At 37.1% G+C, this 72,089-nt stretch overlaps 2 protein-coding genes across 2 annotated transcripts; one reads left to right on the forward strand and one right to left on the reverse strand.

Moving 5' to 3' along the window:
- Positions 1-26,236: 26,236 nt before the first annotated feature.
- On the forward strand, positions 26,237-51,971 carry RHAG (Rh associated glycoprotein). Its single transcript, XM_037844163.1, has 10 exons — positions 26,237-26,432; positions 36,681-36,864; positions 37,502-37,652; positions 38,982-39,129; positions 39,391-39,557; positions 45,933-46,070; positions 46,662-46,783; positions 50,120-50,193; positions 50,450-50,523; positions 51,263-51,971. The coding sequence occupies exons 1-10, from the start codon at positions 26,276-26,278 to the stop codon at positions 51,332-51,334; spliced, it is 1,287 nt and encodes a 428-aa protein (XP_037700091.1). The 5' UTR covers positions 26,237-26,275; the 3' UTR covers positions 51,335-51,971.
- On the reverse strand, positions 44,299-44,758 carry LOC119540121 (vacuolar ATPase assembly integral membrane protein VMA21). The gene has a single exon (XM_037844165.1). The coding sequence runs from the start codon at positions 44,704-44,706 to the stop codon at positions 44,401-44,403; it is 306 nt and encodes a 101-aa protein (XP_037700093.1). The 5' UTR covers positions 44,707-44,758; the 3' UTR covers positions 44,299-44,400.
- Positions 51,972-72,089: the final 20,118 nt, after the last annotated feature.

Consider the following 72,089-nt stretch of genomic DNA (forward strand, 5'->3'; position numbering starts at 1 on the left):
AAGCATTTGACAAAATTCGGCATCCTTTTTTGTTAAAAACGCTTCAAAAGGAAGCAATTCTTTGAAGAAAACTTCCTCAATATGATGAAGGGTATATATGAAAAATCCACAGCCAGCAGAGTACTCAATGGTGAGAGACTGAAAACCTTCCCTCTAAGATCAGGAATGAGATAAGGATGCCTGCTGTCACCACTATTATTTTAGCCAGAGCAATCTGACAAGACAAAGAAATAAAAAGGCATCCAAATTGGAAAGGAAGAAGGAAAACTGTCATTATTTGCAGACAATATGATCTTATATTTGGAAAATCCTGAGAAACTGATGACAGAGCTGCTTTAGCTAATAAATTTAGCAAAGTGGAGGGATACAATATTAATGCACGTAAGTCAATGATTTTCCTATACACTAGAAATGACCTCACTGAAGAAACACTCAAGAAAAATATTCCATTCACAGTAGAAACTAAACAAAAATCAAGTACCTAGGAATAAACTTAACCAAGGATGTAAAAGACCTCTACACAGAAAATTACATAACTTCACTAAAAGAAATAAAAGAGGACCTAAAGAGATGGAAAGATATTCTGTGCTCATGGATAGGAAGGCTAAATGTTGTTAAGACGTCAATCCTATCCAAGCTGATCTACAGATTCAATGCAATTCCAATTAAAATTCCAACAACCTACTTTGCAGACTTGGAAAAGCTAGTTATCAAATTTATTTGGAAGGGAAAGACATCTCAAATTGATAAAAACATTCTAAAAAAGAAAAAAAAAAAAGTAGGACTGACACTTCCTGACTTTGAAGCTTCCTATAAAGACATAGTAGTCAAAACAGCATGGTATTGGCACAAAGATAGACATATTGATCAACAGAATCAAATTGAGAATTTGGAAATAGACCCCCAGAGCTACAGTCGACAGATTTTTGATAAGGCCCTCAAATCCACTGAACTGGGACATAACAGTCCCTTCAACAAATGGTGATGGGAGAACTGGATATCCCTAACCAAAAGATCCATTCAAAGTGGATCAAAGACCTCAATATAAGAGACAGTAACATAAAACTCCTGGAAAATAATGTAAGGAAATATGTTCAAGTCCTAGTATTAGGAGGTTGCTTCCTAGACCTTACATCCAAAGCACAAGCAACAAAAGAAAAAAACACATAAATGGGAACTCCTCAAAATTAAAAGCTTCTGTGCCTCAAATGAATTTGTCAAAAAGGTAAAGAGGCAGCAATCTCAATGGGAGAAAATATTTGGAAACCATGTATCTGATAAGAGACTGATATCTTGCATGTATAAAGAAATCCTACAATTCAATAACAGGAGTACAAACAGCCCAATTATAAAATGGGCAAAAGATATGAAAAGACATTTCTCTGAAGAGGAAATACAAATGGCTAAAAAACACATAAAAATTTTTCATCTTCACTAGCTATTAGGGAGCTGCAAATCAAGACCACAATAAGATATCATCTCACACCAGTAAGAATGGCTGCCACTAAACAAACAGGAAACGGCAAATGCTGGGGAGGATGTGGAGAAATTGGAACTCCTATTCATTGTCGGTGGGACTGTATAATGGTTCAGCTACTCTGGAAGACAGTTTGCAGTTCCTCAGAAAACTAGATATCTAGTTATCCTATGATCCAGTCATTTCACTCCTTGGTATATACCCAGAAGATCTTAAAGCAGTGACACAAACAGACATTTGCACACTAATGTTCATAGTGGCATTGTTCAAAATTGCCAAGAGATGGAAACAATCCAAAGGTCCTTTAACAGATGAATGGATATACAAAATGTGGTATATACTCATGATGGAATACTACACAGCAGTTATAAGGAATGAGGTCGTGAAACATATGACAACATAGATAAACCCTGAAAACATAATGCTGAGTGAAATAAGCCAGACACAAAATTAGAGATATTGTGTTACCACTAATGTGAACTCTGTGAAAAAAGTAAAATTAAGTGTCTTATAATGCAGAATTTAGGTGACCTAGAGATTGTCAGAAGCTAGTGAAGGGGGAACAATAATCCAATATGTACAGATATGATAATCAGTGTGAGCTGAATGGTATGGGAATGTTGAGGTGTGACTATGGTTTGTTAATGGGATTATAAGTATCGGTGATGCATTGAAGGCAAACATGTTCATAAATGGTTGTTTAAAGGCATGTAACCCACAGAGTAGCACTACAAACCTAAGTGTTAGCATGATATACTTATAAGGTACGACACTGCTGCAGAGGGTTAAAAACAGAGTGGTATGGAAAAACTATCCATTATGCATTAATGACTACATTTAATAGGAATATCTTACCAACACTTCACTAATACTAGGGAAGAATAATTAGCAGCTGATAAGAGCTCTGTGATGTATTATATTATGATAATTGTTTAAAATTGAGAGTGATGATGACTGCACATCTAAGTGAAGATACTGTAAGAAATTGACCACTTATCTTGGGATAGAATACATATTAAGTGAAGTTAGGAACCCACTACTTAATAAATCAAGCCCTTGACTTGAGGCTTGCTCTTGTGAAATTTAGGGTTGTAAACAGGAGACTGAGTCCTCCTATAATTATGCCTAAGAGGCACCTCCAGGGAACCTCTTTTGTTGCTCAGATGTAGCCTTTCTCTCTCTAAGCCCAACTCAACAAATAAATTCACTACCCCCCACCCCCATCCTGCACCCATGAGGGATACAACTTTCGGGGAATGAATCTCCCTGGTGACATGGGACGTGACACCCAGGAATGAGCCTGGCCCTGGCACTGAGAGATTGAAAATGCCTGCTTTACCAAAAGGAGGAAAAAACAAAGGTAACAAGCTAAGGTCACAGTGGCTGAGAGATCCCAAATAGAGATGAGAGGCTATCCTGGAGATTTCTCTTACACAAGCTCCAGCTAGACATCCCAAATGGCCACAACATGCCATGCTCTTACCAAAAGTAGTACCCAAGTATCTAGGCCCCTACCTGAGATTCTATAAAAATGATGCATTAAGCTTATCTTTCAGAAACTTAAATCCACGAGAGTCTTCCTATAGCAGACAAGTCCTAAAACCCAGAGGCAACAGCCTCTTTAAGATCAACTATCAGATGCAGCCCCCTTCCCCGTATTGTCAACACTCCCTTTCAATATCAACAAGTTAGGGTGCTCACTGCCTAAATACCCTGAAGATGGATAAAGAGATTAATTGAGAGGAAGGGGTAGCAACAAACAAGATAAGATTTAACAAAGATCTCAAAGATCTGTGAATGCTGAAACTTCATATAATTATATGTATGTATATATATACATATATATGATGCTCTGGTATTGGAATGGCTGGAAAGGGGTAAATGACATGGTGGAAATGCAGCTTATAGCATTTTTGGGGATTTTCTCTATAACTGCTCATTGAATTTTTCCTTGAAGGTCTTCACCTTTCTGTATATAACTTGCATTGCATAATAAGGAAAGAACTGAAACCATGAAACTGTAACTCACAACAATTTTTGAAGATACCTATATGACTGCCTAGATGACACCTTTCTGTATGTATGTTATATTTTACAATAAAGGAAATGGCTGAAGTTGTGGAATGAAGACTGCTCTCTAACTATGTGTGAAATCATACTTTGAAAATTATCACTGTTATGTATTTATGATCGAGTTCACGATAAAAAAAGTGGGGAGAACCATGCCCAGACACACAGTAGTCAAACTGCCAATACCAAGGACAAGATTTCTGAAAGCTGTAAGAGAAAAGCAGCATGTTATACACAAGGGAGTCCCTGTAAGACTAAGTACTAAATTCTTATCAGAAACCATGGGGTCAAGAAGGCAGTGAGACAAAATATTTTAAGTGCTAAAAGAAAACAAATACCAACCAAGAATTTTATATCCAGTGAGACTCTTTTCCAAAAATGAGGGTGATATTAAGACATTCTGAGATAAACAAAAGCTGAGGGATTTCATCACCACTAGACCTACCCTGGAAGCAATAAAAGGGAGTTCTTCAGACTGAAAGGAAAGGACACTAAGATAGTGGATGGAAGTGACAAAGAAATAAAAATCTCTGGCAAAATTTACCATATGGGTAATTATAAATGCCAGCATTATTGTGCTGTATTTTTTATATGTTAATCTACTTTTTACTTCTTACAGCTCCTAAAATGCAAATGCAGAAAAAATAATGATAAATCTATGGTTTGGGACATACGAAGTATAAAGATATAATTTTTAACAAGTACAAACAAAAAGGTGAGGAGATAGAGAAGTAGAGGGGCAGTGTTTGTGTATGCTACTGAAGTTAAAATGCTATTACTGAAATATGATTGTTATAGATTTAGGATGTTAAATTTAATCCCATGGCAACCACAAAGAAAATATTAGAAAAATATATACAGAAGAAAATGATAAGGGACTCAAAACAGTATACTATAAAAAAATCAGTAAACAATTCTACAATAATAGTAGGATCCTTCAATACTTCACTTTCAATAATGGATAGAACATCTAGGCAGAAGATCAATAAGGAAATAGAAGACTCTCAATCAATTTCTCTAACTCCCACCTCTTTTCAGACTGATTTCCAACATCAAAGTGACCACTTTCCCCCCTGGTTTCTTTCTGGTAACTAAAGGCTCTGTAGGTTTAACTATGCCCACCTTGTCCCATTCTCTCTACCTGAAACACCAACTCTATCAGCAGCAGCAGCATAATTATTAGCTATTTGGGTTATGTGCCGGTTTGAATGTATTGTGTCCCCCAAATGCCATTATCTTTGTGGTCTTGTGGGACAGGCGTTTTGGTGCTGGTTGGATTTGCTTGGAATGTGCCCCACCCAGCTGTGCGAGATGATTCTGATGAGATGTTCCCATGGAGGCATGGCCCCGCCCATTCGGGGTGGGCCTTGATCAGCAGAGCTATATAAATGAGCTGACTCAAAGAGAGGGAATGGAGTGCAGCTGCGAGTGACATTTTGAAGAGGAGCAAGCTTGCTAGAGAGAAACGTCCTGGGAGAAAGTCATTTTGAAACCAGAACTTTGGAGCAGATGCCAGCCACATGCCTTCCCAGCTAACAGAGGTTTTCCGGACACCACTGGCCATCCTCCAGTGAAGGTACCCAATTACTGATGTGTTACCTTGGACACTTTATGGCCTTAAGACTGTAACTGTGTAGCCAAATAAACCCCCTTTTTATAAAAGCCAATCCATCTCTGGTGTTTTGCATTCTGCAGCATTAGCAAACTAGAACAGGTTATTTCTCCACTAGATAGATAATGTTATGTCAAGCAGGTTTGTAAACAAAATCACATGATTTTGTTAATGTTTCTTAAACTTAAGATTTCAGTTTCAGAACTAAAATTTTAGCCTGAGCAAGAAAGTCAATTTTGACATTCTTGGTCCATCTCTTTATAAAAACACTATATGAATCAGGGGACTATGAAATGAAGAAAATAACCTCCCTCTGATTCTCACAAATTAAGTATCATTTACACTGTCAGGTTAAAATAAACCTCAAGTTTATGGTTTTTAAACACTGCCATTTCAATTTAAGAATACTTGTAGGAACATATAAACTCAGGGATTCAGAAAACATTCTAAATGACACTGGAGTGTTTTCACAGTTTTGTGCCCAGTTTCCCTAAAATCTTTACCATTCTGAACCCAAACACAGCCTAGGTTTATGAATTAGGACTTCAAGAAGCAGTTTTTACTTAATTTGGGAAAGGATGGGGGTTCATGAAAGACTATTTTTCCCCTCTTCCTCTTCTCATTTCACAGTCAAGAATCTGCCCACTTGGAAATTAAACCCACTTCAGGGTCTAGTAAGGGGCTTGTGCTTGGGGCCAGCTGGGCTCCCAGAAAGTCACCTGAACTCTCAATTTGAGCAGCCCCATGGTCCCAACAAGCCTAAGAATATGGCTTTATGACCCTGGGGTTTCCAGGTTTTAGCAAGGTAATACCACTGACCTGGTGATATTGTGGGGCCAGTTCTACTTACAGGGACAAAAGTGCTTCTTTCACTTCCAAACAAACAAATAAACAAACAAAATTGCCCAAATCTTCAGAAGGAAAGATGATTGGTCTGGCAAATCTTTTTTTTATGGTAAATAATATAGCCTAGAACAAAGTTTTATCTAGATAACTCCAATAAAAGATACTGAAATAAAAAACACATTAAAAACTTCATTATAAATATCAAAAAAAGAGGGGGGACACTTATTTTCTGGGAGATCAGGTCAAAAACAATTTCCTGTAATCAGACTTAATATGAGATTTTCTTTTAGTAGTTGGATAATCAGCTTGAATTGGGTCAAGGGAGAGAGTCTTAGGTTGATGGCATCTCATCAGGCAGGAGCAATTGTACATAGATGCCCTGTTCCAGCCATAAGAATAATCCAGTGCTCATTTGGGAGGAGTCATCATAGAAACTCAAACATACACAGAAACTGCTAACTTATTATACTGGACAACAGCCTGGTGATATGTTTTTTCTTATAATCAAAAAGATTATGAAAAATTTATTGAATTAAAAAAACTACTTATAAATATTACATTGATTAATAGCCACTTGATTTTTTTATTTTTATTTTTATTTTTTTTGGCCACTTAACAATTTATTTGGTTAAAGTGACTTTTTTCAGCAGAAGCATGCAGATAAACAATCTTATGATTCTGACCTGTAAAAACACCCTAAATCCAATGACAGATACTGAAATCCACTGTAGTTTAAACAGGATAAACCAGCATGAATGTATTTTTCCTAAGTATTTCTTTGAATTTAAGGAGGAGCATAGTACATGCCCTAGCTTTTCTGTCAATACACAGGAAGCCCTTGATTTTATTTGATGTCAATAGTGAGATTAAATAAGTTACATAACGGGTACAGTATTATCAAGTTTCCCAGTTGCAAACAACAGAAAGCAAACTTCTTCTCTAAGGAGAAAATGGGATTCAATGGAAGGATACCAGGCAGCTCACAAAACCACCTGAAGACTAGAAACCCAAAGGTCAGGAAATAAGTCTCAGGCAACAGCTGAAGTCATAGCCAGAGAACCCAAGGAACAGTCTAGTTAAAAAAGCAACTACTAGTGCTGCCATGAATGGCTCCCAGGTTGTTGATTCCTGAGCATTTTGCATAACTGCTCCAAAATTCTAAGTTCCAGATATGCGCATCCAACTGATCAATATAAAATCACAGCCTTTAACTGCCAAGAGGTTGAGGTAGGTAATATATGTCCCACTTGACTTTCCACAGTGTGAAGCAAGGCCTTTATTTTAAAATTCCCTTAAAATAGGAAGGATACTGATATAACAATAAAGTAATAGCTACAGGTATTGTAGTCCTATGTCCCAGGCTTTTTTCCTAGGTTTTTTATATGCACTTACATTTATGACCCTCATTATGACTCCATTATGGCCCTATGTAATAGGTACTATTATTATCCCCCTCTTTTAGAGAATTAAACAAATCACAGAGAAATTATGATTTACCCAAGTTAATATACCAAGTAATAGTTGCAGTTTGAATAGGAAACCAGGTAGTATAGATCCAACACATGAGGTATTAAGCTCTGATCTATACTGCATGCTCCAAAATGCCAAATAGCTCCTTTTCTAGCTTGCTATAATGACTAAAATTTCAGAGTTGCAGTTTTAAGCATTTGAATTGTAATCTCTCATAAAAATTTTTAATGATAATCTATTAAAATATCAATACATATGGTTCATCCATAATAAATATTTTTACCATTTTTAAAATGAAACAGGAAAAACTGATATTCCAAGATATATGGTTAGATTACAAAAAAAGACTACACATATTATTATGTTATTGACATTAAAAAATAATAAGATATATGTATATAAGAATATTCTTGCATATAAATAAAAAGGAGTACAGAAAGATGAACAAGAGTGAGTGTCAACCCACTCTTGACACAGAGTAGATGTTCCTCTTTATATATTTCCGTATACTGTGAATCATTTAAAAAGACTACATTTGTATATTGTTTTACAAGTTAAAAACTATAAATATACTTATTTATATAACAATATATCATCGATAATATTTCTATGAAGGAAAGTACTTTATCTAGGATGTGGGTAATACCTGAAAGACTTAGTAGAAAAGTACCAAAATCAATTAGCCAGAGAAAAACAATGGTTACATGACAGTTTTTGAGTCAGGCAGACTTGGATTTCAATTCTGGTTCTAGGATTTTCTAAATGGTATTAGGATTTGGAAGTCACTTATTTTCCTGGTTTTCCCATTGGTAAAATGACAATAAGAAACCTACCTACCTTGCCGGACTGTTGTAAGTATAACAGTTAAGATATATAAAGAGACTGGAAGGTTTTAAGTGCCAGTCAATGTTAGAAACACCACTAAAAGTTTACTCTGAGGACACATTAGTGCCTAAGTCTCAGCCAGCAGAGGCAGACTGATAAAATGTGGTGGGGAATGAGACCAAGTTCTGGAAGGAAGAAAATAAGACCTGTAATATTTTCAGGAGGCCCTTCAGTTCCAACCTTATCTTTGAAAAGCAGCTTGCTGAAGGCCCTGCCTGCCTTCTATGACTTCCTGTTCATTTAAGTTGTGTGCTCCCATAGACCCAACGCCCAAGAAACTAATCAGGCGGGATCTCCCTGGAACCCAGATGCAAGTTTCTCTCCCTGCCTTCCTCCTCTTCCTCCTTTGCCACCACCACCACCACCAACTCCTACACCAACCTCTTCTCTAGCTCCTCCTTCTTTCTTGTTCTTTATTTTAATTTTATATAGTAGGATAGTGGCTACCACAGTCATTTTATTATTATTGAATTTAGAGAAGCATGCTTGGGGCATAATTCTTTCTTCAAAAGGTTGTGGAGTGTGAATATTTTGAAGCATTAAAACCCTTCTCTACTTTAAACAAAAAATCAAGATTAACATCACCTGCAAAAAATGCATTTCTATCATGAACCCCCATAGTATTCAACCCCAATAATCTCAGTACAATCATGAGAAAACATAAAACAAACCTGAAATTGAGGGACATTCTAAAAAATACCTGACCAGTACTCTTCAAAAGATTTAAGGTCATGAAAGATATGGGGAGATTTAAAAATTGTCATGGATTATAGGAAATTAAGAAAACATATAACTAAATGCAATGTGGATCCTGGATTGGACCCAGGAACAGAAAAAATAAATTAGTAGAAAAGTCTGGAATTTAGTTAATAGTATTGTGCCAATGTTAATGTCCTGGTTTTCATCATTGTACAATAGTTATATAAGATGTTAACATTAGAGGAAAGTGAATAAAGGGTAATCAAGAACTCTTGATTATCTTTGCAACTCTTCTGCAAATATTTCAAAATTAAAAATTAAAAATCCTCTTCTGATACCCAATGTTGATAGTATATTAAAATTTCAAACTTTATTATTTAAAAAAATATTGTATTCATTTTTACAATTCAGTGTACTTATATAGAAGTTTCAATTTTTCCAAAAACTCTACCTCATACATTTCCCATCTTAGTAACTCTTTAATATCAGCTTCTTCATCTCTTTATGATTTATAAGTTACTTTCATATTCACTCTCTAACCTAGTTCTTACAACAACTTCTTGATATGAACAAAGCAAGACTCATCACTGCCATACTAAAGATGAGAAAAACGGTGACCAGGAAGTTTAAGAGTCCCTTTAAAGTATATGAGTTAGTGAAAAAGTCTTGACCAGAACCTAGTTCAGTGCAATTCAACAACATTTAAAAAATTTACCTCTCACCATAGATCAGGCCAGAAATTAAAAATAAAAATAAAAATAAAAATGAATAAAGCACGTCTTCTCTCAGAGTACTCAAATCTAGTAGAGAACATAAACAGTAATAAAAAATAATTATGTTAAAATGTAAAGTTAAATTATGTTCTAATATCCTGATTCTTTAGCCAGAACTTTTCACCATATAATAATCATCCAGCTTTGTAGTTCAGACAATTATTCTCATTTTCAAGTCAGGAAAGAAATACTGTATGCTACATATAAGATCCATTTGTTGGAGGAGCGGCAAGATGGTGACATAGAGAGGTGTGAAATTTAGTTAGTCCTCTAGAGTAACTAATAAACAACCAGGAACAACCAATAAATAGTCTGTAACAACTGCTAGGAGAAAACTGTGACTGTCTACACATCATACACCAGCGTGGAATGGGTGGAATGGCTGAGATTGCAGCATAAAAGCTGTAAGTAAAAACTGCAGAACCATGCCAGGAGCCCCCTCCCCACACAGCAGGCTGAGCTGCAAAATATTGCTGTGAGAGAAATCAGCAGTCCCTGCAGGGACCAAGCGAATATAGCTCAACCTAGCTCCAACTGGGGTTTTAATTAACAAATGTGGACTGCTGAATACAAGCTACAAACATAGAAAAACCCCTAACAAGCAGCAGAGTACCCTGAGGTTGCTCCCAGTGGAGAGGAAGTGGGCCTGATGGAAAAAAAAAAACAAAACAAAAAAGCTACAGAAGTTTTTGGAAACAGTTGACCTTAGAAAGCTGGAAGGTGCTATGCCCCAGAAAGGGAGCCCAGGAGACCAGTTGCTTTCTCTGGCTGATGGGCAAAACTGGAGGGCTGTGGACTGGCTCTGAAAAGGGGCTTTCTTTCCCTTTTTTTCTCTCTTAATCTGAGTGGCTCAGTGGAGAAAGCCTCAGCCATTTTCAGTTCGAGTGCTCTGACCCAGAAAGGGGTGGAGTTAACTGAGTCAGAGAGACAAAGGAGTAATTCAGATGCAGAAGATAACTCCCTAGGGAGTGTATCTTCCCTAAGAGGAGGGAGGTGGAGCCCAGCTTAAGTGCCTATCCTCCCTTCAGAATTCAGACCCCAGGGCCTGGGGGGAAACAATCAAATCAGAAGCAACCTAAGCTGAGAACTAAAGGGACCACATCTCTTTACACCAGTGGGGAGTGACAAGCTGACAGGTGCCTCCTGCTGGGAAGGTTAGGAAAAGCACAGTGGCTAAAGGTCTCACAGGAAAGTCTGTCAATCTTTTAAGACACACACTCAGGGAAATCTGAAACTGAATATAGCCCCATTTTGAGACCTGAGCCCATTCTGATCTGGGAAAATCTGATTGGGGTAATCAAGGAAACCAGATGCCTAGACAACAGAGAACCACAAATCACATAAGGAAAAATGAATATACGGCCCAGTCAAAGGAACAAACTTACACTTCAAATGAGATACAGGAATTGAAACAACCAATGCTAAATCAATTCAAAAAGTTTAGGGAAGATATGGCAAAGTAGATGAAGGGTATAAGGAAAAACAGTAGGTGAACATAAGGAAGAAATCGAAAGTTTGAAAAAACAACTGACAGAATGTACGGAAATGAAAGGCACAACACAAAGGATAAGGAACACAATGGAGAATACAACAGCAGATTTCAAGAGGCAGAAGAAAACATTCAGGAACTGGAGAACAAGGCTCCTGAAATCCTACACACAAAAAAATGGATAAGGAAAAGAATGGAAAAATGAGCAATGTCTCAGGGAATTAAATGACAACATGAAGGACATGAATGTATGTGTCATGGGGGTCCCAGAAGGAGAAGAGAAGGGAAAAGGGGCAGAAGTAATAATGGAGAAAATAATCACTGAAAATTTCCCATCTCTTATGAAAGACATAAAATTACAGATCCCAGAAGCGCAGCATACCCCAAACAGAATAGATCTGCATAGACCTATGCCAAGACACCTAATAATCAGATTATCAAACATCAAAGACAAAGAGAGAATCCTGAAAGCAGCAAGAGAAAAGCAATCCATCACACATAAGGGAAGGTTGATAAGACTATGCATGGATTTCTCAGTAGAAACCATGGAGACAAGAAGACAGTGGTTTGATATATTTAAGATACTGAAAGAGAAAAACCTCCAACCAAAAATTTTATATCTCACAGTGCTGTCCTTCAAATATGATGGAGAGTTTAAAATATTCTCTGACAAGCAGACAATGAGAGAGTTTGTGAACAAGATACCTGCTTTTCAGGAAATACTAAAGAGAGCACTACAGACAGATAGGAAAATACAGGAGTGAGAGGTTTGGAGCACAATTTGGAGTTACAGTAGCACAATAATGTAAGTACACTGAACAAAGATGACTGTGAGTATGGTTGAAAGAGGAAGGTTAGGGGCATGTGGGACACCAGAAGGAAAGAGGGAAAATGAAGACTGGTACTTATAACTTAGTGAAACCTAGAGTGCTCACCAATTGTGATAAAATGTACAAATATGTTTTTACATGAGCAACAAGAAATGAATGCCAACTCTGCAAGGTGTTAAAAATAGGGTGGTATTGGGGGAAAATACAATCAATGCAAACTAGAGACTATAGTTAACAGAAACATTGTATTATGCTTCCCTTAATGTAACAAAGGCAACATACCAAATCTAAATGCCTGTAAGAGGGGGTATAAGGGAGGGGTATTGGACTCTTGGCATTGGTGATGTTGTCTGACTCTTTTATTGTACTTTATCTTTTTCTTTTGTTGCTTTTTAGCTGACATTTTTTTCTTTCTTTTTCTTATTGTTTTGTCTCTACCTTGTTCGACTCTTCCTCTTTCTTTGTGGAAGAAATGGAAATGTCCTTATATATGTAGATAGTGGTGGTGGTGGTGAACACACAACTACATGATTATATAGGGAACCATCAATTGTTAACTTAGGACAGAATGTATGATTTATGTGAACAAAACCATCTTAAAAAAAAATACAGGTTGATGAATGAACCTTGCAGGCATCATATTGAGTGAAATAAGTCAGACACAAAAGGACAAATATTGTATGGTCTCACTGATATGAATTAATTGTAATATGTAAATGCATAGACATGAAATATAGGTTACCAGAATACAGAACGAGGCTAAAGAATGGGGAGTGGTTGCTTATTATGAGCAGAATGTTTAACTAGGTTGAACCTAAGTGTTTGGAAATGGACAGAGGTAACGGTAGCACATTATTGTGAGAATATCTAACAGTGCTGAATACTGTATGAATGTGGTAAAAAGGGGAAGTTTAGAGTCATGTATGTCATCAGAAGGAAAGGTGGAGGTTAAAATATGGGAATGTATAAAACGGTGAAGCTTGTGGTAAACAATGTCCATGATTAACTGTACAAATATTAGAATTCTCCTTCATGAGCTGGAACAAATGTATGACACTATAACTAGAAGTCAATAATAGAGGAGTATATAGGAAAAAATAAACCTATTGCAAACTATATACTACAGTTAGTAGTATTTTAACATTCTTTCATTAACAGGAACAAATGTAGTATACCAATACTATGAGTCAATAATGGAGGGGGTGGGTAGGGGTATGGGAGGATTTGAGTTTTCTTTTTTATTTTTATTTCTTTTCTGGGATAATGAAAATGTTCTAAAAATTGAAAAAAATTAATTGTGATGAATGCACAGCTATGTGATGGTGCCATGAGCAATTGATTGCACACTTTGGATGATTGTATGGTATGTGAATAATCTCAATAAAATTGAAGAAAGAATTTAAAAAAAAGATCCATTTCTTTATTTGAACATTACCAGACCAAGATGATATAACTGAGAAGAGATATTAGTCATTTATTTAATGAAATACTTACCTTCAGCAAAAATTCTGGTACTTTCGAGGCTTCGTCCTGTAACAGTAACCTTTCAAATTGTAACCTCAAGAGAGGCTAAGCCTACTTATAATTGTACCTGAGCATCACGTCCAGAGAATCTCTTTGAAGCTCAGATGTGGCCTCTCTCTCTAAGCCAACTCAGCAGGTGGACTTGCTGCCTTCCTCCCTATGTGGGACATGACTCCCAGGGGTGTAAATCTCCCTGGCAACATGGGACTGACTCCTGGGGATTAGCCTGGACCCAGCATCATAGGATTGAGAAAGCCTTCTGGATCAAAAGGAGGAAGAGAAATGAAACAAAGTTTCAGTGGTTGAGAGATTTCAAATGGAGTAGAGAGGTCATTCTGGAGGTTATTCTTTTGTATTGTATAGATATCCCTTTTTGGTTTTTAGTTTCTTAGAATAGCTAGAAGAAAATATCTGAAACTGTTGAACTGCAATCCAGTATCCTTTATTCTTTAAGACAAGTGTATTACTATATAGCTTAGACAGTGTGACTGTGTGAATGTGAAAACCTTATGGCTCATCTGATGCTGAAGGAGTACAGAATGTTTAGGATTGATTGCATAGATCCAGAAATAGATAGCATAATACTGTGAGATGGTAGCATGGTATTGTAAGTACACTGAACAAAGATGTCTGTGAGTAAAGCTGAAAGAGGTGGGATAGGAGAATGTATGACACCAGAGGTAAAGATAGATGATAAAGACTGGGACTGTATAACGTGGCAAAAACTGGAGTGGCCAATGACTGTTACTAAATATACAAATATAAAAATGTTTTTGCATGTGAGAAAGCAAATGAATGTCAACCATGTAGAAATTTGAAAAAGGGATGGTATACAGGAAAAAACATAATCAAAGCAAACTGGAGTTTATGGTCAACAGTAACATTATAATATACCTCCATTAAATGTAACAAAGGCAATACGCCAACGCTAAATGTATATGAGAAGGGGATATAGGGGAGTACTATGGGATTCTTGGTAGTGGTGTTATTTGCTGTCCTTAGTAGTATATTGTATTGTATGACATGTTATTTTTCTTTTTATCATTTTTTCTTATTGCTAAAAAAAAAAAAAAAAAACAATTTTTCTTGTAGTAATCAGTATGTTCAAATGCTGATTGTGGTGATAAATGTACAACTTTATGATGATACCATGAACAACTGATTGTACACTGTGGATAAATGTATGGTATGTGAATATAACTCTATAAAATTGTAGGAAAATATATATATAGGAGTAAAAGTGTTGGAGAAAACACGGTGAGAGGGATGATGCCTCACCAATATGAACTAACTACAATGTATAAACTCAGAATTGAATCTTAGAACATAGCCTAACGTGGACACAATAATTGTAATAGTCCCTAGATTGTAAGCTCTTACAGCAGTTAACTCTATCCCTGAATTGTAAGGCCAATCTCTAAACTTTGAGATGCTGATCCCCTACCGTATGTTGTCACAAACATTGGGACTGGCGGTTTGATGTGCTGAGCCCTCGAGCATGCGACTTGCCCTTATGAAGCTCATTACCACAAAGGAGAGTCTAAAGTTGTATGTAATGGTGCCTAAGAGTCTCCCCCTGAGTACCTCTTTGTTGCTCAGATGTGGCCCTCTCTCTCTCTAACTGAGCCATCTCGACAGGTGAACTCGCTGCCCTCCCCCCTACGTGGGACCCAACTCCCAGGGGTGTAAATCTCCCTGGCAACGCAGAGTATGACTTCCGGGAATGAATGTGGACCTGGCATCGTGGGACTGAGAGTATCTTCTTGAACAAAAGGGGGATGCAAAATGAGACGAAATGGTTTCAGTGGCTGAGAGATTCCAAATGGAGTCAAGAGGTCACTCTGGTGGACATTCTTATGCACTATATAGATAACATCTCTTAGGCTTTAATGTATTGGAATAGCTTTAAGTAAATAGCTGAAACTACCAAACTCCAACCCAGCAGTCTGGACTCCTGAAGACAATTATACAATAATGTAGATTACAAGGGGTGACAGTGTGATTGTGAAGACCTTGTGGATCACACCCCCTTTATCTAGTGTATGGATGAGTGGAGGAATGGGGATAAAAACTAAAGGACAAATGAGGTGAGATGGGGGGATGATTTGGGTGTTTTTTTCCACTTTTATTTTTTATTCTTGTTCTGGTTCTTTCTGATGTAAGGAAAATGTTCAGAGATAGATTGTGGTGACGAACGCATAACTATGTTATCATACTGTGGACAGTGGATTGTATATCATGGATGATTGTATGGTGTGTGAATGTATTTCAATAAAACTGAATTTAATTAAAAAAAAAAAAAAAACCTTATGGCTCACACTCCCTTTATCCATTGTATGGACAGATGAGTAGAAAAATGGGAGAAAAAAGTAAATGAATAATAGTGGGGGAAGAGGGGTTTGGGATGTTTTGGGTGTTCTTTTTCACTTTTATTTTTATTCTTATTTTTACTTTTACTTTTTGGAGTAATGTAATGGTTCAGAATTGATTGTGGTGATGAATGCATAACTATATGATGATACTGTGAACAATTGTACACTTTGGATAATTGTATTGTATGTGAATTTATTTCAATAAAAATGCATTTTTAAAAAATGTAATTGTAAAACTATAAGCAAACTGTGAATGTCTCACAGAGAAGCAATATGTAAACCTGAAGTCTGCATCCAGATATAAATAAGTTTTCATCTGTCACCCCAGACATCCCAGATATGAATGCTTTCATCTATACCCCAGACTAGGAGGCATCATGCCCCAGGTGTCACAAAGGATGTAAATCCTAAAGGAAATAGTAAATAACTGAGATTAAAAAAAAAAAGAAAAAAGAAAAAAAAAAAAAAAACTACCAAAGTTCTCCAGACTTCTGTTACCTGTTACCCAAGATGATTATCCTTCTTTGTCTCTAAGGGGTATAAAAGCCAATGCGGAAGGAGATTTGGGAAATTTTCCCTGCCCTCCCACTGGCATAAATAAACTTTCTCCCTCCTCAGTCTGTTCATGGTGTCTCACACTGGCTGCACCAAGGGACAAACCCAGATTTGGGGGGCCTCATCTACAATTGATGCCCAACATGGGGTCCAACATCTAGACAACAGGTTGCTCAGTGGATTCCTGGACCCCCAAGATAAGACATCCATGAGTCTACAGCCAATGGAGAAACTTTTCTCCCAGAGCTGCACAAGAGAGCTAGACAAGAGTTTCTCACCCCAGGCATCAAGGATCCCAAAGACAGCTGGCTGCTGAGAAAAACTTGTCTGGTATGTGAGTGTGGATGTCTTGTATGTTTGTATGCACCCAGTTTGGTTTGGAATTCAGTGACACATAAATTCTTGCCAAAGCTGTAAGCAGGAGACCGCACTTGGCTATTTGGGTGCTCAGTGGCACATAAATTTATGTCAAAGCTATTTGGAGGGTGCAGCCCCAGGCATAAAGGAAAAGCCAGTGAGACTTGGTTACCTAGGTTTTGGCTTTGGTTCTTAATCTTGTTAGTTTTGGGTTTGAGTTATCTTGTCCTGTTTTGTCTCACAAGTTGTCTAAACCATGTGATTGTGTAAACCTTGTGACTGACACCCCCTTTATCCGATGTATGGGCAGATGAGTAATAAAATAATGACAAAAAAAGTTGTCTGAAGAGTATTTTTTTAAAAAGAATAAAAATCTGAGTTTCTAGAAATCTAAGGAAAATAAGAAGGATGATCCTTTAAATTGCATTCTTAAGCACTGGGAGCAATTTGAGTATGACAAAGAAAAGCACAAAATGTTTAAGAGAAGTAATTTGGCCTCAGTACAAATTAGAGGATGGCCACAAGTGGCCAAGCCAGAGATCAATAGAATATAATGCTCTTTTGCAGCTAGATTTATTTTGTAAGAGAATGAACAAATGGGATGAAGTTCCACATATGCAGTGTTTTATAGCTCTAGCTCAGAATGAAAATCTGCAGAGAAAATGTCTAGTCTAATTATCTAGTCTAATAATAGGAGGCAAAAATGAGCTATTTGGGGTGTTCTTTTTTACTTTGATTTTTATTTTTATTCTTATTTTTTGGAGTAATGAAAATGTTCAAAAAATTGATTGTAGTGATGAATGCACAACTATGTGATGACACTGTGAACAACTGATTGCACACTTTGGATGATTGTATGGCATGTGAATATATCAATAAAAATTGCATTTAAATAATAAATAAAAATAAAAATAAATAAAATAAAATAAAATAAGAAACAGTTCATAGTAAGCTTCCTCATACAGTGGCTAATTTAATTTACCTTTGTTACAAGCTCATTGGACTCGCTTTCTTTTCCGTTGGTATGATCATGTAGCTACAATTTTTGTCCCATCTATAGGAGTTGAAGATGTACTTGCCAAAGAAGATGCATAAAATACCTTTGTTGCCCAGGCATTAAATGACAGCTATCACAGTAAAACTCTAGTAAATGCAGAAATGACATTAATGCACAAAGCGATACTACAAAATAGAATGGCCCTAGATATTCTCACTGACTCACAAGGGGGAACTTATGCTATAGTCAAAACAAAATGTTGCACCTATATTCCTGATGAATCTAGTAACATTTCCTCTCTCCTAGATCACCTGAATGATCAAGCTTGGGCTATGACTACTCCAAATGATAGTTTCAATTTCTCTGATCTATTCAGTTAACTACCTCCAAATCATAGTTACAAACTCTTCTTCAAACTAAACTTGTAATCTTCCTGCTTGTCATATATATTCTTGTTCTAGTTAAATACCTTTTGTCTCTATGTACTTAAGTTATAACTCAAACATGTATGAACCCCTTTTCAGCTTCCAGAATTCCTGCCAAGGGTGATCTATCATCCCCCAAAGTAAATCAACAATATCTGCAAGTTATGAATCAGAAATTTCACCAGATGACCTCTTAAACTAAGTCACCCTAGTTCAGCAGGAAGTAGCCAGAATGAACGGTGGCCAAATTCCCAAGATCAGAAATAGATAATTGTTTTAAGAGTAAAATTGTAGCAGTAACCTTTCAAAATGTAATCTTAAAACTATAAGCAAGCTGTGAATATGGGCTCTTAAGTCTCACAGAGAAGCAATATGTAAATGTAAAGTCTGCACCAATATGCATAAGCTTTCTTCTATTACCCAGACATGCCAGATATGAATATGTTTTCATCTATCACTCCAGACTTGGAGGCACCATGCCCCAGGCATCACAGAGGATGTAAGTCCTAAAGGAAGTAGTAAATAACTGAGATTTAAAAAAAAAAAAAACACATAAAGAAGTTCTACAGACCTGTTACCTGTTACCCAAGGTGATTACCTTTCTTTGTCTCTAAGGGGTAAAAAGGCTATTGAAAAGTCACTATGGGGAGGCAGATTTGGGAAATTTCTGCTGCTCAAAATAAATAAACTTTTTCTTTCTCCTCAGCCTGTTCAGTGTGTCTCACACTGGCCACACCAGGCAATGAACCCCGATTTGGGAGGCCTCATCTACAGTCCTACCCTTGCTACCAGCCAGATCTCTAATTCAGAACATTTCTGGAACTGTGAATAAAAAGAAAAGGAGATGCTTTTCTGAAATGTAAACCATTGGTCAACTCTCAGACATGGTAATGATCAGGTTTGAACACTGTTGTGCCTCATCGTTAATGAGAATTATGCATTTAATACATGTGTGGGGCAAATTCATGTTAGGGATCCCTACCCTTTCCAGAATGAAGACTACTATATATGTGTGTATATATAATATACAAATATATATATTTATACATATACATATATATACATCAATTGAGATGTAATTTCCATATTCTTTGATTTGAAAAGTACATAGAACATATCTTTTCTGCAAAGTTTGAAGTGTATATCAATTTTAGGATTCTGCAATAAAACCACTACCCCTCAAGAACAAAGTCTGAGAATATTTGTTGAATAACTATATGCAGACACAAAAAATTCTCTATTATCTAGTATAAGAAAAATAGTGCTCCAAATAAAAAAGCTGACATGTATCTCAATTTGACAGCACTTTCCATATTGAAGTAAAATAATATACAATAAACAAAAACCAGCTAAAATTTTAAAATAGCTCTTTTTATTGTTTAGGAGTTTCTCTGATATTTTCAATACCTTGAGATAACTGTAAATGCTTATCTTACCCAGAAAACACAGATATTATCTTACATAGAAAAATAATGTTATAGTTGAGAGAAGTTAAATTTAGAAATAAGAACTGTTTTTTGGCCTGACTTTGCCTTCTACCGCTGAGCAAACTTGAGCAAGTTGCTAAAAATTATCTGAGCTAGTTTACTAGATGAGACAGTTTATCATATCTTTGTATAGTTATCTTTTAACCAGGAGAAGTTCATTTTATGTCTGTGCTAAGATTCACTTCAGAGTTCCTCTAACTCTTATGTGAAGCTGTTGGGAAGGTGTGAGGGGAGATGTTGAATAAACTTTCCTAAGGAGTAAAGGGTCTCCTGGGAAGATTTTGACTGATATCTCAACTGCTTCCTGAGACGCAGAGTTAAGGAGATTTGTTGGCATAAACTAAGGTGGCCCTGAGAATTACCAGGGGCAAGAAAGGACGAGAAGACTCCTGAGATAAAATTACAATGAAAAATTTGAAAGACTGTATGCTCTGTGAATATATCTCAACAAAATTGCATTAAAAAATTACAGTGAAGCAAAGGCAGAGTATAGTTAGCTAAGGATAAAACAGGCATTCTTATCCTGGGTTCCATGAATAGAATTCAGGTGGTCTGTATATGCGAATAGGGGAAAATGTGCATTTAACTGAAATTTAGCATTTCTTACATTGTGAATCTAGGAAATTAACCACAGTATCATTAGCAGTATTTATGACTTTGTCACCAATAGAAATCACAAGTAATTTTCTCTCACATTATACTTATTTCAGTTATCTCAAAATATTGTTTACACTCATTACTACTACTTTGAAATTGTACTAGTTATTAGAAACACCTTAGATCTTGTTAATTTATGCATTATAAAAAAGCACCTACATTAGACATTTGGGTTTTATTATATTTTGATAATTATGACTCAATATAACCAGTTACCTTGATAATTCTATGTATTGTATTTTGCACTTTTAAAAATATTTTGAGAAAGTATTCAGAGGTTTCAACAAACTTCCCAAAGTATCCACAGCACAAAACAACGTTAAGAACTCCTGGTTTAACACAAGGGCTGAAGCCTCCAAGACACCTGCTTTGGATCGTAACCCAGCTCACTATCAGTGTTCAGGAAATAATGCTGAACACAGCAGGGTAGACTGAAGAGGCATCTCTAGGGGAAGGCTCCAGGCTATCCAACTATAGCCCTGAGAAGGTGGAAACAGTCCTTGTGGGAAAGAGAAGAATCTTTTCTTCACTAGATATCATATGGCAGCCAAAAATGTTCCTGCATTCTCCCCTCTTTAGAAGAGAAGTTGGACTGACCACCCTCTTAGACTAAATAAAGCCCAAGGTTTCTTTTTGGAAGAAAATATTAGGTAAACATCAAAAGGGAGTCACTAGACTTCAGACCAGTAAGTGCTTGAATAACTATTTAAATTTTTAAAGCCAATGGAGCTAGGTAAAGAGAGAAACAATTTAAAAGCAGCGATGTTCCTATTTCAATCACTCTTTACCAATAAAAATAAGCAAACTCAAAGTTCCTAATGATAACTATTAGCTCCATTTCATGTATAATCAGAATTAAGATGAAAAATTCCTGACACTTTCCTATAGCCACATATAGCAAGTTAAGGATCAGTCCAGGATGAGAAAATGACTTACCTATCAATGATTTTTCAAATTTACCTCACCTACAGAAAGCCTAGGAGGGCACTAAAAGACAGCTGTTTCTGTGGTTTCAGAATCACAACAGGCAACAGATAAACCATTTTCCTTTTAGAACATTCCCACCCTTGCTCCTGTCCTTGCTCTCCTGTCAGGAGAGAGTTTTTTTTTTTTTGTTTTTTTTTTTAAGCTGTTAGAATCTTCAGAGTCATGTGTGTCCTACCAGAAGTTTGGTCCTCCCAAACTTCAAGGTTTGAGCTTGATCTTAAGTTTTCTTCATAGCACCAAGATTCTGAGAAACCCTCACTGACTGGAATGAGAGAGTGGATAGTAATATTAAAATTACAGTTGGGTAGCTACATATCCATAATTGAAATGTGATTTGTTAAGGTAAAGTTATCTCTTCCTCTTCATACCACTTGGATTGCCTTGTGAGTTTTTTTTTTCCTTCCCTTTCAAGTCTGCCCTTAATTCAAGTCACTCAAAGATATTTACCAATTGTCCATCATGTGCGTGTCACGGTATTATCTAGAAAACAAGTGAAGTGCAAAAGAGACAAGCGCCTGTTTTCACAGACCAGTGAGGGAAACAGCCATCCTAAAAAATGAAACATAAATATATAAACATCACATAAATACAACACACACCACCAACTATAAGTGCTATGAAATTAAAGACCATGATTCATTGAGAGACAATAACAGTGAGAACCAAATTTAAAATGGCAGGTTAAGGAAGGTTTTGCTAAGGAAGTGACATTTTATCTGAAAACTGAAGGATGATGGGGGTAGGGAGTGGGGAGTGGGCAGCTTAAGAAGCTGAAAGAGAGAAATAATTGTTTTTTCTCATTTTATGTGATTAGGTTCATTTCCCCACCAGGACTAATTAGTACAAAGGTCTATGTTCAAAAGAGAAACAACATATCTGAACTCCTCGAACTAAATAGACTGAAGTCAAATCCTGAGACAGTCCCACACCTCTATGAAGAGAATCTTCTACTTTCAATGTGTTGAGTTATCTCTGAGCCACTGGAAGTGTCACAGAGAAAGAGAGATGCAATAGGTATTCAAGAATTTAATATATTTTATCTCATTATTGAATAGTTTAAAACCACATTATTTATGATGTTGTTAAGATGTTCTTGCAGTGTGTAACTATGTTACTTGGTTTGTATAAGCTTGTATAGAGTTTGTCTATATAAATACTTTACATTTATGATTTTATGGAGTTCTCATGAACATTCTTTGGGCCACTGTAAAACCAGAAATCAAAGTGTGGAATGCACACATGTGTTCCCATAGGTTGGCACATGAACTCATTCCCATCGTGCCATGTTGTAAGGAACAACGGAAATAGCTAATGTCAAAGTTTTTCTATATTCACAGAATGTCAGAGATAATTTAATACTAATAGCACATGTTCTGTTGAGGGAAAACATACCAGAAAGATTTCTAAAACATACTGTTTCCTTTAACAAACATTCTTTCTGATAAAGACATTGGCCTAGCGTTCATTTACACTTTCCTTCACCTCTGTATTCTGAATAGAACTTTTGGGAAATAGGGCTTAGTAAAATAACTTTTATTTAGCTGCTACCTGTAAGTTTCTCAAAAGCAGGTCTGCTCAGCTATGGGAACTAATCCAAGATGCAGGCAAAAACTAGTTTAGTAGTTTTGAATTACTTACCATCAAATTGACATTTGATTATTTGTCTGGATAATGGATAAGCTGTTATCCTGTTTAATTCCACTCCTGTGCTGATTTGAAGCTGTTATGTACCCCAGAAAAGGAGGTTCTTTTAATCCATTACCATGAGCACAGACCTATTGTGGGTGCAACCTTATGATAAGGTTGTTTCAACTGAGATGTGACCCACCCAGTTCAAGGTAGGTCTTAATCCTTTACTGGAGCCCTTTATGAGGATAAAAGACAGAAAAAAGCCTAGAGAGCTCAGAGAAACACCCAGAGAAGCTTAGAGAAAAGCCTCTGGAGGAGCTGAAAGAGCCACTGAAACCAGGAGCTCAAAGCAATGAAACCCAGGAGCTAAGGACGAGCAGATGCTGGCCATGTGCCTTGCTATCTGACAGAGGAACCCCAGATGCCAGCTGCCTCTCTTCAGAGAAGGTATCATCCTGTTGGTGCCTTAATTGGGACACTTTCATAGCCTTAGAGCTGTAAATTTGTAAACTAATAAATTCCCATTGTAAAAGCCAACCCATTTCTGGTTTATTGCACAGCAGCTTTAGCAAACTGAAACAATTACCTTCTTTTTTTAAGATAAAAATTATATCCCAAAATATCTGTGTGCTCATATATATTTACGTTTTCCTAAATCAGAGTAAGGAGTCAAGAAAAATATTATCATAAGCAAAATCAATTCTTGTAGTGCTGCCTATTCCCCACAGCCCATGAGATAATAGCCAACATCTAACATCCTTAAGATTGAATGCAAAAATCCTTTACAACCTAGCCCCAGCTACCTTACAGCTTCATCTCCAGCCACTCCCTCCCTTCCCTCCCCATAGTCCCTGAATTCTAGCTAAGCCTAACTGTTATTCTTCACACATGCCACGTTCTTCCAGGTCTGATGCTGTTCCTTTTCTCTGTTTAACTGGTGAAAGTATATTTATTTTTCAGTGCCCACATCAAATATCACTTTTCCTGCAATTCTTCTTGGTCCAAAGCAAAAAGAATTGCTGTTTTATTCATGTTACCTGATGTTTTATAACCACTGGTTTATTATTCATCTCTTTTTGTATAATAATTTGCTTATATTTCTGTCTTCCCAACTAGATTCTAAACTTCTTCAAGGACCCATTCTATATCATGTTTAGTTTTTGGGTCTCTTATACTACCTAGCACAGTAGAAATAATAAGCACTCAAGAAATACCTGCTGAATTAAGTTGAGTGGAATTCTGGCACTGAGCCTGGCACTGGGCTGGGAGGCCTTCCACCCACTGCAGACCCTCGGCTTCCTCATCCTCCTGACAGGTACTACCCTCTACAATGGACTGCACTGCCAGCTGCTAACCCACCTGTCCAGGGGCAGGTCCCCAGCAGAGGAGGTGAGCATGAGAGAGTGCTGGGCAGCCCCTGGTGTCCCATCAACGATGCCAGTTAGCCTTCCAGGGAGACTGCTCCCCATGAAAGCTCCTCCTTCACCCAGAGGCTGAGGCTGCACAGGCTGGTGGGCCTGGATTATCCATTTCCTGAAGCCTCACCCTGCCACCTCATCACAGACTTTGGGGCAGTTGCTACCACAGAGGATGAGATGACACCCAAGTCCTCCTTCTTTCTCACTATCACCTCCAGGGAGGTGTGAACCAGACCCCATTGCCTCCTCTGACAGTCCTGGGGCTAAGTCACGACGCTGAGTTGCACTGATTTGCACCCTAATACTTACTCCTGAATTACAAGCTAGATTTGGTTCTTCAAAGAAAAGAAGTCAGTGAACAAGTTCAGACCAGAACTAAGCACTGTATTTTTAAAAACTTGTAAACTAGAACATCAAGATATTCCCTACACCTGCCAGAAGTTCCAGCCCAGACTCTGCTGCTAGTGTCTGCTCCCTGCATATTGCCCAGTTGGTCTGGGCCTTGGTTTTCTGCTCTGTGAAGTGGACAGTGTCAACAACTCCATGGCCTTTGGTGCTTCCCAGCCCTAGCATTCTGCAGGCCTGTGATTTTGACCAACCTGGAAAGCAATCAAAGCCCATTTATTGGAAATGCTCCTCTGCCCACAGTGTTTCTCCTCCCCAGGCCCATTTTGGTGTCCTTGCTCCTTGTCCTTTCCCTGCTCCAGGCACCTGGAAAAGATTTCAGGAGAAATTCCAGGAAGCCCTTGACAATAGTTTTTAGAACTCTTCACCTTTCATTTTAAAGATGAGGAAACTGAGGTCCAGAATATAAGTCACTTGGCAAGATGGGTCTCCACCTCCAGCTCTGGCTGAGGGCGTGAGGGAGCCCTGGGCTGAGCATCTGTGTAATTAGACAGCAGGCTGGGACCCAGACCACATTTGGACCTCAGTCTTACCCTCCAGCCACCTGGCTCCATAGAAAATCCTCCAGGATGATGAGGATACCTACCTTTTAGGATAATTCCTGTATCTCAGGTATTGTGCTAATTGCTTAAAGGCTTTATCTCTTTCCTAACAGCCTTCAGAAGTGAGTACAGATGAAGAAACCATGGCCCAGAGAAGGTCACATGACCTCCCCAGGCCCCACAACTAGTAAGTGGTAAAGCCAACATACCAGTGGGATTTGTCTGATTCCTGTGGTTACAGCCACCATCTGGATCTCTGGGATAGAAGCATCTTGTACTGTTGTCCTCCTAGTGACTCCACTCTGAAGAGAATGGACTGGCCTCAGGAACTCCAGAGAGCTTAGCAGCCCTAATTCCAAGGTTTCTCACTCCTTAATAGTTTCTGTAGCCTCAAACAATTTTCCTGGGCAGCTCAGTCATAAAACAAACCAAATGCTCTCCTCAAACTAGGCACTGGGGAAAGGGTGACTGAATTGGGTTAAATCGGATTCTAGACACATATATAGTAGATCAGCTTCATCATCTTGCTTCTTCCAATCCAATGTATGTTGTATAGTCTTCAGACCAGCATTCAGAATAATTACATTTCACAGCATAATTCTCCCTCATGGGTGGGGCCTTTTAACCAGTTTTTTTTTTTTTTTTTTGCTAAGTCATTGGGGTGACTTGTGCATGCAGCCTAATTCCACACACAGAGCAATCGCTCTATTCTTATCAACCTTCCACAGTCTATGAAGCCCTTAGTGTGCTTCTGGCCTTTGCCACAAACATGAGGTTCAAATTCCCTCTCATAGCCATTGGCCTGGAGGTTGCCATGATTGTTTTATATGGATTATTTGTTCAGTATGAAACAGAGCAGAAAAATGTCCAGCAGCTCAATACCACCAAGCCATCAGACACGGACAGATTCCTCGAGTTGTATCCTTGTAAGTAGACAATAGACTTCTTATTTTATGTTTTTGGGTTCCTCGGGTTCTCAGAAAGTATAATCATTAAATACTGCAGCCATCTGAGCTCCATAGTTGAGTTCCTGGTAGAATTATGTGATAGTTATAGGTGCTAAGGGTAGTATATGTTTCTGCTATGGCATATGGTCTTCTGTCTGTGTTTGGGTAGGTCTGTGTGTGTTAAAATTTCAGATCAAGATGCTGAAAATTAAAATAATTGTCAATTTTTGTGGGGCCTCCCTCCTGTTAAATGAGTTTATTTCTCCCTATAATGGATCACTAGTTCTGCAAGGTATAAAAAAAATCACCCCCTAAAAGAGAGGAGATGTTTAGGATGATGTAGGAAGTCAATGGAGTTGTATTTGAAAAGGAAGTCTTTAGGGTTTTATAATATTCTGAGAGGAACACAGTTTGTGATGGAAATTATATATTAGATGGAGAAGAAAAGTGTGATAACCTATGCATATTTTAAAAGAAAAATCCTTTTCTAGGAATGGTGACTGAGGGAAGGAAGGATTTCATTTTCAAGTTTGGAAGGGCAGGCTATAAAACATTTAACATAATAACAATGACTGCAATTTACAAAGTGCTTATGATGAGCTTGGCACATTCATTACCTCATTAATCAGGGAGGGAGGGAGTAGTACATACATGTTATGTTTATTGTTGTTTTTTTTTTAGTGAGGCTCAAAAAATTTTTAAATTTTAAAAATTAAAATAGTAGCAATATTAATTATTATAATTTTATAGCTAGGTTTACAGCTTCTTAAGAATAATCTGATATATGTTTTTTCATTCCCAGAGCTGTTTGAGGCAGTCTATAAAATCATTATCCTCATGTAGAAATTATGACCTAGAAGTGCTAAGTGGCCAAAGTGCACAATTACAAGAGCAGAAGACCATAGGTCAGAGACTCAGACCCAAGTCCAGTTCTCTTTACACTACATAGATGATACACACACATTTAGATGGTACAAAAATGCCACAGCAATAAATAAAGCAAGTAGGGAAACAAATGTATCTGGGTAAGGGGGGATGACCTTTCAGCCTTTCCCAACCAGGGTTATATGGGAATACTAAATCCTCATACCCCAAGGCATCTATGCATGTAGTGAGCTGACTTCTCCTAGGCACCTAGAATGGTACTAATCCTGTGCCATCTTTGGGAGAATTCAGAAAAGTCACCTAAATAATTTTTCTTTTTCTTTGGTTTAGATAAGAAACCTGGTTGAGAAAGGCAGTTAACTGACAGTCTGGAAAGTTCTTTCTGATAAAAAGCAACCTTTAAACAGAACTAAAAGAAGCAAGAAAGTGAATTACATAGATACAGGTGGAAGAGCATTTTATTTGGAAGAAACAGCAAGTGCAAAGGCCCTGGGGTATTTAACATATATCATGAGCAAATGTGGAGAATATAAGAGAAGTAGTCAAGGCATGAGGGGCTGGGTGCTGCCAGGACTTGTAGGTCATTATGTCCATATTGTTTTTATTCTGAGTAAGTTGAGAAGCCATTGGAGGACTTGAAGGAAGGAATATGATGTAGTATGTTTTAAATGGAGCCCTCTAGCTGTTAAGTGGAGAACAGATTGTAGGGAACAAAGGGGTTAATCAGGAAGACATATTAGCAAGGTCAATTCAGTAATCAAGGAGAGAAATGATAGAAACGTGACCAAGGCAGTGATGTAGGAAGCAGGGAGAAATGATCAAATGCTGGCAATGATCTGAAAGTATAGCTAACATGATGTTGTGATATATCAGTTATGTGGAACATGAAAAAAAGAGAGCAACCAAAAATGATATCCAGGGCTGGATCCTTTTCTACTTTTTAAAGACATGTTAAATCATGGCTGCCAATAGTAGTGATGATTAACTATATTGTATATGAAATCAACAAAAGTTTCTTCCTTACAGTCAACCTGCACACATACAGAAACAGCACCATGACCTCTTTCCCCACCCATAAGGGCAGTGAAGCTGGGATAGGGTTGGGGGCTAGGGATAATTCAGCTGTAGCAGGCCACTGGGTGCCCAGAAGAAGGGTATTAAGAGAAAAATAAAGTGAAATTTTACATGGAAGTCAACCTTCCTCCATTCAAAATGTTCATAATCCAGTCTATATAGAATTAAAAGTTCTCTCTCCTGTAAGGCAGCTCTCAAAAACTAAAACTCAGGCTAGTAGTGGTCTTCCAGTTCAACTGCATTATCCCTGGTTGAAAATATTTTGTAGAATAACCTGACAAACTATTATAGCTATACATTAAATATACGTAATATTTGTTATATATAAATATTCTGCTTTTTTACATTTCAAAGAATTGACTTACACAAAACTTAACAACAGAAGTCAATGGAGAGCAGATTATTAATATTCCACTAAGAGGAAACAATATTCAAGTCAAATCAACAAACACCTCTTGATTCTTCTCTATTCCTATGCACTGTGCCAAGGCAGGGACTCAAGCATAGAGAAGCCTTGGTTCCTGTCAAAGGAGCTCTCAGTTTATTGTAACAGTTCTCAATTGCAGGGTGGCATAACATAAGTTTTTCACAAATAAGTAGGCCATTAATTTATTTTTTAAGTAAATTAAAACAGATAAATGTTTATTCCTATAATATCATCCCTCTCACTGATTTGCATTCTGATATGCTTTCTGGAACAGTGAAGAAAAAGAATGATGCTACACAACCCTGGGCACAGCCAGGGAACTCTGTGGCACACCTGAATATTATGTTTCATACCATGAATGACTCCAGAGATACTCATTTGAGAAACTAGGTCTACCCTATGACTTTTGCCTTCCAAGGAACCTAGCAAAGTATCAGTCACTCTACTGAAGCAAATAATCTGACAAGGGCTGAAAGCTCAACCATGACTGCCAGCTAATCGTGCTAACATGTAAACTGTCTAAAGAACACTAGAACTTAAGGAGAAAGCCCTTTGAAAATACTTTACCTGATATTAGAGATTCTACAAATATCTAAAGAACATTAAAGCCATATCAACAAACGTTTTTACTCTGTATATTAAAGTCCACTGTTGAGTCTTGCACTTTGAATAGATCTTTGCCCATGTGTGATTTTGTAGTATTTGAAAAATATTAGTTCAGTGAGTTGTGTAAATCTTCTATATGTTAGTATATTTCATCATACCCTATCAAAAATCCCATCTCACCAGAAAATCTTGTTGAGGTATTGGAAAGTTATTAAGCTCATGGTGGCAAATGCAAATTTCCCCAAATTCTAATTTTTGCTTAAAAACTCAAATTTTATCAATAGTAACAAATAATAGCCATTGTTTGCATTGAAACAGTGGACGTACTGCATTCATATTTTAGAAAATGTCTGCCAAGTACTCAAGTCTGAAAAACCATAGTTTATCTGTCAGTCATTCTTGCAAGTAAAACAGAGTTACATGAAAAAGGTGCTCATATATCTTACAATTCAAACAATCACACAAGTGTTTTTTCTCTTGAGATAACCATAACACTTCAGAAACAGTGACAGTGCTTTATGTGTATTTGTATTTCAGCATACTGATTCATGCAGAACAGTAAAAAGACATTTATGAGAGTGGCAATAATTAATAAAATTAATAATTTTTACTGCTTCATCAAGGAATTCTTAATTGAGATTGCCTTTTCACTCCTGCAAGTATGTTGTGGTGGAAACTGCCATGAATACTAGTACAGTTGGGTGCCACTGATTTGATTCATGCTAAGGCACCAGCAGTTTTACATACAATTACTTTTGCATCATCTATGGAAATATCACATAGTGCAAAAAGCAAATAGTACCTCAGGATTATCACGAAAATAGTTTTAACTTCTCAGACTTCCTGAAAGGGTCTCTAGGATCTCTAGAGGTCTGAGGGTCACACTTCAAAAATCAGAACCTGTAGGTAAACTGGAAACAAATCTATAAAGTGCTAAAAATTATTTTATGAATTTCCACACTAGCATAGGGTTTGGGTACAATGATTTATTTTTGAAATATACATTTAAAAATTTGTCTCCATAGTTATTCAGATATCACTAGTCCTTTTATCATCAAAAGACTCAGCAAACCTAGATATATATTATAGGAAAGGAGTAACTAATTTGCACAATGTGAACAACTCCTAGGAAATTGCTTGCTGCCATTCTAAATATTACCTGGGATTGTTACAATGCTTGAATTAACATACTGTAGTATGTGAGCTAACACACCGAAATATTTTCTTAAAAAAGGATTCAGAGCCATAGAAATATTCCATAAAAGAAGCATAGGGAGAAATAAAGAAAAAACTCTCATTTACAGAAGAATACCAACTAATAAATATAAAAGACCCCAAAAGAGTAACATATATAGAACTTAAAAACTGTGCTATTACCAATGTAACAATTGGTTTCAGCAAGGATCATCAATGAACACTAAAATCACTGGGTAAAAGCTTTTGGAGAAAAGGAAATTCTCATGTCTCAAACTTCACTCCAGAGAGTACTTGTTTCTTACAAAGAGAAAAAGGTACATTCATTCCAGAGAAATCTGGCAGCACAGTCTTCCCTAAGTGATCAAACTTAGTATCTCCAGTATTGGGACAGACAAATTATGTGCCTCTTGATGTGATGTAATGGGAAGTACATAATATCACCTGTATAATATTCTTGCAAAAATGTTTAGTCTTATTCTAATCAGGGTGAAACAATCAAGCAATCTAGATTGTGGGGCATTCTACATAAAAGACAAAACAACAACAAAAACAAAACCATGTGGGGGAACCACCCCAAATTAAAGGCATCTAAAGACACACAACAAACAAAGGGAATGCCTAATGATCCTGACATGGTATCAAAAAATTCTATAAGAAGATAGTTGGGGACAGTTGAAGAAATTTGAATGCAAATTCTATATTAGATAATAATGTATCAATGTTATGTTTCTTGGATGTGATAATGGTTTTGTGGTTTACAGGAAAATGTCCCTTTGCTTAGGAGATTCACGCTACAGAGAAAGAGCACATGCAAATATGGACAATATTAATAACTGATAATCTATGTGCATATAGGTATTGATTATACTATTTTTCTATGATTTGAAATACATCAAAATAAAATATTTGAGTTGGGGGAGAGAAGATACCACTCCCAGAATATCATCCTTTGAGAAAAGATGAGTTCAGAATACAACCCCAATGTTTCAAAAGACTGGAACTTGCTGGGGCAAATATGTGTGGTAAATTTACCTTGTCAGCTCTGAAACCATTAGCAAACAAAACAAGGAAGCCAACCAATCTCTAATTGGAGAATGGACTGAGCATTTTTTTCACTACTTGATCTAGAAATATAATTTTTCTGAATAGGAGCTCCATAATCCCAATTGGATGAACTTGCAGTGGCCCTCACCAGGGATGCATTTAATCATGTGGGACTGAAGCATTTTATGAACAGATATGGGTGCCAGACTCTCTGCTGCATTCAAACTACCTTATGATTTCTGTCTTCAGACTTGCATTCACTTTTTCCTGAAAGAGTGCCTGGCTGACATTGTTTGTTCAAGAACCTATTTGAATAAATGAAGCAGACAAACACAAAAACACAATGAAACAGTATGACAATATTACACCTTGTCCAGTAATATTGTGCAGAGAATCTAGTTCTTGAAGGGTGTCTAGAAACTGGTCATGCAAAGAGGTATACGCAGCACACATATATAAGAAATAGAAAAAAAGGAGGGTTTGTTTCACTTTACTTTAGTGGTAGAGCATGAGTTGGAATGATCAGATGGATTTTAAACATGCTGAGTTCTCAGGGATTACAAGTTATCCTATTGGATGATAAACGTGGAAGTAAAATAGAAAAATAATAATAAAATCAAACAAACCATGCTACGCTAATGAAAGGGACTGGTGATGTTGATGATGATGATATCGATGATGATGACAATGATAATACAGGCTCTAGATCCCAACCTCAAATTCAAATCCTTTTTAAGAAGCAAAAATTTAGCACAAACTTTAAATAATAACAAAAGTTACTGTTAATGAATGTTTGATGTGTCCCAGGGACTATATTAACTCTGCATTCATCAGTTATTCCTCAAAACAACCCTTAGTATAGATGTTAAGAAGAAACACCTATTATGAAGTTGGGATTTAGAGAAATTACACAATTTGCCTATGGTCAAATGTTTAGTAAGTGACAGAGTCCAGTGGGATTCCAACCCTAGCACAAAAAATCTGTACTTTAACCTTACATAGTAATGGCTGTGTTGCTTATCAGGTAAGAATTTATTCTACACCTGTCTCCATGTACCCATAATCTTCAACAGATTTGCAAAAATACGTTTTGGCCCCCCACTGGTATCAGTCAGCTTTAAAAGGTCAAAAATATACTATTTGTAGGATAATAAGTTTCCTCGGTGAAAACAATAAGATGAGTGCTATTAATTCCCTGTATTCTGAACAAATTGCAGAGTTAAAAGCAATTGCTGAAGGCCACAGATAAGGCAATGTGGGATTAAAGTGAGGCATCATATATTAGATGATTCATTTCTTTAAGATGCCGATGAAATGGGGTTTTCAGTATATCATCAACTAATAGTAAAAGAAACAGGGTGACTATTTGAAAATGGTTAAAAATTATGGCATACTTTAAGATTGAACCTGAATATGATCATCCTCTTAATACATATCAACACTAAAACATGAAGTCTCACTGAGTCTTATACATGCACCAGAGTTTTACACGTTAATTCAGTAAGTATTTATTTAGCACACACACTGTCCCAGGTACTGGACATGTTAGGAGAGCAATAAAACAAAGTCCCTGACCTCATGGAACCTTATGAGGTAGGATTATTCCAACCTTACAGATGTTGTTACCCGAGGGCACACAGCTAGTAAATAACTCAAATGAAATATGAATTACTAGCTGTCATAGAGCTAAAGCAGTGACCCAATCAGTGTGAGGCTTCCCTAAAATGTCTAGGGCACAAACTCATCTCAGCCAGGGAGACTGGAACTGTAAGAATACTGTAAGATTTTAATACCTTGAGATTTCTCCACTTTTATATCCCCATTTGTTTTCTGTTTAGCAATTTTCAAGAAACACTTGAAATAAAAACTGTTTCCAGCAGTAAGAGTCAAGGAAAAACTGGGAAAGTGGGGCTCTCCCCCTTCTATCTTGACTCAAAACAGAATGTGAAATTTGCTATGCTAGTGGGCAGAAATTATTAGGTGTATCCAAGCAGCATTTTCTCCTTTCCTCTAGAATTTTTAAAGAAAAGGAAAGTTCTATAGCATGCTGAATCCTTAAAGGCATCATTTGATTTAGACCAGGATTTCTGAACGGTGGTACATTAACACTTTGAACCAGATAATTCTCTGGGGAGCTGTCCTGTGCAGTTTGGGTTATTTGGCAACATCCCTGGCCTCTATCCACTAAATAACAGCAACACCTTCCTCCTGCCCTCCAGTGGTGACAACAAAACATGTCTCCAAGACATTGCCAACTGTTCTCTATGGGTGAAAATCGCCCCCAGTTGAGAATCTCCAACTTAAACTTTAGGGCTTGGTAATCCTTAAATCTGTTGGAAGACTTCCCAAAAACTCAAACTACAAAAGGAATCCCCCTCTTTTTTTTCTTAAAGAAAGGATTACCTTGGTCCTTTAATAACAGAGCCTTGCACCACAAAATTAAACTCATGGTCATCTCTCGGCCCCCATCCCACACTCACAGATTCTAAGAGCAGAATGAAAGATAACACATAATCCTAATTGTTTGTAAACCTTTATCCATACTTTTTATACAGAATTATGATGTCAAATGCTTTAACAACTTTCTAAGCTCTCCTTAGCAACTTAACTAACAGATGAGGTTCTTAAGCCCCCTTGTGGTGAAAAGCAATAACAAGAATTAGAGCAGAGGGGGAAAAAAAAACATTAGAGGATAGTTAATACATTCTTCCTGTCATATAAAATGCCTGGTTTCCTTTCAAACAGGGAGTGGGAAACAATCTGAAGAATTATTATAAAAGTTGTTACAAAGTTAGATAAAACAACTTTTTAAAACAATTGATTACTGCACACTTCAAAATGTGTGGATCATAAGAGGAACAAGAGTACTTTAATATAAAAGAATGTTTAAGAAAATAACTTGGTGAAATGAAAAAAAAAGTGAAGTCCGTAAAACTGAGTTCTTATTTTTATTCTAGCTTTGTGATTATAAACAAAACACCTAACTTCTCTGAGTCTTAGTGTCCTAATCTAAAAATAAAAAAGTGCAAAAATAAAACAAATGGTACACGTAGGAGAGAATTTGGACTTCATCTAATCCAAAACTTCCTTTAAAGAGAAGTAAAACTGAGTCCCAGAGAGGTTTAGTAAAATCATAGCTAGTAAGTAAAAGTCTGACCGCACAGGAAGCTCTGAAGCCAGGATTCAGTGTGGTCCTTTCATGAGGCAAGGGGGAAATTGTGTGAATCAGTCATTGGATGTAGGCTGTCCGTGGGAAGGGGTGTGACCTTGAGCAAAACAAGGACAACTCCCAGAGAGGACTGAGAGCTGAGGACTGTCATCTGGCAGCACTCTTAACAGCCTAGGTAAATGAGAGGAAGAAGTCTTTTAATCCTGATGGGGAGACTGGCAGTGCATCACCGTGTCCACTACTGTGGACAGGCCTGGGTGGGGTGCCATAGCTTCCCACCATCAAATACACTGTTTCCCGAGGCTGATGGTAGAACAGAGCAGAGAGGAGCCAATAGATAGTAACACATCTCTGAATGTCTGGGAGGCCAAAACTCTACCTTGTTTGTCTCTGCACCCCTACAGCTGACAATCTAATGCAGGAAATGGACATTTTGTGAGTTAATTAACTATTACAGTGAGATGCACTTTAAATATATGCTAATACAATGAATGGAGACATCAGTGGAGTCAGCCTGGAATTCAAATCTTGAATCCACCTTTTGGACAAATTAACTGGCCTTTCTGTCTCTTTCCTCTGGTGGTATTTTCTAGGTGTGCCCTCCCTCCTTCCTATTTCCACTTAAACCTCTGGCCACAATGGATTATGCTAATTCAACACTAAATGTTTTCTTTTCTCTTTCTTGTATTGTATTTGTTCCCAGTTTGATCTCAATTTGCTCTGTATATCTATTAGACTGGACCTATGAAATTGCCTATAGTTGACCATTTTCAACCTGTTAAAAATGGCAGTTTCATATGGTTCAACCAAGTATATGTCTCACCAAGTAAACTGTAAATTTCTTGAGGGAATAATACATGTTTTCATAATCTCGCATTTGATCATCCATTTTATTTGTACAGTGCTTTATGCATACAAATCCTTCCACATGGGTTATCCCACTTGGAGTAACCCTGTGAAATAAGGCCTTTTCAAATCCTGCAGATGAGAACACTGAAGCTCATAGACAATAAGTGATTTGTCCAAGATCACATAATTATGTGCTAGAATTGGGGAACCAAAGCCCAAGTCTTCTGATACCAACTCAAGTATTGTTCCTTCAAGAGGACAAAAACCCTTCCTCACATTTGTTTGGTGTTTCATGGTTTACAAAGTGCTAACAAAGACATTATCTCATTTGACTGAAACAATGATTCATGAAGTTTCCAAGACTGGGATGTTCTCGCCATTTTAGAGGGAGCCCATGACTCATTAATTTGCTCATTCATCCATCAAACTTTTATTGCCTCTTCTCCTACATACAGGCCAGCATACCAAATTCAGGGGAGCAAAAAAATAAATATAACCTGATGTTTTTATCAGGAAACTCACAATCTAATGCAGGAAATATGCATTTTGTCAATTAATTAACTATTGCAGTGAGATGCACTTTAAATACATTCTAATACGGTGTGACTAATGCTAAAGCAGAGGTATATATAAAAAACTGTATGAAAGACAAGAAACATTTACCTTTCCCTGATAGTTTTGGGAAAGACTGCAAGAAAAGGTAACACGTTAACTGTGCTTTGCAAAGGTTACCTCGGATGGAAAGTAATGAAAGGCACACCAGGAGAAGACTCGAATACAGAATTCCTTGCTCAAGGCGTCATGGTTGATAAGTTGCCACACCGGTATTAGAACCCAGTCTTTTGCCCCCAAATTAATATTTTCCTTTTGCAGCATTTTATACTGGGTAGCATTTAATAAATGGGATACACTATGATGCAACACCTTCTTAGTGTTCTCCTAATACAGCTTTTTTTTTTCCTCTGCTCTTTTCCAGTGTTCCAAAATGTGCACGTCATGGTATTCTTTGGGTTTGGCTTTCTCATGACCTTCCTGAAGAAATATGGCTTTGGCAGTGTAGGCATCAACCTACTCATTGCTGCCCTTGGCCTCCAGTGGGGAACGATTGCACAGGGGGTCCTGCACAGCCATGGACAGAAAATTCATATTGGAATTAAAAGGTGAGCATCCCTTATTTCCAATCATTGTATTTTCAGAGCAATTGTTTCTCTGCTTAGTCCCTTGTTTTTTGGGCTCGGAACTGGCTGGCAAACTGCCTCCGTTTGGCAACAGAAGGTTGTCAATAGCCAAGGATCTAAATCAATGCCTTGCTCCACTGAGCTGCACCATATATTCATGCCCTTGACATCTCTGGTTTGAGTCTAAGGATGCAAGAAATCCTCTTTCATAAAATAATTATTTCTTCCTTCTCAGCTACAGAAAAAAAAAATCCCCTTTTAGTTATTTTTCTGAGATTGTTTTTGAAACATAAATATTCTTGTTGTATAACAGACTATCACTCTAGGAAAAAATTCATTTATCAGATTTAAAAAATAGGAAAGATCCTAAAAAAGAGATAAAGGACAGTTAAATTAAAATAAAGAAAACGTTTAGAGTGACTAAGGAGTATATGGTGAAGGGAAGAGAAGAGGGACAAAGAAATGGGAGGGGAAAAGAGTAGTCCTGGGCAAAGCCTACTGGAACTGATGCGGAGAGGGGTCTTGCTCTGTGGCTAAGATGATGTTATCATTCATTATAGCTCATAGTTTTATTTCAGGTGTGCATTATTCTTCATTTTATTCTTTCTTTTTCCATCAGCATGATAAATGCAGACTTCAGCACAGTCACAGTTTTGATTTCTTTTGGAGCTGTCTTGGGAAAAACGAGTCCAATCCAAATGCTAATTATGACGATTATAGAAATTGCTGTCTTCACTGGCAATGAATATCTTGTTGGTGAGATATTTAAGGTAAGGCTTAGTGGATTTATGTTTACGAATCTTTGGGCATCAGTTCAGTCCACAATGCAGACTGAGTGCCCACTCTATGCAGAGACAAATCCCTGCTTGATGCCAGGGCTTAAAGTTTGGTGGGAGTGATTCCATAGAAAGTAATAATAATGGTCATCATTTATGGAGTGCCAAACTGCCTATTGTAAACCGGCGTTTTACAAACATTCTATTATTTCATCTTCCCACCAACACTCCAGGATAGGTATTATTACTGTTACCATTTATACACAAAGAAGCTGATTAGCACAGACATTAGATGACTTTCCTGAGTCTGGATTGAAACTGAGATTTTTCTACCTTGCAATTCTTTTTATAACACTGGAGTAATAAATTCCTTTTTATATTTCAACTACTAGGTGAATAGCCTTTTATATGTTTCTGTCAAGGGCCAGAACAAATTTCTTCTCCCCTGTGAAAATCTCATTGATTCTTCCATATATAGAATACTTCTAGGCATTCTCCAGTATTTTGCTTACTCCTCTATTAAACATTTAATTTTAAAAATATATATTTTTAACAATTTTCTACATGTCATGTGTTGGTGAATTATTGATGAACAAAATAGTCATTGTACCTAAATTTATAGAGCTTACAGTCTAGTGGGTTAGTCAGAAATAAAACAGTCCTGGTCAGGCACAAAATAAAGAAAACTGGGCCAAATATCTACATTGCAACCTAAAGAATGACGTAAAATACTTTTCGTCAAATGAATCCTGTACCTCAGCTGGGTTTTGTGTCATTATATAGAAAGTGGGGGGAAAATGGGAAAAAATCTGGCTTTTTAAATCTTCAAGTCTTTAGTTGCAATTAAGTGAGCTTTGAACATGCAATGTCAAGTGAATGCAAATGATTTTTATTTAGTATCAAGTGCAGTATATAATATTTTCACTGAGAATCTCCCCAACCAGGAGAAATAACCTAACATGTATTGATTTCCCAATAAGGACTTTACACTCTATAAACGTAGGCACATCTAAGTCTCATCACATTAGATGGACCATATTTCCCCATTCTTCAGAACCTAAGGTTCAGAATTTAGTAACTTGTCCAAATTCATACAACAAGGAAGTACCAGACATAGGACTGAAAGCCAATTCCGCATGGCTCCAAAGCTTATACGGTTTCTATATTTTACTTCCCTGTTTTATTCCCCTTTCTCCTACATATTTTCCTCCTCTCCTTTTTTTAAAGTTTAAAACCAATGAAGCAGCTCTTTCATTGACTTTCTTCTAGTAGTGAGACTCAGTTTCATCTCTGTTTACATGAATGTTGTTTTGTCCCCTTCAGGCTTCTGATATTGGGGCATCAATGACAATCCATGCCTTTGGGGCCTATTTTGGCTTGGCTGTAGCAGGCGTCTTATATCGATCTAGCCTGAGAAGGGGGCATGAAAATGAAGAATCTGTGTACCACTCAGACTTGTTTGCAATGATTGGTGAGTACAGATAAACTTGCCTGATTCTTATCTATTTGGACATGCACAAGGGAAGGTTAACTTCAACACAGGTGTAAATATGTTCCAGGAACATCCTTGGAATACTACTTTTATTTATGCTAGCTTGATGCTCCTCTTTTTCCCCTAAATCTTAGATCATTAAGTTTAAAAGCAAAGAAGACTCAGTGCCAAAGGCACATTGCCTTTCCTGGCCTGTCTTCCATATTCAGAAATAATAACCCTTTCTGTGGTTTACTGCAGGGACTCTTTTCCTATGGATATTTTGGCCCAGCTTTAATTCTGCCATTGCTGAAGCTGGAGACAAACAGCACAGGGCCATCATGAATACATATTTCTCTCTTGCTGCCTGTGTGCTCACAGCCTTTGCATTCTCCAGCCTTGTGGAGCACCGAGGCAAGCTCAACATGGTAAGTGCCACATTAAATCCTGTGGAAATTTCACCTAACAGCACTGACAGTTGCTTGGCTGAGTCAGGCATAATCTGCATTATTGCTGAGATACGAGGACAAACCACAACACTTGGAGAATATCTTGAAAATAAGAAAAATGATTCATTCATTCATTTGTTCATCAAATTAGTACTCCAGCAAATTAAAAAGCATTCTCCATTTCCTTAGGCTTCAGCCCACCTGCACACAGCCAGACAATAAAAACTCCTTTCGATGGGGAAAAAAAAAAAAGCATTCTCAAGTAATTACTGTCTAAGAGGGAATATAGCCAGGTAAAAATCAAAGATGTGAGGCATAGTCCATTAATGATAGAACAAACTGTCCCCAAATTCTTAAAAAATCTTCTTTAAGAAACAGTACTTTCCAAGAGTAGAAAAAGAGAGAGGGGTGGTACAAATTGATTCTATTCTTTGTACTACATATATTCCTCCCAAAGAAATAACAACTAAATGCAAGGTGGGAGTCTAGACAGGATCCTGGAAAAGAAAAAGGATAATAGTGGAAAAATTGATAAAATTTGAGCAAGGCCTTTAGTTAATAGTATCATACCAATGCTACTTTCTTTGTCTTGGTTCTATGGTTAAGTAAGACGTTAACCTTGGGGGTATCTGGGTGTGGGATATATGGAAACTATCTGTAGAATTCTTGCATCTTTTATGTAAGTCTAAAATAGTTCAAAATAAAAAGATGAAAAAAAAAATTCCTTTCAAGTTAGTATTCTAAGTTTCTTGCCCATGAGCTAGAGAAATGAAAGTGAAGAAGGAATAGTCCTCAGACCAACCACATCCCTTTTCTAACGTGGGGGAGGAAAAGGATACCGTAATTTATTTTTTAAGCATGGCTAAAAATTGTCAGGAGAGACAACTGAAAACAATGAAAACAAAAATCACACATGCACATCTCAGTGGTTCTCTTTTTTTTTTTTTTTTTTTTTTTTTTTTGAAGTAGCATTATGAACGCTTTTTTAATGACAACAGATGGCAATTTTATACAAATTACAGGCTAGAGCATAACAAATACAAAATCCATTCAGATAATGTTTAGAAAAGCATTGTTTACAAAGGTAAATCTGATTCAAGTGGCTAAAGAACTCAAGCCCCCCATTTTGATAATTACACATGGCTTCAAACGTGGCGCATCTAAATCCTTCTCCTAGTCAGGGCGCTATTCAGTACTACAGCATAGTCAACAACTCTAGTGATTTAGTTTCTAACACTTTTAGCATCGATGTCAAGAGAACATCTCGTAACAGGTTCACTAGGCAAAACTCAAAGGAGAATGTGTGAACGTTCTTTGCAAATTGTAAGGTGCTGTGCAGATGTTGTTAGCTATTGCTATTATTACTGTTCAGTGAGATTTCACTGAACTCGGGAAAAAGGAAGACTAGTCCGTATAACTGACAAATATGACTTATAGAACATCTCAAAAGGAACGCAGATATTAAGTACATGCAGCATCAAAACAGCAAGGAAAGGTTGGCCAGAAGTGATGTTAAGTAGAGGAATTCTGGACCATTTTAATGACTATATAAAAGATAAGCTAGTCATAGATTACATGTAATATTTAGCATTAGATTCCCAAAGTCTCTGAAAATAATTTATTTCTTAAGGTGATCCTTTGCCCCTGCAAAAAGGAAAAAGAAATCTTGACAAGTTATTAATGTGCTGCTTCAGCCCAGCTCTTGTAAATTTATCTTGAATTGAAGAGTCAAGTCTGAATACAGTCGTACTACTTTGTGGAATACACAGAGGACTCGACAGCAGAGACGTCTGCTGCTGACCTAAGACCAGCAAATAACTCTCTGCTATAGCTAAAACATTTACAAAACAGGCCTGGTAACAGTGTACAACTGCACTTGAGCATAAATAAAACAACAGACATGAACTTGTCTGTAGGCAGGAAATACACAGCAGATAAATTTAAAATATAATTTAAATCCTTTGTTTCATGTACCTTCAGCTTTAATCTTTCCTTGGGTATGCCTTGTTTGTTTAGCTGTTTTTACTGGTCCCCTTGGGTAACCTAGCTGTATATGTAAAATTTATATGAAATTGGAAAATAAATGGGAAAGAAGTCAATCAGTTGTTTCTTTCGGCAAGGCTGATGAGATTTTTATGATGAAAACATTCTATTTCAATTATTACTATGTATTTCTGTTAGAGTCCCATGAGGCCTGACAACGGGTATTAATGGGAGGTTGAGATTTCATCAGAAACCATTCAAAACCGGATTCTACTATTACATACAAAATGACATCCATTTGAAGAGCTAATGACATCAGATGCATTCCACAGTAGACATTTTGTTTTTCAGCACAATGGGGAAGAAGGATTACATTTTGGACAGGCAAAATGGGAAGTGAGGAAAGTGGTGTGTTACAGTAAATGGTGTTAAATCAGTAGCATGTACTGAAACTTCAGGTTACATTTCCTAACTAAGGTTATCCCTTACAATCGGCTGGAAAATAAAAGTGAATATATTCCTTACTTAAAACACTGATAAGGGCTCAAACTGTAGCTTTCCTTTCTATACATCATGAAATATGTACATCATGCAAGAGGAAACCAGTGAAACACCTTGAAAAATAAATCTATTTGTCAAATACCACGTTATTTAATATAATTAAGACTAGCAGCAAACTAACTGGTTTGAAAATAAGCCTATTTTGTAATAACTCTAAATATCTACCCTAGTATATGATTCTAACTTTAAAACACTTGGTACTTTTTACCAAGAGGAAATAACAACTGCTTTTGCATGTATCCCTGGTTTAAATACTTGCAGAAAAATACCTACAGCATTTTCTACTCAGCAAATGTCTGAAACCAAACAAAATATTACAACACTGGACATCAGTATTTTACAAATAGAATATAACATGCCAAATGTATAAGAAAAACCTTGGTGTTATACAAAAAAAAAAATTAGATGGACAACAATTTTAAGTACGACAAGGCATCTAAACAGAGGACCGTTTAGAAATCTACCACACAATACCCAGATTCAAACATCATTATATTAAAATTGCAGCCTTTTTTTAAAAAACACTTTACTTTTAGAATAACTGCTTTAAGGAGACATTTAAACTGTAGATAATATTTAACAATAAGCAAGAATAAAAAATGTTCCTACAATAATCATACTCATCTTTTATTTTTCTCAACAATTAAACAAACACAAATGCCTACTTGGCTTTTATGCCTAATCATTTTTCCCTTCTGTTAGTCCAGTTCTGCAATCTTAAAAATGATAAGGATGAACAAATAAATGGGTAATGGAAAACACTTAGGCAAGGGCCACTGTACTAAGATTATTAATAACAGGAAGTTTGAATAATGAGATGTCTAGTTACAAGATTAAGGTAGAGAGTGCTTCTTAAGAAAATGTCAAAGTAATCACTTGTCTGAAAATTGCAAATAGCTGTCAGGTAAAGCTGGCAGAATTTGAACTTAAACCGAAGTGCTAGTGTACAATGAACTAGCATTTCTGAAAATTGCAAGTAACTATAGGTAATGTTGGCAGAATTTGAACTTAAACCAAAGTGTTAGTGTTAATTAAACGGCCTTCAAAACTGCGCATGGGACATAAAATGAAATAGAGGTTCTCTACCTCTAGGCTGCAAAATTATGGGAAACTTTAACTTTCTTCATATTTTAATATGTATTTTTCCATTTTTTTTACAGTGAACATATATTATGGTTTTGTAATAGGAAAGAAAACAAACATTTTGGGGGGTTGTTTTTAGATTGCACACAATATGAACAAATGGCTGGAAAAAATACTAAGGATTCTAAAATAAAATCACAGGTTTTTGCTTTTTATTTCACCTGGAAAGGACCTTATCTGGGATAAAATTTAGTTCTGATTAATAAGACTACTACATCAGAAATCCCAAATGATGAAAATAATCTATTTTGAGGATTGTTTACACTCCCTAACTATGCAAAAATGAATTCACATTTAAATGCAAATTCCTATCACATATATTACAACAAAAAAAAACAGGAAAAATTAAGATTTTTAAATAGAGTTTACGCAGACCTTGTAATTACAGCCTAATGTCACTGATGAATGACAGAGCAAAGCATATCATTAACAAGTTGCTCTGAAAAGCACAAAGCTTGCCTGCATAGGGCCTTTGGGGAGCAGGCTGACTGCCCGAGTGGTGAGCACCTGGCTTTGCTCTCTGTATCCTTAAGGAAACCGAGTCCTCTTAAATGAATGTAGATAATTTAGTTTAGCTTTCCCATTAAATAATGTAATGAAAGACTCCTACTGATTAGGGAATCACATTTCATGTGAAACTCGTTGGTGGCGTTCAGATTAATCCCAGTGTCTACAATTTAAGCAACTTTCCATGGGAAATAAAAACCAAAAATCTGGTGATCATGATAGTTAAGCAAAGTGTTCCAGCACAAAACGAAGCTTAGACTTCCTTCACTGTGTAGATTTCAATATCTCTAGAGGAGTGTCACTCAAAACCAACTCTAAGACAAAATGCTATAAAACAGTTTTTGTTGTAAAAATAATCAAATTCTTCCCAGAATTTTGTGTAACTAATTTCACAGACTTGTTGGTAACTAATTTAACTTTTCCATGTTCTTGTTTGCAAAGGAGATTGTTATAGTTAAAATTGATTATACAAACCATTGCATTAGAAGGCTCAACATTTGCACCAAACATGACTCCATAAGACTGATTTTAACATGTTCTTTCAATTTTTTATTCAAATTATCAGTGCCCCCAGAAGCATTTACCATTTCAAAAAGCAATTTAATGTTATCAAAAGGTAATATTCACTTTAATCCTGTTTGCCTTCCCGCCACTGCCGTGAGCCTTCATTCCAGGCCACGTACACAAAGAGGGCCAGCACCACGTGGACGGCAACCACTGCAACAATAGCAGCATAAAAATAGCTGTCCCTATTAGACATCCCCAAGGCGCCTTCAAATACGTAAGATTTAGTCGTGAAATATAACCCAATAGGAACAGTGATCATTAAAGCAGTGAAGAACAGGAGCGTCTTCAGGGTAGATGCTAATGAACTTTCAGTTCTGAACTCGGGCGGCTGCAGTGCGTTCAACGCCGCCTTATCAAAACGCTCCATGGCGTCGCCGCGCCCGCAGCAGGCGCTCGGCGGCGGCGGCAGCGGCGGCGGGCAGTGGTTCTCTTTTAAAAGTGCTGATAACTTCTTCTTTAGGCAGAACAGACAGAATATATTTTTGGGAGAAATTCTGGTAAACCGAAATCAGTTCTGTGTTCCTCCATCCTCAAATGTTCTCAGTACAGTGGCACCTGAATAAGCTGCTCTCTTTCTTATACAATATGTAGCACTTCAAAGCTTCTACATTCCCTCTTTGAATATTGGAATATCATACTCAACAAAGCACACAGCAGCCATAGGCCTCTTTTGGTTCACAATAAGCACAAATGGGGTCCAAGAAGAGTATAAATAGGCAAAACACTTCTAGGATATTCGCTCTGTAGGCTCCTACCCTACTACTGCAACTTCTCCCTTTGATTTCCTCGCATCCCTCCTGCTCCTTGTCATATCAGCCTGATTATGTATCCACTACCAAGGAACCCTGGGAAAAAAGATATCTGCCTTGGTGTGTCAGGATGCCACGGCAAATACCACCCAACCGGCTAGCTTAAATGATGGGAATTTATTCACTCAGTTTTGAGGCTAGAAGAAGTCTAAAATTGAGGTGTCAGCAAAGCGATGCTTTCTGCTCAAAGTCTGTAACATTCTGCGCCCAGCTGCCAGCGATGCTTCGAGTTGCAAGCTTGTATCCACTGCCTCCCATTAGAAGGCAACGCCCTCGTCTTCCTCTTCGGCTTTCCGTTGACTTCCGGCTTCCAGCGACTTCCGGTTTCTAGCCCCCGCCACATGGCTTTCCCTATGTCTAAATTTCTTCTGCTTATAAAGGACTTCAGCAATCGGGATAAAGGCCCACTCTCACTCACATTCAGTTGGCCATACCTTAACTAAATTAAATCTTCAAGAGATCCTATTCACAATGGGTATACGCCCACAGGAATGGGGGCTAAGATTAAGAACATGTCTAAATTGGAGTACATAATTCAATCCACCACAATATCCAAATGTTAACTTATTTGTATGTAAGAGAGGCCTTCTGTAGAGAAAAAAAAAAATAAAAAATTAAAAAAAAAACAAAACCGGTAACCCTTTGAAGTGAAGAAAGTGCCATGGGGTCCCCGATCTATAGATCCCCCTCACCAACTCTCCAGCCTCCGCCCTCACCCCCCACCTGTCCTTCAGCGCTCTGCTTCAATTCAGCTCACCTCATTCATGTTCTGTCCTTCACACAGGTGCACATTCAGAATGCCACCCTTGCTGGAGGAGTTGCTGTGGGCACTTGTGCAGACATGGCAATTCACCCGTTTGGTTCTATGATCATTGGTAGCATCGCGGGAATTGTCTGTGTGGTTGGGTTCAAGATCCTGACTGTAAGTATGACGGATGCTCTGAGTCCAACTTTGAATCTCTTCACAAAGAATTTTCTCATCTCCCACTAGCAGAACAAAGCTGTGAAGTTTTCTTTTATAAACACCTCTTCTTGTTTGGTGGTCATTTATCTTCCTTTCAGAAATACGGCTCCTATTTCAGTGATCCAACATTTTCTACTCTTTTCTGGGTGCAGGAAAGAATCTGGTATCAGTTATTCATAACACCAGAAATTGAATATTACGTCCTTGTTAACCTCGGGCAATTTCACTAAAGTTTTAACGTCATTGTTTGTTTTGGATAAGTGGTGGGTTCCCTTTTTAACAGAATTTAAGAGATGGTCAGTAGGTGAGAAGGAGTGAAACCTGAAATCACTCACCTTCAAACCCATCTGTTAAAGACTGCAATGGGCAGTTTTTCCACCAGTGTGTTCAGAATCTTTGACTTGAGTTTCAAAATCTGATGAGAGAATTGGCTGCAGATAAAATTATTCCTCCACAGATAAAATTATTCCTCCACAGTAATTTTACTCTCAGTTGTGGACCTCAGTGTATCTATTAAAGTAATAAACCTTTCTCTTTTCAAAATTTTAGCCACTTTTTGCTACTAAACTGAGGATTCAAGACACATGTGGAGTCCATAACCTACACGGTTTACCAGGCATCATAGGAGGCCTTGCAAGCATTGTGGCAATAGCCATGGGAGCATCTAACACGTGAGTGAAAGAATGGGTTTTCCTGACCCAGGGTTGGAATGATGCTTTCTCTCACTTTTTGAGACACCCAGTGATGGGACAGCTTTATTTTTTGCCAGTGATGGGACAGCTTTATTTTTTGCAGCCCAGGCCACTGTTCAGAAGTGTTGTCCTTACTGGAGCCAACAAGATGCAACTGAGAGAACGGAGTTGTGTGGGAAGCAGCGTATTAACTGACGTTGTTACTGTTCTTTTAACATCAACAATGTTAATTTAAATTTCTTTACCATAGACTACTGTCTCCTACTTGATAGGCAGTTTGATAATCACAGTCAGATTGAAGCTTGCTTGGTCTTTTCCTTGATCCCACCAAAATGGAGGAGGAGGCATAAGTGAATGAGCTAAACAGTTATTTGCATCCAAACAAAGTAGATTGAGGTAGCACAGTGTGGAAAACAGTCGGGTCTATGAAGTCCAGAAGCCTAGCATAAAGCCCCAACTGTGCTACTCACTAGTTACAGACAAGTCACTAGTTACAGACAAGTCACTCAACCCATCTGGTTCCCAGATTCTTTTTCTGTAAAATGAAAGGTTCGGACTGTTTCTTTTCTAAGATCCATTCTAGTTCTAACAGACCTAGATTCTTCCCAAAGAGAGGATAAAGTGTTTGTTTAAATGGCAAGAGGAATAACAATCCAGTAAAATCCAGAAGAATGGAAGTGTTGCAATAAGCCATCTCTTGTCCCTTTTAGGCAACCAGGCATGAACAATCTGATAAGAATTCATCCATGCAAAAGAGTTAGGTGGATGATAGAGTCCAGATCACTCAGGGAGCAAGTACTGAAGTATCAGAATGCTTAATTTTTAAAGCAAATGAAGGCATGAAAAAAAGATGAGTGTGTGTTTAAAAATGTCTCAGGGTGACCACTGGCTCAAGTTATATGATTTGAAAGGAAAAAGTTTCTCTGAGAAGATTTTAGCAGATTAAAATTTAACCCAGTTGAGACAAGTAGTAAAAATAGTAGAAAAGCCTGCTTTATCATATTTTACACTGAATAGGAAGTTTGTCACTCTTCCATGTGTATAGTTGACCCATTTCTACTATGTGTTTTCTTTTTTAACCATTCTGCAAATTCAAAGGACTACCCCACTGAGAAATGTCCACATTTTCTTTTGGTTTTCTCCAGGACCTAACAGGTTGAACAGAGATCCAACACAAAAGTATTTTAATACTTTAAGCATGATGGAATCATGTGTCAATGAGGTCAACTCCTAAATGTTATTATGTGCACACACTCTGCAAACACTCAAAGTATTGCTTCATAGATGCACTAAAACATGTCTGGCTATCACAGGCTGGGCTTCACTGGGTGTCCAGACTCTGGATAGATTCCATGGTTGAGGGTCCAGTCTTTGGATGTGCAGTTCTAGCAGCACCTTCTCAATACACTCAAGGAGCCTTGTAAGGCTCATTCACGTGGGTGAAACTCACACATCTCTGACACCTGAAAAAATAGCCAGGACTATTTATTCATATGGGTCTATGCAGAAAATTAAAATACAAATCTGGTTTCTTGGTGAGCCCAGAAAAGGAAGAAGTTAAGATTCTTAAGGAAGATTTTTGAAAATCATGGTAGCCTAACTCTAATTTTTGCAAATCATGATAGCCTAACTCTAATAATGCTGTTAACAATTTTGTTTAACCCAGTGTTTTCCAAACCTATTTGGCCTTGCTATACTTTTTATCAAAGAAATCTATTAACACCTTGTAAATTGTCTTGTCAGTTTCTGGACTAGGACACGAAAAGGCAGTTTACAAAAGAAGAAAATCAAATGAATAAATATATATTACATATTCAACCTCATTAGTAATCAAAGAAATACAAATTGAGGCAATGTTACCAGTTTTTCACTTATCAAATTGATAAGTATTAAATGAATAATAATATTGAGTGGTGAATAAAATAGAGAAATGGGGATATAAATTGGTATAATTTTCTGTTTGGAAAAGCCCTTAAAACGTATAAAACTTTCACTTAATAATATCTTTTCTAGATAGAATTATTTTAGAGAAATAATTGGACAAGTCCACAAGCATGTTTATAAGAGATATGTTCTCACAGCATTTTTAAAATATGAAACACTAGAAACAATATAAATATCCAGCCTATAGGACTATAATTACAGTATGTTTGTATGGTATAATACTCTGCAGCAACTGAAATTATTATACATTTCTATATTTACTGATATTAAAGGACACTTAGGATCATATTTTATGGGAAAAGCTGTATTATAGTCTGCATTTATTCAAATGCATATTTATATTTTACTTTTTTATAGTGGTAGAATTCAAGGGCTATTAAGATTTTTTCCTATTATATCTTCATTTCTGTTTTCTAATATTTCTACAATGCTCAGTTGTTACTTGTGCAAGGTTTTATACAGTAGAAAAAATTTAAACCCTTCAAATAAGGGATGAAAGAAGTATGACTCTAATACATTTTCTCCCTTAGATTATGAGGCTGAACACCAGCAAACTCATTTTCCAATTGTTTGCTTTTCTGGACTCACTCATCACTTTTCAACAACTATTCATTGATTGTTTTCTGTGAGTCTGGCACTGTGCTGTAATCAGTGGAGTCTCCCACGTTCCTGGTTCATTTGTCACTCCTATAACACCTTGATACATTTCAAGAGTCTTTTATTGTGTTCTTTTATCCCCAAAATGGTGAGATATTTTTACTCATTTTATTTTAGCATAGTTAATTCCAGTTAACATATAAAGATTTACTTTAATATCTTCAGTAAGCCATCTCTACAATATATGCTGAAATGAGCATTGCTTAGAAAGCCTTGGTCTAGGCAGAAAACGAGATTAACTTTTCTGACATTATTGGTAGATTTTGAATTTCATTGTAATTGTTTCTTCTGGATGATGCAAGGAGAGATGGAAGCCCATATTTGTTTTGTACATCACTCTGTCCTCAGTGCCTAGAAGAGAAGCTGTCACAGAGCTAGTACTCAATAAATATTTCTTGAATGAATCAAAATGGAGATCACACCTGGTACCACATTTTTTACAGTACTACACCCTTTTAATGAAGTTCTTCTTATTCCCAAGGATACATAAAAAGATGCTTCTTGATTAAATGCTTTTATGAATTTTTAACACTGCTCAAGAAATCAGTGAAAATTAAAATGTGAAAGAAAAGGAAAATTTCGATGTTTATATGCTTGTTGGTGTGTAATGCTGCACTTTGTCCTGAAGATGGCAGACCGCCATGTTCACAGGAGGTGAACTTTGTTCGCTGGTCCAAAAAAAGCAACATGATTCTTTTTCCTTTGGCTTCCTAGGTATTCCATCGCCATGCAGGCAGCTGCACTAGGTTCTTCCATTGGAACAGCAGTTGTCGGAGGGCTGATTACAGGTCAGCATCAAAAAGTAAACATTTCCCTGCACCCCATGCTCTCAGCATAATAGATGATTAATAAATGTGTCACTTGATAAATTCTAAGATTTAAGCATGTAAGCTCAAGGGGTTGATTTTATAGCAGTAATTTTTTAAAAATAAGCTTTCTTTTTAGGGCAGTTTTAGGTTTACTGAAGCAGTATTTTAATTACTATACAAGTAGATTTTTCTTTTCAGCATCATAATATGTCTCATTTTTCCCCCACCTTCACAGGTTTAATTCTGAAGTTACCCATCTGGGGACAGCCACCTGACGAGAACTGCTTTGATGATTCTGTTTATTGGGAGGTACTATACAGTGTTCTAAACAAGGATGTAAATGATGATACACTAGAGAAATTGGGCTCACCTCAAGCTTAGATGTCTGTGTGGGATCCATGTGATGAAATTGGATAGGCTCCCTATTTACATATACATTACGTATTTACAATGTGTCTAGCCAGATAACATCAGAAGTGATAGTATTTTCCAAAACAGAAACTAGGTTTTAAAAAAAAGATGGAATTTAAGTGGCAAATGCCCTTCCACTCCTCTGAGAGCAATTAAAAATCTCTTCATAAAAATAATAGGAATCTTGGGCAATGGTGTGAGATTTTAAACTATACGTAAAAGCAGACAAAAGCAGATGGAGTACAGTAGGTTGAAACATCTCACTGAGTTCTCATCAAGAGGTTGGTATTATCACAGATGTTCTATGAGCAGCAAATCATCAGCCTTTTCTGGTCCTCCAGTTTCTGCTTCTTCATCCCAATGACATTTTCTCTGAAATTATTTTCTACAAAATGTAAGAGTGACAGATGTTTGGGTGGTTCAGCAGGGTTTTCAATGAGAACAGGTTTGAGAAAGAGGGAATGTGTGTGGGATAAATATTTTAGTTCTTTAATTTTTCCCTACTTCAAACAGTTTTTATTCTCAGCTCTTTCTAAGCTTGGATAATAATTCTAGAAAATACCTTTGTTTCAATAGTAACCTCTCACAGGCCCAGTGGGAGAAACCATAAAGTGTCCCAATCTTGTTTTCTTTAAAGGTCCCTCAGAGAGATCACAACAATCACTTCCATGGACATGGCAACCACAACCAATTGGAACCTGAGGTCTAAATACCATGCCAGTGTACCAGTTTCCTTGCCCATCATTTAGAATAAGTGTAAATAAACAAAAATGCTGCATGCAGAGAGAAGATGAACCAAGATGGACAGACCTCAGGCCCCAAATGACCAGTGTAAAAGTATCTTTACTTCTGGTGATATCTCTTGATAGTCAGTGACTGTTTAGTTGAAGGGGTGCAACTCATAAAATAGATGGTCTAATTCATTGTATCTAGGGCTCCCAGAGCATTCTTGCCAGAAGGTAGGTACAGGGTGATCATTCTTTATATATTTTTGTGTTTTTACCAATAGAGATTGGTTTACATTAATATTTTCTGATCATGTCAATTTATTAATGTAGATACTACGCCTTCAATCCTATAGCTTATAAAACTGAAACCAATGAAACAACAATATATGTAAGAAATCTATGTAAGAAAAACGAAAAAGAGAATGTTTCTATATATACAACAGTAATATGATTGTTTTCGGTAGAACTTTATTGATTTTAAAATGACCTAGTTCGTAATGTTATGTCTTCACTTGAATATTCTTATGCTTAATTCCTTTTGCATGTTTACTATTTACAAGAAGAATTCAAACACTTTCAGATAAAAATTTAGTTTTTACAAATTTTAATGAATTAAATATAATAATAAAATAAAGCATTAGTCTTCGGTTTTCCTTTTTTGTGACAAACACATACACTCAAATGTTCCTCGTATTAGTCGATACGCAATCCAAATAAATTGTTACTTATCACATATTTACTAAGAAAAATCAAGTTAAAGTTTCTTATGATGTAGGATAAATTTTAAAGAACTCCATTTCAGAAAAGCCAAGGGACAAACACATAAAACCATTTCCAAGGAAATCAATGAACCTTTTTTTTTTAAATCTCTCTCTGGAATATTTAAGATTTTTCTTCTGTAACATGGAGTACTAAAATCTTGCCAGGTCGTGCCTTGGTATGAAGAAGGAAATCAGCCTTTCCGTAATTAATAGAACTTTGCTAAAACTTAAAAATTAAACTTCAAAATTACAACTAACAGTAGATTATTTAATATTTTACTCTCCCAGAAAAATAGTATAATTCATTTTCAGATCTTAATATTTTACTAGACAAACAGGTAACTTCTTCCAAATGTACATTGGAACTTTTTCAAATAGACTTTTTGAAGTATACTGACATATAAACACAAATTGCAGTCTCTACTCTCCTACTGATCATTAAAAAAAATTGTGTTCACTATCAGGGTGTTCCAAGCACCCCCTCCCCTTCCTTTGCTGATCATAAGGCCAATTTTGGAGGATCTTGGGTGTACTTAGGTATCAAAGCCTATTATTTTGATGTGCTTAGGAACTCGGTTGCAATGATCACCAACTCCTAGCTTGTAGACACTCTCCTTCTGCCTTAGCAGTGCAATTCTTATAAACAGTAAAGTCTTATTTTTAAATTTGAGTTAGTGGTCTTTTTCCACAATAGTACCTGTCTTTTTTCATCTATCCTGTCTGGGATTTAGTGAAGGATTTTAATATGAAGATTTGAGTCTTTCTTCTGCTCAGGTAAGTATCCTTCTATTATTTAATAATTTCCTCTCCTCCCTCCGTACCTTTTTCTTCTAGCACTCCTGTTATTCACATGGAAGGTCTGCTGGATCTGTTACCCAGATCTAGTATCTTCCTCATCTTTATTTCATTGGTCTTAACAAAATTATCTGCTCTTTCAGTTAATCTATTGATTTTGTTTGTTTGTTTGAGTACCATAGTTCATTTCTTAGATCCAGCAACGCTGTGTGTGTGTGCACTCATGAGCATGCCTGTGCATGTGCCATGCTAGAATCTCCTTAAAGGCTTTTATAATTATGTTTGGGGAAGGGGAGGCACTGTTAATGTTCAAACCCAAGTTCAAAGTCTAGCCCAGTTCTATCAACACTTAAATAACATTGTTTATTTATACCTTGTCTGTTCCAAAAAAAAAAAAAAATTAAGATGGCAAATGATACTATTTAGGTTAAATGTCTTATTTGATTAAAAATCCCAAACTCTGCTTGGGTGATCTGTTTAAAGAAGCTTTTGTTATTCTTTGTTCAAATCTAAATCTGAAAAATTGCCCATAATTATTAACTGCAATTCCAGACAGTTTGTTGAAAGCTGAGATAATTTTCAGGCTTTCCTAGCCTTTATATCAACCAGCAGTTTTATTGCACAAGGTAAGAGAACTCTGATGATTATGGAGGACTTCTCCAAAAGCTCTGTTTTATTAGAAACCACTTATTTTGTGTGTTCTCTTGATTCTCCTCACTCTTAGAGTTAGGATTCCAAGGTATATAGTCATTTACTTTTGACTATTGACTGAGAGTTAAGTTCCAGCTGCTAAAGTACCTAGATCTTAGGTTCCTTCCTTTTTCCAGCCACAAAATCCAGTCTTTTACATCTACTGACCTTAGCTTTTATCCTGGCCTTATTTTTTTTAATGCAATTTTATTGAGATGTATTGACAGACCAGATAATCATCCAAAGTGTACAATCAGTGGTTCATGGTATGATCACATAGTAGTGCATTCAGCACCACAATCAATTTTTGAGCACTTTCATTACTAAAATAAAATAAAATAAAATAAATCACCCAAAGCATCCCATACCCCTTATCTCCCCTCCCCCATTATTTATTTATTTATTTATTGTCTTCATTTTCTTACTCATCTGTCCATACACTGGATAAAGGGAGTATCAGTCACAAGGTTTTCCCAATTTCACTGTCATGCCATAAAACCTAAATAGTTATACAATCATCTTCTAAAATCAAGACTACTGGACCACAGTTCAACAGTTTCAGGTATTCCCTTCTAGCTATTGTAATACACTAAAAATTAAAAAGAGATATCTATATAATGCATAAGAATAACCTCCAGAATGACCTCTTGACTGTTTGAATTCTCTCAGCCACTGAAACTTTATTTTGTTTCATTTCTCTTCCCCCTTTTGGTCCAAGAATGCTTCCTCAATCCCATGATGCCAGGGCTAGGCTCATCCCCAGGAGTCATGTCCCACATTGCCAGGGAGATTTACACCCCTGGGAGTCATGTCCCTCCTCCCGTAGGGGGAGGGGAAGGTGTGAGTTCACCTGCAGGAGTCAGCTTACAGAGAGAATCCTGGTCTTATTTTGATGGGTGTCCATTGGATACCCCTTAAAATAATGCCTGTTACAACTTAAAGGCAAACAGCTTAAAGGGGAACAGTGCATCCTGGCCTGGTAATTCAGACACAGACAATTCCTATACTTAATTTGACAACAGCTTTAGGTCCAGTTGGTCACCTCTTTGGACAGAGTCTTTCTCCCTTCCTTATGTGCAAATTAGAGTGGCAGGTCTTGAATTTAATTCCTGCCTAGTATTTTACTATCTAAGTGTTTTTAGGCAAAATCCTACATCTCTCTGAGTATCTTTAATCACCTATAAAAAGAAGAGACTGCTTATTTGCAGAGTTATTTTGAGGATGAAGCATAAAGCTTGTGAACACTTTTTTTTGAGGAATACTCAAAGTTAAAAGAAAGCTAAATCATCTTAATGATCTTTAAAATTTTTAAGGCATGAACCAATAACTTGGAACTTTCCCATAATTTATCCAATTTTTCCAGCCTTGCAGTGGCTCTCTGAATAAGATATTATCAATGAAGAAACTGAATTCTGGTTAAATGCTTTGTTCTAATTCAGAGAGTTATTAAAAGACAGAACTGGGATTCAAACTCAAGTCTTTTACTTCAAATATTGTTTTTCAAGCAACCCAAGATACTTCTTCTAAAAATTAATTCATAGTGAAGTAATATCACAGAAAATGATGGAGTAGAGTGCTCAAAGAATCAGTCCCTCCACTGAAGCAACCATAAAGCTGGCAAAGCCTGACAGAATCAAACTTTTGGAACACTGGAATCTAACCCGAAATTTCACAGCAATGAGGGACTACTTAATGAAGAAAAGGACTGCTGAATTTTGGTAAGAGAGTTTTGTGGGTTTTTCACTCACTGGTCTACTATTCCCATTCCGCAACATGGTGGTGGCCATGGGGTTGGCAGCTTGCATTCCTGGCATGGCTTGCTGGTACCAGGAGGCTAAAACAGATATTGTTCTTAAAATACTATGGGTTGTAGATTTTGACCTTAGGGACCAGCATAAAGGCTGACCACTTTTTCCCTGAACCCACACTCTGGTTAGAGTGGCTTTCTGGGTGGCAGCAGTGTTCATGGAAATATTTAAAGACATACTGCCTGTGCACACCTGGGGCAAGGAATGGAGGATAGTACAAGCAGTATATAGATCCAGAATCCCAGGTGAAGGCTGAGCAGGAAAGTTTCTTGGGGATTTAAGGGCTTGGAAGAGCCACTGCATATACTGAGGAGAACAGTGCAATGCACATGCCCTAGACAAGGCACATGTTCCGAAAATAGCTGAGAGGACCCTAGGCTTGCAACTCTGGCAGAACTGTGGGGCCTGCATAAGCAGGAAGTAAAGGCCAAGGTAAATTTTGGCATTGAAAGAATGCCCCAGCTCACAACCAAACTACAAAGACCAGAAGAGTAGTATTTTTTTCTTCTTTTCTTGGACTCACGCATTTAAGGAAATCTCTGCTAGGTCACTGGCTGACCACAGAGATAACAAAACAGAGACTTCAGTGACCACACATGCTAAGGAATACAGTCTTTGCAAAAAGTAGTTTGGGAAAGCCACTAACAAATGGATAACTACAGCCCTCAACAACCAACAATAGCATGCCCTGGGGATGGGGAAGAATCTGGTTTCCAGAGTTACCATATTATAATACCCAAAATGCCTAGTTTTCAGCCAAAAATTATGAGATACATAAAGAAAAAGGAAAATATGGTCCATTCACAGGAAAAAAATAAGTTGTCAGAAACCACATCTGATGAAGCCCAGACACTATAATTATTAGACAAAGTCTTTAAATCAACTGTCTTAAATATGCTCAAAGAGCTAAACTAAACCATGGACAAAGTAGTAAAGGAAACCAGGAAAATGAGAAAGAAAGAGCTGTGAAATTTTGGTTTTTTTTCTTCAGAAAGAAAGCTGAATATAGGACAATTGAAAGTATCTAGTCCACAGAGCAGAAAGAAAAAAAGAATGAAGAAAAGGGAACAGAGCTTAAGGAACCTGTGGACACAATCAAGTGTACCAACATACACAGTGTTTCAGTTTGCTAAGCTGCCAGAATGCAATATGCCAGAAATGAACTGGCTATTAACAATGGGGATTTATTAACTTACAATTTACAGTTCTTAGGCTGTAAGAATTTACCACCACCCCCCATGCTGGTTTGAAACTGTTATATACCCCAGGAAGAGCCATGTTCTTTTAATAGTAGGGGCAAACCTACTGTGGGTGGGATCTTTTGATTGGATTACTTCCATGGTTATGTGACCCCACCCATTCAGGATGGGTTTTGATTAGTTTACTGGAGTCCTTAAGAGAGCTCAGAGATGCTTAGAAAATGCCCAGAACCGACACAGACCCAGACACTTGGAAATGCTAAGCTAAGAAGTGGAGCCCAGAGTTTGCCCTTGAGAAGCTAAGTGAGAACCCACAGATGCTTAAGGAAAAAGCCACTGGAATCAGAAGTTGGAAGCAATGCAACCCAGAAGCAAAGGACCAGCAGATGCCAGCCATGTGCTTGCCCAGCTGTCAGAAGTGTTCCAAATGCCATCAGCCTTTTCCTCGGAGAAGGTATGTACCTCTTGATGCCTTAATTTGGACCTTTTCATGGCCTTAGAACTGTAAATTTGTGAACTAATAAGCCTCCATTGTAAAAGCCAATCCATTTCTGGTATTTTGCATTTCTGGCACCTTTAGCAAACTGGAACACCTCCTTTTTTCAAACATAATTTTATTGAGATATATTCATACACCATACAATCTATCCAAAGTATGCAATCAGTGGTTCACAGTATCATCACATAGTTTTGTGCATTAATCACCATGATCAATTTTAGAACATTTGTATTACTCCAGGAAAAGAAATAAAAAGAAAAAAGAAAACCCCAAACATCTCATACCCCTTATACCACCCCCTTGACCCCTAGTTTTCCACTTCACACAATTTTAAGACTTACCATAAAGGTAGCTATATTAGTCAGTGTTCTCTAGGGAAACAGAACCAACAGTAGATATTGTAAATATGAGATTTTATAAAAATGTCTCACACAACTGTGGAGATGCATGAGTCCAAATTCTGTATGGCAGGATGCACGAGTCCGAATTCTGTAGGGCAGGCCATGAGCTGGCAACTGCAATGAAGGTCTTTGATGAACTCCCCAGGAGAAGTTGGCTGGCTGAAGAAGACATGAAAGTTCTCTCTTCTCCCTTAAAAGTCTTCAATTGATTGGATTAAATCCAACTGATTGCATTGGATTCTCTCATTGTGAAAGACACTCCCTTAGTTGATCATAGATGTAATCAGCCACAGATGCAATCAGTTGACAGATAATTCAATAAACCAGCCATGAAATGTCCTTGCAGTAATGGTTAGGCCAGTGCTTGCTCTACCAGATAACTGGGCACCATCACCTGGCCAAGTTAACACATGAACTCAGTCATCATGGTAGGTTAACTAAGACAGTGTAATATTGTCAGAGATAGATATATAGATCAGTAGAACAGAATAAAACATCTGGAAGTAGATCCATACAAACACAGGCAAATAACTTTTTTTTTTTTTGGCTATATTGCTATACAATAATTAACAAAGATCAGGGCTACTGGACTACAGATCAACAACTTCTGGTATTTCCATCTAACCATTCTAATACCATAGAAACTAAAAAGAAGTATCTATATAATGGGTCAGTAGTGATAATCATTTGTTAATTCCTTAATTTCTCAGTTACACCTCCTCCATCTCATTTATTTGTTCTCTCAATCTTCTGGGATATCTGAGTAATGACCATTTTAACTTCTTTGTGCTGGAAATGGGTGTTGACCTTATGGGGTAGAGGAAAGAAACTGGTTGATGTTCTTTGAGAGATTGGTATTTCTGGGTTTCAGGGCTCATCTGGCATGGGAACAATTAGGAGACTTTAAGTTTCTGAAAAAATAAACTTACTAGGTAAAACATTTATAGAGTCTTACATAGAGCCTGAGCACTCTTTAGGGTTTTCAAGAATACTGTAGGTTGGGGCTTGGCATACTGTGGAAATTTGCAATATCTGGCTGAAGCTTACATAAGAGTAACCTCCAGAATGACCTCTCAACTTTATTTGAAATTTCTTAGCAATTGAAATTTTATTGTGTTCCATTTATTTTCCATCTTTTGGTCAAGAAGGCATTCTCAATTCCCTGATGCCAGAGCCAGGCTCATAACTAGGAGTCATGTCCCACATTGCCAGGGAGACCCACACCCTTGGGAGTCATGTCCCATGTAGGGGGGATGGCAGTAAGTTTCCTTGAACAGTTGGCTTAGAGAGAGGGGTTCTGTGAGCTTCTCTTAATCTCATCTCTTACCTTCTGCCTTTTATCCTCTTATGAAGGACTCCAGTAAGGGGATTGAGACCCACCTTGAAAGGGGTGAGTCACATCTCAATTGAAATAATCTAACCAAAAACCTAACCCACAACAGGTCTGCACCCACAGGAATAGGATTAAAAGAACATGGTCTTTTCTGAGTACATAACAGCTTCAAACCACAACACTCAGTTTGGGAGTCCCAGAAGTAGATGAGTGAGGAAAAGGGGCCAAAAGAACATTTGAAGAAACAGTGGCTGAAATTTTCTCAACTTGGATGAAAGACATGAATCTACACACCCAAGAAGCTTAAAGAATTTCAAGTAGGATAAATTCAAAGAGATCCACACTGACATATTCTAATCAAAACTATTAAAAGCCAGAGAGAGAATCTAGAACACAGCAAGAGAGAAGTGACACATCACATAAAATGGATCCTCAATAAGACTAACAGCTGATGTTTCATCCCAAACCATCAAAGTGAGAAGGCAGTGAAATAGCATATTTAAACTGCTAAAAGAAAAAAACAAAAAACAAAACTGTCATCCAAGAATTCTATAGTAAGCAAACTGTCAATGAAAAAATGAAGGAATAATTAAAACATTCCCAGGCAAACAAATGCTAAAGAAGGTCATTCCTAGTAGAACTGCCCTACAAGAAATTCTAAAATGAGTCCTTCAGGCTGAAATAAAAGGACACAAAACAGCAACTGTAAGCCATATGAAGAAATAAAGAACTCTGGCAAAAGTAATTATATAAATTAAAAAAATACTACATAAATAAAAAACTATATAAAAGTAAACAATTATATAAATACAAAGAGAAATGAATCTCTTATTGGTGGAATTTCCAGTATTAGTGGAAAGATTGTTGGAGTGTGAGCTTAGCAGTACACAACAATCAACTACTCTAACATTTTTTCTATATGGCTATAAAATCATTATCAAACATCAGGGCTAATGGATTATAGTTCAACAACTTACAGTATGTGAATTACCTCAGACCTAGAGCAAAAGGTCTTGAACTTGAGCATTCTGCCACCACTGCCTGAGTCATGAGTATTGTGCATATGTTTTAACCCCTAAGACATAGAATTCATAATATATATATATACATATAGATATACATATAGATATACATATATATATATAAAAGAGCATTTTAAGTTTATAGAAAAATCATGCAGAAAATACAGAGTTCCCATATACCACCCTCACTCACACTGTTTTTCCTATTATTAACATTTTGTATTGGGGGAGGTGGGGCAAGACGGTGGAGTGGTGAGGTATAGATTTTAGTTGCTCCTCCAGAGCAGTAGGTAGAAAGCCAGGAACTGCATGACTGGACACCACAGAGCAATCTGACTTTGGGCATACTTCATACAACACCCACAAATGTGTGGGACAGCTGAGATCAGTGAAATCTGTAAGTTCTCATGGCCAGGGGACCCATGCCGTTACCTACCAGGTTCGGTCCCATGGGAGGAGGGACCATCTGTGCTGGGAATGAGGATGGAGAACTGCAGTTGTGGCTCTGAAAACTCAGGCTGCTGATCAAAACTCCAAATATAAATAGACTGAGAACAGACACCAGAGAATCCAGGAGTAGTCAGCCCAGCGGGGATGAAATAGGGCTAGCAAAAACAGCAAAATTAAAAAAAAAAAAGAAAGAAAGAAGAAAGGAAGGAAGGAAGGAAGGAAGGAAGAAAGAAAGAGAGAAACCAAAAACAAAAACAGAGACTTTTTGGAGTTCTGGTGTGAACATAAAATGGAAAAGGGCAGGGCTCAGGGCTCAGGCAGAGTCAGGCTCATATGCAAATCCAGAGGGTGAGGTCCCTGGTCTGAAGAGCCAGTTTCTCTACTTTCTTGATTGTTCCTTAATGGCCCTAATTTCCTTGTCTCTTAGCATTACAATAGCCCATTAGATATGCAAGGAGGACCCTTCTTTTTTTTTTTTTTTTTAATCTTTTTCTCTTTTTCTAAAACAATTACTCTAAGAAGCCCATTACAGAAAGCCTCAAAGACTAGCAATTTGAGCCCAGGCAAGAGCAGAGCTAAGAGAGCTCTGAGAGACAAAGCAATAAGTCTAGTGGCTGAGAAAATTCACTAAATGCCACAACTCCCCAAGAAAAGGGGGGCATCCCCTTATAGCCATCTTCCCAGAGGGCTGGGAACACTCCTTCCCAGTGCCAGTGCCACAGCCCAGAGCTGCCCCAAGTAACCCAGTGTGATAGGAAATGTTTCCAACAACACACGCACACACTACAACATAGGGTGTGGGCAATAGCACAAGGCAGAGCTGTGTGAAAAGGGGGAAATTAACATGCCCCATTCAGCCATCCTTTCAGCAGACTGGGAACACCACTAAACAGCTCTGCAGCCCAGAATTTCCCTTGGGGGATTGTGCTTACCTGTAACATAGCACAGTCTTCCCTCAGCAGAGGAACTAGGAGGGCATGACTTGGAAGATGAACCCACTCGCAGTTCAAGGGACCAAACGCCAATACCAAGGACTTGTGACAGAGACAAACTGTGGTGAGACTGAACTGAAGGATTAGACTATTGCAAAGACTTTTAAAACTCCAGGAACACCTGGGAGATTTGATTATTAAAGACAACCTCCCTCCCTAACCACTCAGACACAGACACATGCCCCACATTCAGGGCAGGCAGCACCAACTACACACGCAAACCTGTGCACCAATTGGACCCCACAAGACTCACACCTCCACTCACCACAAAGACAAACCTGGAGAGAACTGGCTTGAGGGGAATAGGTGGCTTGCAGATGCCACCTGCTGGTTACTTAGAGAAAGTGAACTCCATGAAGCTGTGGATCTGACAAATTGGAGATAAGTGTTTGAATCAGCCTACATATCCTACAAGAACCCTACTGAGTTAAGCAAATGCCAAGAGGCCAAAAACAACAAAAAATTTTAAAGCATATGGAAAAACTAGATGAAATGGATAACCCAAAACCAAACATCCAAATCAAAAGTTCAGAGGAGACACAGTACTTGGAGCAATTAATCAAAGAACTAAAGACAAACAATGAGAGCATGGCACAGGATATAAAGGACATGAAGAAGATCCTAGAAGAGCATAAAGAAGAAATTGCAAGAGTAAATAAAAAAATAGATGATCTTATGGAAATAAAAGAAACTGTTGACCAAATTAAAAAGATTCTGCATACTCATAGTACAAGACTAGAGGAAGCTGAACATTGAATCAGTGACCATGAAGATGATAGAAGAGAAAATGAAAGAACAAAAGAGACAATGGGGAAAAACATTGAAAAAAATTGAAACGGACCTCTGGGATATGATAGATAATATAAAACATGCAAATATAAGACTCATTGGTGTTCCAGAAGGGGAAGGGAAGGGTAAAGGTCTAGGAAGAGTATTCAAAGAAATTGTTGGGGAAAACTTCCCAAATCTTCTAAATACCATAAATACACAAATCATAAATGCCCAGCAAACTCCAAATGGAATAAATCCAAATAAACCCACTCCGAGACATATTCTGATCAGATTTTCAAATACTGAAGAGAAGGACCAAGTTCTGAAAGCAGCAAAAGAAAAGCAATTCATCACATACAAAGGAAACAGCATAAGACTAAGTAGTGACTACTCAGCAGCCACCATGGAGGTAAGAAGGCAGTGGCATGACATATTTAAAATTCTGAGAGAGACAAATTGCCAACCAAGAATTCTTTAGGCAGTGAAGCTCTCCTTCAAATTTGAAGGAGAGCTTAAATTTTTCATGGACACACAAATGCTGAGAGAATTTGCTAACAGGAGACCTGCCCTATTTGAGTACTAAAGGGAAGCCCACTGACAGAGAAATGAAGAAAGGAGAGGGAGATAAGTAGAAAGGTTCAGTACTAAAGAGATTCAGTACAGGTACATGAATGGAATTTAAGACAGAGGGGGAAAATATATCTGACAAACATAAACCAAAGGATAGGATGGCTGATTCACATTAATAATATTGAATGTAAATGGATTGAACTCCCCAATTAAAAGATATAGATTGGCAGAATGGATCAAAAAATATGAACCATCAATATGTTGCATACAAAAGACTCATCTTAGACACAGGGACAATCTTAGACACAGGAAATTGAAAGTGAAAGGATGGAAAAAAATATTTCATGCAAGCTACAGCCAAAAGAAAGCAGGTGCAGCAATATTAATCTCAGATAAAATAGGATTTAAATGCAAGGATGTTATGAGAGACAAAGAATGCCACTACATACTAATAAAAGGGGCAATTCAACAAGAAGAAATAACAATCATAAATGTTTATGCACCCAATCAAGGTGCCACAAAATACATGAGAGAAACACCGGCAAAACAGAAGAAAGCAATGGATGTTTCCACAGTAATTGTGGGAGACTTCAACACATCACTGTCTCCTATAGAGAGATCAACAAGACAAAACACCAATAAGGAAATTGAAAACCTAAGCAATCTGACAAATGAACTGTATTTAACAGACATATATAGAACATTACATCCCAAATCACCAGGATACACATTCTTCTCTAATGCTCTTAGAACTTTCTCCAGAATAGGTCATATGCTGGGACATAAAACCAGCCTCAATAAATTTTAAAAAATTGAAATTATTCAAAGCACATTCTCTGACCACAATGGAATACAATTAGAAGTCAATAACCATCAGAGACTTAGAAAATTCAACAATACCTGGAGGTTAAACAACACACTCCTAAACAATCAGTGGGTTAAAGAAGAAATAGCAAGAAAAATTGCTAAATATATACAGACGAATGAAAATGAGAACACAACATATCAAAACCTATGGGATGCAGCAAAAGAGGTACTGAGGGGGAAATTTACAGCACCAAATGCATACATCAAAAAGGAAGAAAGAGATAAAATCACAGAACTAAGGGAGAAACTGAAGAATCTAGAAAATGAACAGCAAACCAATCCTAAGCCAAGTAGAAGAAAAGAAATAACAAGGATTAAAGCAGATATAAATGAAATAGAGAACAAAAAAACAGTAGAGAGAATAAATAACACCAAAAGTTGGTTCTTTGAGAAGATAAACAAGATTGAGAAGCCCCTAGCTAGACTGACAAAATCAAAAAGAGAGAAGACCCATATAAACAAAGTAATGAATGAGAAAAGTGGCATTACTACAGATACTGAAGAAATGAAAAAATTATAAGAGGATACTATGAACAACTGTATGCCAACAAACCGGATAATGTAGAGGAAATGGACAATTTCCTGGAAACATATGAACAGCCTAGACTGACCAGAGAAGAAACAGAAGACCTCAACCAACCAATCACAAGCAAAGAGATCCAATCATTGATCAAAAAGCTTCCCACAAATAAATGCCAAGGGCCAGATGGCTTCACAGGGGAATTATACCAAACTTTCCAAAAAGAACTGACACCAATCTTACTTAAACTCTTTCAAAACATCAAAGAAAATGGAACACTACCTAACTCATTTTATGAAGCTAACATCAATCTAATACCAAAAGCAGGCAAAGATGCTACAAAAAAAGAAAACTACAGGCCTATCTCCCTAATAAATATAGGTGCAAAGATTCTCAATAAAATACGTACAAATTGAATCCAAAGACACATTAAAAAAATCATACACCATGACCAAGTGGGGTTCATTCCAGGCATGCAAGGATGGTTCAACATAAGAAAATCAATCAATGTATTACAGCACATTAACAAATCAACAGAGAAAAATCAAATGATCATCTCAATAGATGCTGAAAAAGCTTTTGACAAAATCCAACATCCGTTTTTGATGAAAACACTTCAAAAGGTAGGAATTGAAGGAAACTTCCTCAACATGATAAAGAGCATATATGAAAAACCCACAGCCAGCATAGTACTCAATGGTGAGAGACTGAAAGAGACTCTAAGATCAGGAACAAGACAAGGATGCCCGCTGTCACCACTGTTATTCAACATTGTGCTGGAAGTGCTAGCCAGGGCAATCCAGCAAGACAAAGAAATAAAAGGCATCCAAATTGGAAAGAAGAAGTAAAACTGTCATTGTTTGCAGATGATATGATCTTATATCTGGAAAATCCTGAGAAATCAACGATACAGCTACTAGAGCTTATAAACAAATTTAACAAAGTAGCAGGATGCAAGATTAGTGCACATAAGGCAGTAATGTTTTTATATGCTAGAAATGAACAAAGTGAAGAGACATTCAAGAAAAAGACCATTTTCAATACCAACTAAAAAAGTCAAGTACCTAAGAATAAATTTTACCAAAGATGCAAAACACCTACACAAATAAAGCTACATAACTCTACTAAAAGAAATAGAAGGGGACCTCAAAAGATGGAAAAATATTCCATGTTTATGGATAGGAAGGCTAAATGTCATTAAGATGTCAATTCTACCCAAACTCATCTACAGATTCAATGCAATCCCAATCAAAATTCCAACAACCTATTTTGCAAACTTGGAAAAGCTAGTTATCAAACTTATTTGGAAAGGGAAGATGCCTCAAGTTTCTAAAAACACTCTAAAAAAGAAAAACAAAGTGGGAGGGCTTACACTCCCTGACTTTGAAACTTATTATAAAGCCACAGTAGTCAAAATAGCATGGTACTAGCACAAAGATAGACATATAGATCAATGGAATTGAATCCAAAATTCAGAGATAGACCCCCAGATCTATGGCCAACTGATCTCTGATAAGGCCCCCAAAGCCACTGAACTGGGACATAAAGGTCTTTTCAACAAATGGGGCTGGAAGAGTTGGATATCCATATCCAAAAGAATGAAAGAGGACCCCTACCTCACACCCTACACAAAAATTAACTCAAAGTGGATCAAAGATCTCAATATAAAAGACAGTACCATAAAATTCCTAGAAGATAATGTAGGGATACATCTTGAAGACCTTGTATTAGGCGGTCACTTCCTAGACCTTACACCCAAAGCACAAGCAACAAAATTAAAAATAGATAAATGGGAACTCCTAAAACTTAGAAGTTTCTGTACCTCAAAGGAATTTGTCAAAAAGGTGAAGAGGTAGCCAACTCAATGGGAAAAAATTTTGGAAGCCATGTATCTGACAAAAGACTAGTATCTTGCATATGTAAAGAAAACCTACAACTCAATGACCATAGTACAGACAGCCCAATTATAACATGGGCAAAAGATATGAAAAGACAGTTCTCTTAAGAGGACATACAAATGACCATAAAACACATGAAAAAAAATGTTCAGCTTCTAGATATTAGAGAGATGCAAATTAAGGCCACAACAAGATACCATCTCATACCAATTAGAATGGCTGTCATTAAACAAACAGGGAACTACAAATGCTGGAGAAGATATGGAGAAATTGGAATTCTTATTCATTATTGGTGGAACTGTATAATGGTTCAGCCACTCTGGAAGTCAGTCTGGCAGTTCCTTAGAAAACTAGATATAGTGTTACTGTTCGATCTAGTGATTGCACTTCTCAGTATATACCCGGAAGATCTGAAAGCAGTGACACAAACAGATACCTGTATGCCAATGTTCATAGCAGCATTATTCACAATTGCCAAGAGATGGAAACAACCCAAATGTCCTTCAACAATGAGTGGATGAATAAAATGTGTTATATACACACGATGGAATACTACGCAGCAGTAAGAAGGAATGATGTTGTGAAACATATGACAATATGGATGAACCTTGAAGACATAATGCTGAGCGAATTAAGCCAGGCACAAAAAGAGAAATATTATATGCTACCACTAATGTGAGCATGGAAAAATGTAAAATAAATGGTTTATAATGTAGAATGTAGGGGAACTAGCAATAGAAAGCAGTTAATGGAGAGGGAACGATAACCCAATAAGAACAGATAAGCTATCGTGGGTAAATTTAACATTCTGGGAATGCCCAGAAATGACTATGGCTTGTTAATTTCTGATGGGTATGATAGGAACTAGTTCACAGAAATGTTGCCATATTAGGTTACTTTCTTTGGGTAGAGTAGGAACATGTTGGAAGTAAAGTAGTTATTTTAGTTTAGTTGTCTTTTTCTTCCTCCCTTGTTATGTTTGTTTGAAATGTTTTTTTACTGTATGTTTCTTTTTTATTTTTTTTTTGATATAGTTAATTTTTTAAAAAAGAGTTAATTAAAAAAAAAAAAAAAACAATGAAAAAATATGCAGAGCCCCCTTGAGGAGCTGGTGGAGAATTCAGGGATGTTGGGCTTCCCCACCTCGATGGTTGCTGATGTGCTGACAGACATAGGGGACTGGTGATTTGATGGGCTGAGCCCTCTACCATGGGACTTGCCGTTGGCAAGACTGTTGCAGCAAAGGACAGGCTAGGCCTGTCTATAATTGTGCCTAAGAGCCTCCTCCCAAATGCTTCTTTGTTGCTCAGATGTGGCCCTCTCTCTAGCTAAGCCAACTTGGCAGGTGAAATCACTGCCCTCCCTCCTACATGGGATTTGACACCCAGGGGAGTGAATCTCCTTGGCAACGTGGAATATGACCCTGGGGAGGAATCTAGACCTGGCATTGTGGGATAGAGAATGTCTTCTTGACCAAAAGGGGGATGTGAAAGGAAATTAAATAAGTTTCAGTGGCTGAGAGATTCCAAAAGGAGCTGAGAAGCCACTCTGGTGGGCACTCTTACACACAATATAAACAACCCATTTTAGGTTCTAATGAATTGGAATAGCTAGCAGTAAATACCTGAAACTATCAAACTACAACCCATAACCCATGAATCTTGAGGACGATTGTATAAAAATGTAGCTTATGAGGGGTGACAGTGTGATTGGGAAAGCCGTATGGACCACACTCCCCTTTGTCTAGTTTATGGATGGATGAGTCGAAAAATGGGAGAAGAAAAAAAAAAAGGCACCCAGTGTTCTTTTTTATTTTAATTGTTCTTTTTCACTTTAATTTGTATTCTTATTATTTTTGTGTGTGTGGTAATGAAAATGTTCAAAAATTAATTTTGGTGAACACACAACTATATAATGGTAATGTGAACAACTGAATGTATGCTTTGTATGACTGCATGGTATGTGAATATATCTCAATAAAAATGAATTTAAAAAAATCGTTTTGCATTAATGTGTTAAGTTTGTTACTCTTGAAACAATATTATTATAATTATGTTGTTAATTATAGATCATAGTTTACATTAGGGTTCACTGTGTTGTACACTCGTATGTTTTTTATAAAATTAAGTTTTAATTTTACTAATATATATACAACCTAAAATTTTCCCCTTTTAACCACATTCAAATATATAATTCAATGGTGTTAATTACGTTCACAACGTTTTCTACTATCATCACTACCCATCACCAAAATTTTTCCATCACCCGAAACAGAAATTCTATACCAATTAAGCATTAACCATCCATTCCCTATCCCCAGCTCGGCACCTGCTACCTAATTCATTCCTTCCTTCCTTCCTTCCTTCCTCCTCCCTTCCTCTCTCTCTTTCTTTCTTTTTTCATTTTTTTCATTTTTTATTTTTTAATGCAATTTTATTGAGATACACACACACTGTATAATCCATTCGAAGTATGCAGTCAGTGGCACGCTATATCATTAAATAGTTGTGCATTCATCACCACAATCAATGTTCAAGCATTTCCATTACTCCAAAATAAAGAAAAAACTATATTTAAAATGTTTTTAATTTAAAAAAATAAAATAAGTAAAATAAAAAAAACTCCCAAACCATCCAATCCCCCTTATCCTGCTATTATTTATATATTTTTTTCATTATTACTTATCTGCCCAGACACTGGTTAAAGGGAGTGTCAGTCACCAGGTTTTCACTATCACATGGTCACATGATGAAAGCTATGTAGTTATATGGTTGACATCAAAAATCAAGTGCACTGGATTACTGTCCAGCATATTCAGGTATTTCCTTCTAGCTATAGAATTCATTTTTTAAAATATAGATATAAATATAGATTTAGTTCTCATAAGATTGATAGCCCATTTCTATCAATAAAAATTCTGAATTTGTAGGCCTTCAAACTTGGTCCATTTACTGATTTCCATATGTGCATTAGATAAAATGATAAAATGAATAGGAGTTACTTTTCTGGTCACAAAGAAATATCAGTACTTACCTTGAAAATGATTCATGCTTGAAAAGCTCTCTTTTCTACAAAAGGTATAGTTTCAATGAACAGAAAAATATTGTCCCATAAAAACAAAGGACAAACAAGCGACTGTTCTGTTCCCAGGGTCAAGTTTTCACATCTCTGCTCCAAATCAAGACATGAGAAAAAGAATTACATCTTCCTTAATATATGTATGTGCCTAGCATAATATCCAGCACACAAGCAGTCAGTACTGGAGGAAAAAGTCTTAATTCCCATTTTGCCCTTGCCTTTCAGTGCTTAAATCTCCAATTTTCTCCAGAGAGTTCATTTGGATATGCAGGACAATAAATTCAACAAAAAGTTTTATTCTAAAGTTGCTAGTTGGTATTTTTGCAAATTTTAAAAATCAGCATAAATCCAAATGTAAATCTATCTGTGCATATTACTCTTAACGTCTTGAAATGCAACCTATTAAAGCGGGGCCAAAGTCCTCAGAAAACACAAATAGTTTGCTCAGTGCATCTTTGAAATAGCAAAGACTTTTTACAAATTTTAAAAATAATTGTATTCAAAAGTCTGAAGCTTACAGAAAAGTTTGAAATACAATAAAAGAACTACGTTTTTGCAGAGCCATTTGAGTTTCTGGTCTCATCATCTCTAAATACATTTGTGTATATACTTCCTATAAACAAGGGCATTCTCTTAACCACAATACAACCATCAAAATCGGAAAACTAACATTGATAAATTATGATCATCAAACCCCACTCAAGTTTTTCCAGATGTTCCAGTGATGTCTTTGATAGCAAAATGATCCAGTTCAAATCATACTTTGGTATAGAAGTCATGTCTCTTTAGTCTTCTTTCTAGAGCAGTTCCTCAATCTTCATTTGACTTTTGTCATCTTGAAACTTTTGAAGATTATAGGCCAGTTATTTGTAAAATGCCTCTATTTTAGTTTCCTAAGTTGCTCGAAGCAAATACCATGAAACAGTTTGGCTTGAACAATGAAAATTTATTCACTTATGATTAGAGTCCAGAAAAATGTCTAAATCAAGGCATTGTCAAGCAATATTTTCCTCCCAAAGACTGGCTGCCAGAGATCCTTGGCTCCTCTGCCACATGGCAAGACACATGGTAGCTTCTCCTGGTCTCTCCCTTCCCTTCTTGTTTTCATTGATTTCAGCTTCTTGTTGCTCCTCTCTCTCTCTCTCTCTCTCTCTCTTTCTCTCTCTCTCTCTCTCTCTCTCTCTCTCTCTCTCTTTCTCTCTCTCTCTCCCTCCCTCTCCCCCTCGCTCTCTCTATATATATATGTTTTCTTTTTACAAAAGACTCCAGTAATAGACCCATCCTGAATGAGGTGGGTCATGCCTTAACTGAAGTAGCCTCATCAAAAGATCCTACTTACGATGGGTACAATGGGTTCATACCCACAGGAATGAATTAGATTTAAAAACATGTTTTCCTGGGGTGCATATAGCTTCACACCACATCAGCCTCCACTGCAGGTTTGTCTGATGTTTCTTTAGGATTAGATTCGGGCTATGCATCTTTAACAGCAATACCTCAGGAGTGAACCTATGTGTTTCTCACTGCATCCTATCAGGTGGAACTTGTTTTTGAACTTGTTTCATCACTCATGATGGTTCACTTTGATCACACATGAAGTTGATATTTGCCAAGCTTCTCCACTTTAAAGTTTCTTGTTCTTGCCTTTGCAATTAATATTATTTTATGGGAAAGCAATGTGAAAATATGTAAATGTCTCATTCCTTCTCAACCTTTCAATTTACTCATTTACTAATTTTTATCAATATAGAGTCATGATTTCCTAATTCCATTGGTTACAATACATTATAATCATTGTTTATTGTAATGATTAAATTGTCCAAGATTTGACCAGTGGAAGCCCATACAAGCTGGTTCCTGTGTATTTTTATGAGTAACTATCTTACACTTTCTCTGTTCCAGCCCTGGAATCAGCCATTTTTCCAAGTCCTGTTTCCTTTATAATGGTATAGAGACCTGTGAGCCAGGTGTGCTCATTTCTGTTTGGGTGTTACTGCTCCCGGGCCCCTCAGTGGTCAGAGCTAGAAAAAAATGTATGTCATTTACATCTATAATTATTTTGATATCTACCATATATTTTTATATACAATGAGTTCTGCTATATCACTTCTCTAGAAAACATGAATTTGTTTCAACACAATTGATATATTAGGGAACAATTTCGGTGTGGCACAAATATGCCTGCTTAGGCATGATTTCATTTGTCATAAACACAAGATGAACACAGAAAACCACACTCAGCTAAACCAAGCCTTGTAGTAATGCACAAAATGCACACACACGCGCACACACACACACCCACACACACCCCTCAAATATTTGCTGGCTACTTCAGTTTACTTTGTGTCTTAGGAGCCACACCCACCTTCATCTGGTGTTACGACTTTTTATCTGATTTCAAATAACCTTCCTTCTACCACTTTACAATAAATCACAGCTGCAATCCTTCTGATGCTCACTTCCACAAGCAAACTTCAGGTCCTTTTAGATGTAAAGTGACATATTTTGTATTGTATTAAGCACTTAATGTGTAAACTGTGCTACAGTTTTTATTAGGTTCCAGTCTCTTTTAAAATATATCACTGATGAAGTGTTTGAGTGTTGTGCCTCAACTTCATTTTTTTCAAAAGTCTTGTGGTTTTATCATGTGACTACTGGCACAATAGTTTTTCAGAGTGCATGTTATGGCAGAACTGACTGTTCAAACCTATAAGTTCACATAAACACCTCTAATTTCAATTCAGTACCACAGAATTCATTATAGTTTTCTTCTTTTCTACACTTGAATCTCACTTCTTCAACAGGACTCATATTATCCTTAACATGTTTACTTAATCATCAATCCCTTGTGTGTAACCAATCTCAGCACTACCACTGTCCCATCTTCTATGCAGATGACTTCCTCACCGCACTCAAGCTCCATTACCAGGCTTCCCTTGCATGGATGCCACCTCACCACGCACCAGGCTGTGGCAACCCACTCCAGACACCCTTCCATGTGGTCACATTCCTTACTTTCTTGACTCTTATTCTCCCCAGCGAATAGCCCTCCTGAATGGGAACCTTCTTCATAATACTCAGG

Source organism: Choloepus didactylus, chromosome 7 (genome assembly GCF_015220235.1).
Source record: "Choloepus didactylus isolate mChoDid1 chromosome 7, mChoDid1.pri, whole genome shotgun sequence".
Taxonomy (NCBI): domain Eukaryota; kingdom Metazoa; phylum Chordata; class Mammalia; order Pilosa; family Megalonychidae; genus Choloepus; species Choloepus didactylus.

What these genes read in the sequence shown, in the direction of transcription:
- RHAG (XM_037844163.1), top strand. Translation starts at nt 26,276, where the DNA reads ATGAGGTTCAAATTCCCTCTCATAGCCATTGGCCTGGAGGTTGCCATG. An exon ending in TTGGGTTCAAGATCCTGACT is followed by an intron (nt 46,071 to 46,661) that starts GTAAGTATGACG and finishes TCAAAATTTTAG; the next exon opens with CCACTTTTTGCTACTAAACT. An exon ending in GCCATGGGAGCATCTAACAC is followed by an intron (nt 46,784 to 50,119) that starts GTGAGTGAAAGA and finishes TTGGCTTCCTAG; the next exon opens with GTATTCCATCGCCATGCAGG.
- LOC119540121 (XM_037844165.1), bottom strand. Translation starts at nt 44,706, where the DNA reads ATGGAGCGTTTTGATAAGGCGGCGTTGAACGCACTGCAGCCGCCCGAG.